Here is a 72,089-nt window from a genome sequence, read left to right as displayed (position 1 = left end):
CTCCAATATAGAAGGCGGTGGAGCCAATTGCGGCAAGAGTTTCCTAGCATAGTACTGGGTTGGATGACTATACCTCTGCCGACCATCGCCAGCTGGTGACCTCTTTATGTGAGTCCGAAGAGCCTCCTGATCCATCATGTGTGGTGAAGGACGTCGCAGAACTACAAAAAACTCCGTAGAGTGTTGAATCGCGACTCCCTCACCCAAATGCACCACAGCGTCATATGTCCCTTGAAAGTAACGACGCTGGGATGTATACGTGACAGGTCGCGAAGGAACGTCTAACTCAGCCCATGGACGGAAAAGAGGCCGAGGCTCTTGTAAAAGTGACATCAATGAGTCAGAATCCTGTTAAACGGAATAAATGGAAATAGCAACGGCAATACCTACCGAGAGAAGCGCCTCTCGAACAAGCGTGGTAGTGGTCAAGCCAGGATAACAGCCTCCCTAACTAGCAGCAATGAGGAGCCCTCGTGGTGAAGGCCTAGCTGGCACCAAGGATGGAAGATACTCATAGAACCACACTTGTAACAACGGGGAAGGGTCAGCAAAAGCTAACGCATGTCGAAACTTAAGCTTCTGTTGTAGAATATACCTCTATGATCCTCCAGAAGCTAGAAATAGTGACTTCATCCCCGTAGCTGCGATAGCGATAGGCGAGTCGCATTCCAAGAAGGAAGTCAGCATAGGCCAAACTGGCCCAGTCAAAAGTCCCGACCGCTCATAGGTCGTAAAAGAGCAGGCAGATAGTAGAGTAGCGCCCGACTACCCTTGTTAAGAGAAAAGGTCCCTGGCAGGAGAATCAAAGCAAAGATACGCACCCGCTGCTTAGGGATGGTCACATCATCTCTAAAGGCCTCTGCAAGCAGAGCCCGATGAATGGATCGACTGCTCATCTGCACTGATCTCGACTCAGCACGGGCCCGAACGGCAATAGGACCCAGCAGCTCGTCCACCTCTGGTGACATAAGGGTAATATCCCTACCTAGAGGAACTACAGTCGACTGGAAGTCCAGTCCAGTAATCACAGAGAAGTCGAGAGGCGTGATGGTCATCTCACCCCATGGAAAATAGAACGTGGTGGTGGTGTCCCAAAAGAACTCCACCAAACCTCATACGAAGAAACGACTCGACTGTAAAGAATAAAGAGCCCTAGTGGCCTGCAGTAAAGGAGTCAAGACACATGACTCCCATAGCGCACGCAGCTCCGCGTTGTTGATGACGAATATGTCGTACAAATGGCCGATGGTATCGTTTCCCGAACCATGGCAACGAACCTGCTCGTCGGTCATGCCGTGCCAGACGAGCTACAAAATGTGGAACCTGGGCGCGAAGTACAGAGTATGCCCATCCCACTCAGGGAACTCCCCAAGACTAGTGGAAGTCCCCTCGCCTGTGTGGACAGGCTCATCCTCTCGGGGAGCCCCACGAGAACGAGAGCCAGAATCTCGACGATGGGTCATGCTAATCATGTTCAAGAACGTAAAAAATATTAAATTGATGGTTCTATAGTGTCTAAGGTTCGCTTAGCCGCATGATACTATGTTTTTCAAAAACAGAGTACGTAGTACTAAAACAGGGCATGTTTTTTTTATTTAACAATAACAACATTTCTGAGCAATCAAACAATTTCTTGCAATATTATGACAAATATTGTGACAAATTAAGCATGGAAAGCAAGCAAAAACATGAAGAACAAGCCACATTGTATTCACGAACTCAAGGTGTTCAACAATGGCAACTTGCTGGTTTCTTCGCCAAATTGAGCCAAAAAAGTTTCAAAATACTCCCAAGGAAATATACGAACATAAAATACTGGTTTCATGGCAAGAAATCTAGCAAACAAAGCAAGACAAGCAAAATTATTTTCGAAATTTTTGAAAATCCGCGGGCAAAAACACACAAAACTTGCCTGAAAAAGAGTGAGTTTGAACAACACTTAAATAGATCAGCAAACTAGAGATGACAAGCTTATTTGCAAAAAAAAACTTGAGCAAATTTCGTTAAGAAATGAAGAAGAACGAGCAAGGCAATTTTTTTCGAGCAAAACCGAAAAAATGAGTCAAACAGCGAAAATGAGGAAGAAATGGTTTAAATCCGGAAAACCCGACTCCATCGCGACGCGATAAGGCTATTGCGACGCGATAGGCCTGGCGCGTCGCGATGGCACGTAGCAGCAAGCGATAGTTCCCTTTCCTCAGCGATGCATGTGGACCTTATTCAGTAAAATAGGTTTCTTAGTACGCCAGTTAGACTCTATAAGCAAGATGACATGATTAGTAGTCGGCTCGATTAAAGTCGCAGTAAGTGATCGACCTGATGATGATCGTCTCACTTAGTTTAAGCGCCTAACATTGGCTCATCACAAGCACCAAGATATTGGTTCATCGCAAGCACCAAGATATTGGTTCATAGAAAAATCACAACAAAGCAACAACATAGCAGACATTCAAGCAAAGCATAGGTAAACTGATGATCGTTACAAGAAAAATGATCTTCGACGACATTCCCTAAGATGTGGAGGGTTGTCATAAACAGCTAAGGGTCGTTACAAGCAGAATGATCTTCGATGACGTTCCCTAGGATGTGAAGGGTTGTCACAAACAACTGATGATGACTACAAGCAGAGTCACCTTTGACAATTTTCCCTAGCTTGTGGAAAATTGTCACGAAATGGGAGTTGGCTACAAGTAAAGTTATTTCCGACTATGTTCCTAGCTTGCGGAAGATGGTCACAAAAATAGTAGAAGATCCCTACAAGTGGAGCTATCTTCGATGGTGTTCCCTAGCTTGCGGAAGACTGTCACAACAAAAGTGAAGACAGCTACAAGCGGAGTGATCTTTGGCGATATTCCCTAGCTTGTAGAGATCGTCACAAAAATACAACAACAAGACAAATCGGTTACCCCAAAGACGTGTACTCGACGGTGCAAGATACGTGTTTCTAACTCTCTTATCAGTTTAAATAATGCTAGTTTGCAGGTATCGGCATTGCAAAGAATGATTTAGGATCGCAGAACGTTCTGAATCATTCTCTGTCCCTATCGCTACTTTGACTTTTGTTTTCGAAACATGTGTTTCTCCAAAATCGGTCAAAGTGGGGGCTTCTGTAGACGGCTGATTGTGTCTCCCCAAAAACCAAACCCAGTGATGAATGTCTTTCACATCATTTGATTATCGAACGAGGTGAAATGTGAAAGAGCCTGGTGATGCACCTGTTTTTAATAAAAAAAACTTCTTTCTGTTTTCAAAAATATTTCTTTTGTCCAATTTAGTTTGGTCCATGATATAGGTCCAATAATAGTATAGTTGGATGGGGCTCGAAAAGAGCTTTCCAACGATATATTATAAGCCTAATTCCGATGAATAATGAGGAAGTTATAGCCAAAATACTAAACTGGGCCTTAAATGAATTTTATACACGGCTCAATGATCATGTGGAGGGCCCATTAATTGTTATTCCTAAATTTATTAGGATTGAATTTAATTTTCTAGAATAATCTAGAAGGTTCTTTTAAGTTCTAATAGAATTAGGATTAATAATTATACTTTATTTTTGTTAAGAAAAGATAATGAATTTTATTTGGAATAAAACAAATATTTTAATGATAAGATGATCTTAAATTAATGATAAATACGGAGTTTAATCGTTTAATTATATTAGGGGAAGGACTCCGTACAACTATTTTATCGTAGCCGCACCATCGCAATGCGAGGAGTCTATCGCGGCGCGATAGGCCTATCATATCGCGGTAGCTCTATCGCATCGCGTTAAGGGCAATTTTACTTTGAGTTGAATTCTGACTCTTTTATAAACATTCCGGGTGTTTTCCCTAAAAATAGGGGGTTATTTCCACGTTAATCATCAACAATCATCTAATTCTATTTTCTCTCCCTAAAAGCTAGAAGCTTATTCTTTCTTTCTCCCTCTGACTCACCCTTCCCTTTTTAAAATACAATGCCGCATTCACGAGTCTTAGACGTACCTAACCAAGCTCGAAGTTTCCTTCGCCCAATACCTGAAAGGTTGATAATTTCTGAGGGTTTGGTCCCAAATCCTTATTTCAATTATTTAAATTAATTGTTTGATTTAATATTTTCATTGAAGTTACTAATGTGTGTATTGTTTTGATAGAAAAAGATACGAGGCAACAAAGTAAGTAGTTTTATTGCTATATTTTGTAGAAAGCATGTTTAGATTATATTAATTCCTAGTATCGTGTTAGGATGTTATTTATTGATTTCTAGTATCATGCTTAGGTTGCTTCCTATTTCTAATATCATGTTAGGGCTAAAACTCTAATCTTTATTATTTAGTGACATGCTAGGATTTTTATTAATCTTGTTAGTATCATGCGTAGGATCTTACTAATATTATTTAGGCTAATATGATTTTAATTCACGTTTAAAAGGGAATTTGTACTTAAAATCACGCTTTATAAGATAATTAATAATTTTATTTAGGCTAATATGATTTTAATTCAAGTGATCGCCAGTAATAGATTTGTTTGTGCATTAATATTCAACCAATATAGATTAAACAAGTTTAGGGTTAATATAATGATTGTATGTTAGTTAGAAACCGCACATGAATATGAGAAGAATAAAGTAGAGGCCTATTTTTAGGGCAAGTTCAATCTCTTTTAGGTTAGATTTGTACCTTTATCCCCGAATATCCAGTCATGGTTTAGGACCACTATGGAGTTAGCGATCTCTAGGATCGTGAAGGGGTGTAACCTTCACCCTGTGAACGGTTTACAACTTCCTAAAACTTGTTGGCAACTCTTTTGCTCTAGCTTCCTTCCCTTTGAACGCCACCATGCTTAAGTGTATGATCACAGTGGGGCTCCAGTGTGGGATGCTTGAAATATTCCCTACAATTATCATTTTTGAAATATTAAGTGATCATCTCCCAGGCGAAGACGATTCACGGTGCAAGGTTCTCGATACACAGAGACTTGCAATCTCATCATCCGACAAGCTTTTCCTCAGGCATGGAAAATAGTCGATCGTTGCCACCTCTCAAGGCGAAGAAGTCAGTGATTATACCATCTATCAACATTCCTCAAGCATGAAAAATATCACAACAATCTTCATCCGGTGGATTTCTTCAGGCATAGAAAACTACCAAATTTATTTGCCACAAATACACTGGTATCAGATACTATCGAACATATTCGTCACTGATATAATGGTGTCAGATAAGCATTCTATCCCTTCTCTTTTTATCTATGGAACTAACATTTTTCTACAGGTATCGGCATATACAGAGTGATTTAGGATCGCTAAGCGTCTTAAATCATTCTCCGTCCCTATCGACTACTTTAACTATCGTTTTTGAAACTGACGTTTCTACAAACTCAGTCAAAGTGGGGCTTCTATAGACACCTAAAAATGTCTCCCCAAAATTAAACCTAATGATGAATAACCTTTCACCGCCATTATTGATCGGGTTTAGTATTTTAATCTTTGGAGTGCTAGAGAGGGATTAAGGTGATGATTGTTGGTGATCAAACTTGTTGATGATTGAAAACGGGGGAAAACGTCCTCTATTTATAGGGAAAAACGATGGAAAAGATCAGAAAAAGAGTTAGAATCCGACTCAGAGTAAAGCAACTCTCATCGCAAAATGATGGTTATATCGTTGTGTGATATTTCCATCGCCACACAATGCTTTTGGAAGATAGATTTCGTACGGAATCCATCTTCCAATCCAATTGGTTTAGGCGAATTTCCCTACTTATCCTTATTTTATCAGAATTAAATCTATTAAAAACACATGTTTTATTCAGTGTAAAATTCTTAATCCTTATCTTTTCAAAAAGAGGATAAATTAGAACCTTCTAGAAGATTTTAAAAGCTAATCATCAATCCTAATGGATTTAGGACTCAAAACAAACTTCTAGCTAATTCTAGAAACTTGTAATAAATCCTAATGGGTTTAAGAATGAGGTTAAGGTTAATGGACCCTCCACATGATCATTGGACCACAGATAAGACTCGGTTTGGGCCCATTTTAGTATTTTAGACATAACTTCCTCCTTATAACTCGGACTTGGGCTTATAATACATCGTTGGAAAGCTCTTTTAAAACCCCATCCAACAACGTAATTATTGGACCCAGATTATGGACCAAAATAAACTGGTTTGGACAATTTAATAAAAAGGACATGAAATGAATGGTTATAAGGATACGAACTGAATGATTTTGGATTAAAACATTTAAGGAAAGGTTAGAAATGGAGAAATTCACGACTCTTCAACTTTTCATCTAAATCGATAATCAAAGACGTGAAAGGTACTCATTAATGGGTTTGGTTTTTGGGGGGAAACAATCATGTGTCTACACGTCGCGATACAAATATCGTGTCGCGATGGAAATATCGCGTCGCGATAGAACCTATTTTACTCCGAGTCGGATTTTGAATCTTTTCTAATCTTTCGACCCTCTTTTTTCTTATAAATAAAGGTCGTTTCACCCCGGTTTCTATCATCAACAAGCTTAATCACTAACAATCATCATCGTAATCCCTCTCTAAGCTAAAGCTTATTTTCTCTCTCTCTTGATTTCTAGCCTAGCCTTAGCCTAAACACATCTTGGCGTGTTCAAGACCACTCACCATTTTGATACTTTTCTCAACAAACACCATACCTCATTCACGAGACTTGAATACTACAAGCCCTTTTCAAAGTTATCTTCGACCTTTACGTAAGAGGTTGATAGTTCTGAGGTTTGGTCCTAAATCTATATTTAAATTATTATTATTTTATTTATTTGTTTGATTTTATCTTTCTTGAAGTTACTAACGTGTGAATTGTTTTGATAAAAAGAGATACAATGCATGCAAAGTGAATAATTCGATTGCTTAATTATTCTTTTAATATAGAAATCATGCTTAGAATATTATTTTAATTCCTAGTATCATGTTAGGATGTCTTTATGATTTCTAGTATCATGTTAGGATGTTTTCTAATATTATGTTGATTCCTAGTATCATGTTTACGATAAAGATTTTATCTTTATAATTACTGACATGCTAAGGTTTGTTATTAATAGTTTAGTATCATGCCTTGGATTTTGCTAATTATTTTTTATGATATTATGATGATGATGATTGTTGTGTCAATTATATGTTGCATGATTTATTATTATTGCTTTATCACGCCCCTTTCAGCAGGTTTAAAGGGTATTTATACTTGAAATCACGCTTAATAAGATAATAAATAATTTGATTTAGGCTTAATATGATTTTAATTCAAGTGATCACCAATAATAGATTTATGTATACATTAATAATCAACCAACGTAGATTAAATATGCTTAGGATTAATTTATTGAATGTATGTTGATCGAAAAACGCACGTGAATATCATAAGAATTAAGTAGAGGCCGATTTATTAGGACGGGTTCAATCTCTTTTAAGTTGGATTCATACCATCATCCCCGAATATCCAGTGATGGTTCCGGACCACTATGGAGTTAGCGATCTCCGTGATGGGGTGTAACCTTCACACTCGTGAACGATTTACAAGTTCCTAAAACTTGTTGGCGACTCTTTTATCTCTAGCTTCCTTCCCTTTAGACGCCACCATGCCTAAAAGCATGACCACATTGGGGCTCAAAGTTGATGTTTGAAATATTCCCTATAGTAAAATTGTGTTATTAGGATTAACTTCTGAGTTGAGAGAGTTCTAGATTTGTTAACTCACTTGACATGAGTAGTTGCCTAATTTTCACTATGTATTGGTTTAATCGAAAGATATCAATGCTTAAGTATCAAACCTATTCAAATGTTTAGAACTGGTGTTTTTAAATATTTATTTTTCATTTTTTTATTATTAAATTTATAACTATATTTAGAGTTTTTGGTTAATTTTTTAATAATTAAACTGTAATAAATTAAACTAACCCCTCCCCCACCAACTCCAACCACTTGCCCACCCCCATCCGCTGCCATCGCGCCCAGCCTTCGGTTAACACGTCAAATTACCCCACCCTCGTTGAAGACCCCACCCTCCCTCCCTCTCTCTCTCCCCCTCTCTCTCTCTCTCTCTCTCTTTCTCTATCTCTCTCTCCCATCTCGACGCCCCACCCCCTCCCTTTTCTGATCTTTAAATTTACCACCACCTTCAAGATTTCCACATTTTTGGATTCTTGCTCCAATAATTTCTTAAACATCTCTAATCTCTTCATCTTTAACAATTTCCTTTTAGGATTCTCTTTCCTCCTTCAACCCAATGGAAAAAGGGTTGGGCTTATAATTAAAGGGTCTTGGCCCTTTTTTATTTTAATATCTTATAGTATTTATAAGGTCTTCAATTATAGCCCAATAACTAAAGTAAAACTAATAGGCAACCCAATAAGAATAATGAAAATAATACACGGCTTACTCTAACTGTAAAATAATACACGACCCATTTTTACAATCGAATATTAGATTCTCCATAAAAGTGCTTACTCTAAATTCACCATTGAAGCGTCTTCTCGATTCTTTCTCCTGCATTGAAGCAGAATCCGAGGTAAGATGTTTTATTTTTTATTTCTAATTTATCGAATATCAATTTTACAATCCAGGGTTTATTGTTGATTTGATTGTCAGAATAGTCGATTTAGGGTTCTTTTCATTTTTATTATTTTGCTATATGATAGAGAAATTTGGGGATGACAAATTGGCAAACATTTGGTTGTTTAGTAGGTGAGTTTAATCGTTGCTGATGTATCGATCAATTAAACCTCAATTTTCAGGTCTAATTATTTCATATTTAGGGTTTCTTTTTGGAATGCTATAAACTTCGAGCAAAATTAAACTATATATTTACGCAATTCTTGATTATATATGTGATGATTTGAGATGAATGAATAAGTAATTAGGGTTTATCATTTGCAGTGCTTGATTTTTTTTTTTTTTTTTTTTTTTTTTTTTTTTTTTTTTACGAATTTACAATCAAATTTTATGTGTCGCATTACTTAGCTTTTGCATACCCATTTCCAAATTTCATTTACATAGAAATAATTTTGCATGAATTACTACTTGATTATATCTTTGGTTGAAGCATCATCTCAATATCAGTTTCAATGTTTTATTTTGATCAAGAGTTATTTAAAATATTATCTTTGATTGTGCAGTGCGTTACTTAATATGGATGATGATACTAATACTTCTACTGCACATGATGGATATATTGAATACATCACTCCACTAGGAAAGAGAAAGAAGAGGTCTAAAGTTTGGAGAGAGCTTAATGAATTGTCAAGATGATAGAATTGCCAAATGCGTACACTGTAATTCCATTTTATCTGCACATCGTGATGATAGTTGTCATCATAAATTATTTGAAGCAACATTCAGGGAGATGTGCAAATAGGCCTCTAAGACTTACATTTGGCGAAGATAGTGATTAAGAAAAGGAAAATTCGCACAAAATAACACCACCTTTGGGAGGTCTTCCAATAATAGCACGACCTTTTGATTATTCCAAAATAACACCACCTTTCACATGCATTTGCCAAAAATGAAAAAAAAAACCGGTTAGTAACCTAGTTTACAGGTTAGCTGTGACACGTGTCACAATATCATTGGTTTATTCTATTTTATATATAATTTTGATTTAAAAATTAAAAGAAAAACATAAAAATAATTAAAATAAAAAGCATAAAATGAATAAAAAAAACCCTAACCCAGCCCCACCACCTCCATTGCCCAGCCTCTTCTTCCCTTCCCCTCCCCATTTCTGGCACCCGACTACCTTTCTCCTTCCCTAAAACCACCTCCTCAAAACCCTAACCAACCGGAATTGCCTTTATGTAGAGTGGAGGGGCTCAAAATCAGGGAAGATAAAGGGAAAGGGGTTGAAATTTGCTAAGGGAAAGGGAGGGGGGCTGATATCGAGAACAAAGAAGGGAGGGGCTGAAATCAGAAAAGGGGAATGGAGGGGGCGTCGGAAAAAGGTCGGGAAAGGGAGGGGGGGTGCCGCAAACAGGGTTAGGAAGGGGAGGGGGGTGCCGAAAATGGGGTCGGGAAGGAAGGGGGTGCCGAAAATGGTGTCAGGAAGAGAAGGGGTGCCGGAAACTAGGAAGGGGACCGGGGAGAGGGTGGTTTCATGTGAGTGGTGGATGTCAATGCAAAGGGATGGGCAGAGGGGGCTATGAATGTGGGAAAAGGGGTTTTTATTTTTTTTTAATTTTTAGGTTTTTTTTTAAATCAAAATTTTTTTAAAAAATAAACTGACCAATCATACGGGGACACGTTTCCCAAGGTTAATTGTAAAACATTTGACCGATTTTTTGTTTCATTTTTGGCAAATGCATGTGAAAGGTGGTGTTATTTTGGAATAATCAAAAGGTCTTGATGTTATTGGAAAACCGCCCAAAGGTGGTGTTATTTTGGGCAAATTTTCCTAAAGAAAATTTTGTTTTTGACATGAATGAACTTCGAAAAGAGATTATTAATTTCATTGTAGAAGAAAGTCATTCATTTACTGTGGTTGAATAAAAAGTATTTTGGAGAATGGTGAAAAGAGGTACTTCTAAGTTTATACCATTTGGTCGTGCAACGACAAAAAGAGATTTTTTGTCATCCTATGTTTTAGAGATGGATAAATTGAAAGATTTTTTGTGTGATGTTTTGGGTAGATTTTGTTTAACAACTTATAATTGGCTTGTGTTTAGCTTGATGTTGTGGATTGTTTTCCTGTATGGTTGTCATGGTGGTGCGGTGATTATTCTTTTCATTATCACATGAATTATATATGTATACTGACTCAATTTTGATAATCCAAGCAGGAAACCAAGGACAGCCCCATTGATTCTAATGTAAGTATTAAAATTAAATCTCTAGTCTGAGTATACTTTTCAATTCTTTCTTGAGAAAAATGTTAGTGGGCAAGCCCCTTATTTTTTCATGGTTTCTCCAGGCTGAGGATGAAGATGAAGATAAAGCTGATGCTGATGCTGACGACTCTGATGCTGATGCTGACGACTCTGATGCCGATGCTGACAAATCAGATGACAAGGATGAAGACAAGCATGTATGTCCATTGATAAATTTCCTCTGTATATTGCACAACAGTGATGACATTGTGCTTTATTTCCTAATTTCGGTCATTTTTTTGTGTGTTTTACAGGAAAAACTTTGAGGAGCAGAGCAATATGAAGTCCATTTTTCTTAACTTTATTTAGTGATGATTAGTAGAATAATAATTTTCCAATGGAGTAGGACATAACCAAGTAAATGATTTTGCATACCCATTGCCAAATTTCATTTACATAGAAATAATTTTGCATGAATTATTACTTGATTATATCTTTGGTTGAAGCATCATCTCAATATTAGTTTCAATGTTTGATTTTGATCAAGAGTTATTTAAAAATTTATCTTTGATTGTGCAGTGCGTTAAATAATATGGATGATGATACTAATACTACTTCTACTGCACGTGATGGATATAATGAATGCATCACTCCACGAGGAAAGAGAAAGAAGAGGTCTAAAGTTTGGAGAGAGCTTAATGAATTGTCAAGATGATAGAATTGCCAAATTTGTACATTGTAATTCCATTTTATCTGCACATTGTGATGATAGTTGTCATCTCAAGTTATTTGAAGCAACATTTAGAGAGATGTGCAAATAGGCCTCTAGGACTTACATTTGGCGAAGATAGTGATAAAGAAAATTTTGTTTTTAACATGAATGAACTTCGAAAAGAAATTCTTAGTTTCATTATAGAAGAAGGCCATTCATTCACTATGGTTGAATAAAAAGTATTTAGGAGAATGGTGAAAAGAGCTACCTCTAAGTTTATACCATTTGGTCATGCAGCGACAAAAAAATATTTTTTTGTCGTCCTATGTTTTAGAGACGGATAAATTGAAAGATTTTTTGTCTAATGTTTTGGGTAGATTTTGTTTAACAACTTATAATTGGAAATCAAATCATACTAGACAACATTACATTTGTGTCACCTTTTACTTTCTTGATGATACTTGGAAACTCCATAAAGAATAATCTTAGGTTTAGGGCCTTGACTCCTCCATATGATGGGGTAAGTATTGCTAATGAGATATGTATGTATCTTAGCTAGTGAAAATTAGATTATAGGATACTCTCTATTAAGGATGTCAAAAACTCACCCGGCCCAAAAGGTTTACTTGAAACCGAACTGTTTTCGAACTAGTTAGACCTGGGTATTTTATATCCGAATTTGATCTGGAGTCAACCCGACGTTAACTTGAAACTGACGTTAACTTAACTTGGAATCGACTCATATTTAATCCGAAACCAATAAGACCCGAAAATATAAAATCCGAATTTGATCTAGGTCAAAACAAAATCTACCGAAAACCATTTTTACACTCGATAAATACCTCTTTTTACCCAACCTTTAAATACCCAATTTGAAACTTCCCATGATCCAATTAAAACCGACCCAAAATTACTCATGATCCTATTAAACCCAACCTATTATTAACCTAACTAAAATTTCCCATGACCCATCATGAATAAGGTAATTGGTAATAAGGCAGACCAATAATAACTCATGATCCAAGTTGTGAATTGTATTTATATGAAAACTTAAGATACTATAGAAGTAAAGAGTGGTGCGGTAAAGCAATAAGAGTGTTTGAACAGAGTCAACATTTTAAGGACAGTACAATGATTGATATATTAGCCCATGATTTTGGTACTCAAAATTCAAACAAACCTCAATTATCATGGTACCATAAAATATAGTTCCTAATAAAAAAGTTATATATAGAGAGTTTCTAAAGTGTATAAAATTTGAATTTTATAACATATTATATATTATATATTAATGTGATTCACTTGATTTTGACAAATATGAATTTATTTCAACTTTATTGAACTTATCTGTATTTATATAAACAACTATGAATCTATCTGAATTTATCTGAACTCATATCAATCAGGCCTATCAGAATTAATTTAATTATCTGAACTTATTCAAATTTATAAGAAAATATCTTAATTATCTAATATAATCTGAACTTATATTAATTTATCCGAACTTATTCGAATTTATTTGAAATTATCGTAACTTATCTTAATTTAACATAAATTATCAGAACTAATATGAATATTTCAAAAATTATTTGAACTTTTCTTAATATTTCTGAAACTATTCAAACTTATCTAAACTTATTTGAACTAATTTGAATTTATGTGAACTAATCTGAATTTATATACACTTATCTAAAATTATACGATATTATTTGAACATATCGTCTTTAAAAAAATTTAAGGTAAATTGAACAAACCTTTACCTGAACATAATTTAACTTATTAGACATTTAGTTGTAATTTATTTAAATTCGGATAACCTTTATTAGCTTTATTAAAACTTATATTAGTTATACGTTTTTAGTAAAGCGTCAAACTTAAGTAACATTTATTCATTATTGACCCTTGGTAATGTGTCCTTACTCAATAAAGTGTTATAATTATTATGAAACCAACGTAAAATAAATGTGTTGCGATTATTACGAAATGGAGAGGTATAACTTCATTAACAGTAACAAAATTCAAACATTAATAATATTTGAAGAACTTGTATTCTTAATAACGATTTACATGCTAATATATAATAAACAATCTTAATACTTCTAATAATCAAGTTGTCAATGATTTAACGATGATAATTAGCTGCAAAGACAACGATAAACGCAAAACGGTAAGCAAAAAGACATTTTACAATGATGTGATAATCTCCCGATCAAAGCGATACATAGTCATTTCATGCAATTCCTTAAGTTGTCAATCTTATAACAATTCTAATAAGCCAATAAGAAACTTAATTAAATGAAACCCAACATACTATATATGAATGAAAATCTTCGATAACCAAAAAAAAAAAAAAAAAAAAAAAAAAAAAAAAAAAAATTAAAAAAAAAATACATGACGTATATAAATATATTATAATATAGCTAAAACGATTTGAATTAAGATTGACCAAATTAAAATTAGTTGACTTTAAAACTGAAACTAAAGTAATTTTAACTGAGAATGAGCTAATAATCGAAGTAACCAGATTCATCAAATTTTAATCGGAACTTAATTGATTTAAATCGAGATCTAATGGAATTCAAAGTGACCTGATCCAAAGTCAAATAAATCCATTTTGACCCAAATAATCCTGATAAAATCCAAATCTGAGTTCATCTTAACTGGATATGACTCGACCCAAATTTGGCTTTTCCCAAGTTCAATTTGTATTCGACCATTCTTGAACTCAACTTTAACCCATATCTAATTAAGCTCAACCTGATTTGATTTGGTTTGTTAGATTAAAATGACCAATCATTACCCGACCCAAACATCTCGACCCGTCCTGGGTCAATCCAAACTCCAATTGGGTACCCGATTTGACACCCTTACTCTCTATCACCATTGACAATGCAATTTATAATGATGTGATGATATCTTGTTTGAAGAGACGTCTTGTTCCTAGAGGAGGGTTAAGTTGTGATAAGACATTATTTTATGTGTGATGTTGTGTGTATATTGTTAATCTTATTATGCAAAAAGGACCGACTTGTATTAGTGGAATTTTGGAAAAATTTCTTTCATTGATAAAGTTGATCACTAAATATTTTCATAGAAGTGAAGAATTTTATGATTGTGCGGAGAAGATATTTCACCTAGATGTAAAAAGGAAATTGAACCTTGATATGCAAGTTTGCTGAAATCACAAAGTCTTATATGTGGCTGGCCACACCGTGTGGCCAACCACTATAAAGGTTACTTCACTAGTGTAATGGGGGTTACTTGATCAGTGTTAAAGGGGTTACTTCATCAGTGTTATAGAATTACTCGGTCAGTGTTATAGGGGTTACTCGATCGGTATTACAAGGGTTACTTAATCAATGTTATAGGAGTTACTTTAAGTGGCCACACAGTGTGGTCGGCCGCACACAAGACGAGCTGTGTTGAAATTCCACTTATACAATGATCGGCATTTTCTTTACTTTAAAGATATTTTATTCACTTGTGATCTAGTCCTACTTCATTTTAATCATATATTCCTCTGGAAAAATTGTCAAAAATAATACAAACTTTGAGTGGTCCACTAAAAATAAGTCAAACTTTTTATTATTTCTGAATAATACAAACTTTAGGGTGTTTCTTCTTTAAATGATGTATTATACCTACAACTTATATGATCGGTTAACATGTTTCTTTTTTAAAGATAAATTCATTTAACAATTTTTTTTGGAAAATTTGCTAAAAATAACACCACCTTTAAGCGGTCTGCCAAGAATAACACCACCTTTTGATTATTCCACAATAACACCACCTTTCATGTACTTCTTCCCTAAATGGTACAAATTAATGGGTAACTTGTTTTTGCAGGTTAACTTGGTGACGTGTCATGTACGTTGGGATAAAGTCAAGGATTGACTTAACTCCCCTCCCCTAAGCCTACGTGGAATTAAATTCCCCAACCACTCTCTATTTCCCACTTTAATTCATTTTTCTCTCAATTTCACTCTTTCCCCATGTCTTCTCTCTGAAAAACTGAAGCAACCAAATTGAATTGCAAATCAAATTAATTGTGGAAAGCAACTCCATTGATTGAGTACGATTGTGCTGCAAAGTGAAGGAAGAAAAGTTTCGATCTTTTGTGTAAATGCCTAAAAAAAAGGTATGTTTTTCTTGCTAAAAATCTGTGAAATTGATTGTGATGGTTTGAATTAGGAATTTCGTGCATTTAAATTTCAATTTGAAGTGATTTATCATGTAATTTAGTTTTTTTACTTGATTATAATTATGCTGGGTAATTATTGGAGTTAGGAGGTTAGAACTTTTATATGGAATGCATGTTGTGATAAATATCTTTTGATTAGTTATGTTATTGGTGATTGATTAGGGTTTTGGTGAAGTATTGATGTGATGCATGTGCTGTTGTTTGTAGCCTAATTGTGTTGTGTAATTATAGATTGCAAAGAGTAATCCATTTGACAGTTTGACTGTCAAATTCTGGCATGGGGGTTAGTTTGAATTGGGTAAGAATGGTGAATTGGAGTATAATGGTGGGGAGTGTACTAATTTTGTTATAGACCCAGATGAACTCTGTTTATTGGGAGTTACTTGAGTTTGGCAAGCAAAGTGGGCTTGATTGGGTGAATCAGTTGTTTTATCAAATTCCTGGTTTGAATGTGGATAATGGTTTGAGAGTAATACATGGAGATGCAGAGTGTAGAGTGATGAGTGAGTTAGGTGTTAAACATAAGGGTATTGTTGTGTATGTAGTGCAGTATAATTATGACACCATTCATGCACATGTCCAGCCTAGTCAGATTGAGGAAACTTGTGTGAGCCAACCTGTCCAAAAGGAAAGTGATGTTAGCATATCTCCCCAATCCAAAACAACAGACAAAACACTTGATATCCCCCAGCTAAAGTCAACAAAAGAAAAAAAATTGACCCCTAAGAAGGGACCACAGACAAAGTTGGTCACATCCCCAAATACTAGTCCTGGTCAAAAGAAAGATGCTGCCATATCATCACCAAAAGCATCCACCACATCATCTTTTAAAAAAGATTCCTACCTTCCCCAAAAACCACCTACATCTTCATCACAACACACTGACCTAACCACCACGATTAAACCAGCACAACTAAATCCCAAGTATAAAGAACCTGAACCCCCCATACCTTATTCTGAAATCCCTAGCTTTAGCCAAAATGAGTTTCCAAACCTTTCTCAATTCCCATCTTTAGAGTTTATATCAACTGGTGAGTTGCCTAATGTTAACACAAACTTCTTGGATGACTATGATTGGGAGGATACAATGCCAGATAGCCCTTTGAAATAGCATGATCTACTACGTTGTGATGGTGAGTCCAGTGATAAAGGAGATCCAACTTATGAGCCTGAGGATGAGGGAGAAGGTGATATAGACAAACAAGAGGAGGGTGTACAAGATGAGGGTGTATTTACAGTAGGTGATAAAGATCTAGAAGCTGAGGCAGCTGAAGATCTAGAAGAAACTCAATTCATTGAAGCAGAAACTGATGAGAGTGATGATGAGCTAAGGGAAGCAATGAATAGAGTGAAGGATTGCAACACTAGGATACTTTAAGTAGCTGAGAAGTTGGAAAAGGAAGTCTGTGAGGGGAAGGTTGTTGCTGAAAGTGGTGTTGACCAAGCTGTAGCATCAGAAGGTGGTTTGAGAAGTGATTGTGATGAGGATGAAGACATTGACACCCCAATTGGCAGTGATGATGAGGTAGATGGTCTCAAGGGGGGGGTTAATGAGGTGTGATGGTGATTTCACAAAGTTTAAATGGAATGTAGGTCAAAGATTTGCAATTAGTTTAGACTTTAAGGATGTTGTAACTAAGTATGAAGTTATGCAAGGGAGGGATTTGAAATACACTGTGAGTTAGAAAGGCAGGTAGAGGTTGGGAGTTAAATGTGTGGGAGATTGCTCCTTTAATGTGTACTGTTCCATGCATTCAAGGGATTCAACATGGCTGGTGAACACTGTAGTTGATTCACATACATGCCATAGGAATATGGGTAAGAATAGGCAACTTAAAACAACTGGGTGGCAAAATAGTTGCTTGAAGTTTTCAAAGCTAGGCCGCATTGGCCAGCTAAAGAGATTGTTGAAACTGTAAGAAGAGCTTACAAAATGATTGTGTTCAGGGAATTTGCATACAAAGTCAAGTATAGGGCACACAGAATGTTGCATGGCTCTATGAAAGAGCATTACATGAAGGTTGAGAGTTACTTGAAGGCATTGCAAGCTGAAAGTCCAAAGATTGTCTTGGAGTTGGTTGCTCCACAACCTAATACTTCTAACCCAATGTTTCAAAAAAATTTCACTAGTTTTGATGGTGTTAAAGAGGGTTGGAAAATAAGATGTAAGAGCGTCATATGTGTTGATGCAGCTTTTTTGAAGACTTTCTTAGGGGGTCAGATTTTGAGTGTTGTTTCTAGGGACCCTAATGAGCAAATGTATCCTGTATGTTGGGCTTTGGTGGAGAGGGAGAACAGTCTTTCATGGGAGTGGTTCTTCAACCATCTTAAGTCTTTCTTAGACCTAGGAGATGGTGAAGGAATTGCTGTGATTTCAGATGAGCATCAGGTAAAACTTTTTCCTTAGTTGCTTCATTTGTTTTTTGGTTTCATTGATCAAAGTTATGCTTATTTTTTGCTTTTTTGATGTTGTTTCTGTAGGCTATACTAACTGATGTTGATGGGGTGCTCCCAAAGGCAGAGCATAGACACTGTGCCAGGCATATTTATGCCCTATGGCACAGGACCTATAAAGGAGATGAGATGAAGCTTCAATTCTGGAAGATAGCCAAATGCTATATGAAGCTGATTTTTATGAGGTAATAGATGAATTGAATGAAATGAATCCAGAAGCTGCTCTTGCATTTAGGAAGTATAATCCTAATTTCTTCTGTAGAGCATTCATTAAGCCATGCATAAAAACTGATGCTATCACAAACAATATGGCAGAAACATTTAATTCTTACACCATTAATGCTAGGACTAAGCACTTAATTTTCATTTTAGAGGATATTAGGGTAGCATTGATGCAGAGGTTAGTGAAAAAAAGACAAGAAATGGAAAAATGGACTTCTGTAATTTGTCCTAGAGTACAAGCTAGGTTAGAGAAAGAGAAGGAAAAGGCAGCTAACTGTGATGTAATGCTTTCCTCTAAGAGTAAGTTTAATGTCAGATATTACTTTGATCAGGATAATGTAGACTTAGTTGGTAGGAGTTGTAGTTTTAGAAAGTGGAATATGGTAGGCATTCCATGCTGCCATGCTATTGCTTGCATTTATTTTCAAAATAAAGAACCTGAGGCTTTTGTTGATGAATGCTACAAAGTGGAAACATATAAGAAGGTGTATAGTGGTTCTATACCTCCTTGTGAAGGGGAGAGGTATTGGCCAAGGATTCCATGCAATTTGGACCCCCCACCAATCAAGATTGGTCCTGGCAGGCCAAGAAAGAACAGGATTAAACATCCTCTTGAGAATCCTAAGAAGTCAGGTTCTTTGTGTAAGTCAGGCATAGAAATGACCTGTTCCATTTGCAACAAGAAGGGGCATAATAAAAGGGGCTACCAAGAGAAGGACTCTGAACCAACACAACCACCAGCAAAAAAGGCTAAGGGAAGACCAAGAGGTGCATCATCAACTCCTGAACAACAATAGCCACAATCCCTGTTAGCTTCAACTTCAACTCCAGCAACAGGACCTACTCCAACAGCAACCTCTGCCCATCATAACACTTCTGCACAGCCTACTCAGTTAGGCAGGGGTGGAAGGATGATTCTTTCTGGTGAGGGTGCTAGAACAGTCTCCCAAACCCTTACTAGATCACAAAGTAATGTAGGAAGAGGCAAGTATTCTACAGTGCCTCAATCTGCAACTGGAAGTGATGCAGGACAGGGAAGAGGGAGGGACGGAGGAAAAGTAAGGGGAGGAGCAGGGAGTGGCTCCCAATCTGCTAAAGCACCTGTTACAGGACAAGGGAGAGAGAAAGGCATAGGAAGGGGAGTTACTGGGAGAGGATCTGAATCTGGTGATGTACCAGCTGTAGGACAAGGAAGAGGGAATTCAAGGGGTAGAGGTAGAGCAAAGACACCATTTGGAGTTGGTGTGTTACTTGGTGATGATGAAAACACACTGGTATGCTTACTTGCTTTCTAATTGTCTGGTTCTTTTTTTTATAATTTCATGCCTTTATGTCAATCTCATAACCATTCATTATGTTTCTATCCTTATGTCTCAGGTTCCAGGTACAAGATCAAGGCAAAGATCTGTTTCTAAACTATGATGCATCCATCAGATCTTATTGTGCAGCCTGAATGCTTGAAGTGCTGAAGTTTCTTCTGTTGTTTCTATCTGTACATCATTCAGACCACTGATGTTTACTTGCTTTTATTTAGATGGAAAGAACTTAGATTATGTATTTATTCTGTTAAACAATGCTGCTGATATTTTGATGTGTATGTGCACTGTTGAACAAGTGTTGTTAAACAATGCAAGGCCTATTTTGATGTGTATTTGCACACTATTTTGATGTGTATCATGAAGGATTTTAGATCCTATCATTTTGTGCAAAATTTGTCCTTATGTTTTCTTTTATTTTTGACACACATTTTGTGCAAATTCATTGTCTTACTCTGTTAATTTGGTATGTCAAAACAGGTGTGCAAATGTAAACAAAAACTACCCAAATTCCATATATTATTCAACATAGCAAATCCATAAAGCATCCATTACAACCCTTAGTTTCTTGTCTACCTAATTAAGGAAATTAACAACAACAAAGAACATCCAAGAAATCACCAATGCCAAGTACAAAGTTTTTTCAGTCCTACTGAATTTCTGCCTCTCAATCCTTAATTCAATGACTTCTTTCTTCACCTCTTTCAATTCTTCCTCCAAATTAGCTTTCTTCAACTGCAATTTCTTAATTTTTTCATCTCTGAAATTTTTTTCAACCTCTAATTCGCATATGATAGTATCCTTTTCCAACAACTTAAACTGGTACTCTTTAAGATCGGTGTGCTCATTTACCCATTTGAAGAAATCACACTGAGTGTCCTACACAAATTACAAAACCATAAGGAAATTAAATAAACAAGCTACCAATTGCAACATATCAATCCTTTTTAAAAAAAAAAAAAATTTGCAACATATCAATAATAATCTGAAACTTAATGGCCACATAGGACACCCATAGAACTTCATCCCAAAATTAGGGCCCTTTCTCACTGTCTTAATTAAAGCTTCCTTCCCACAATTGCAGCGAACTTGCGCATTCACAACCCTTCTGTTGCTCGAGGATGAAGCTGATGCGTATGAATTAGACCTCCTTGCAGCCATTCTCAATTGATAATGAAAGGTTTGAAAGAGAACACAACAAAGGAGATGATTCAGAAAGAAGAATGAAAGAACAGAGGAGATGGAGAAAGAAAAAACGAAGAGATTGAGAAGAAAAAAAACAGGGAAGGGGAGGTAATTTATAGGGAAAGTGGATATAACTTAACGGTTATATTCCACGTAGGCTTAGGGGAGGGGAAAGTTAAGTCAACCCTTGTCTTTACCCCAAAACACATGCCACGTCACCAAGTTTACCTGCAAAAACCGGTTACCCATTAATTTGTACCATTTAGGGAAGAAGTACATGAAAGGTGGTGTTATTGTGGTTAAATCAAAAGGTGGTGTTATTCTTGGCAGACCGCTTAAAGGTAGTGGAATAACAAACCTCCCTCCCCTTTCCCGAACCACCATCAACAAAATCCCCCTCCCTCACCATGAAAACCCACACAAATTCCACAGTTATGGAACATCCTAACAATCATTGGTCTAATTTATTCATTTCTAAAAGGGAAACAATCAATATGTCGAACACAAAAAGGGTAGAATCACATTCCTTGTAATATTCAACCAAAGCCTTAAAAAATTTACACTTCTTCCCACAAAATTCTTGAGAATCTTCAATACCCATCAAATCAAACTCCCTAATCGCCGACTTAATAGCGATTTGGCCCAGGTTTTATGGCGACCACGAGCTTAGATATGAATAATGGTGGTCTAAAAATGAAAGGAGGAGGGACAATGGTAGTGACGTGTAGTGAAGTGGAAGTAGCAGAAGGCGAGGTGGGGATTGTTGCGGATTTCTTAGAGGATTTGTGAGGTTTGAGGTGTGGTGAAGTCGTTGGAAAGGGAGGGGTGGGAATGCCGCTAGAAGTAGGGTCGCCGATCATAAGGGAGGCAAGGGTGACTGGTGATTGTTTTTTTTAAAATAAAAATTCATAATGATAATAATAATAATATAATTTTCAATCTTTTAAAAATATTAAATAAATAATCATATTATATTGCTAAACCAATAAAATTTTGATACATGTCCCGTAAAACCTGTTAACCAAGTTACTAACTGGTTATAACTTGTTTTAAGCAAAAATCTCCTAAAGGTTGTATTATTTAGAAATAATCATAAGTTTAACTTGTTTTTAGCGGACCGCTAAAAGTTTGTATTATTTTTGACAATTTTTCCTATTCCTTTTGAAGATAAGAGGGAAGAAGTAAGTGTTCACAATTTTTTGTATTTGTTTTATAAGGTTGCTTGTATTTTTTCACTGGTAGATTATTGTAGGCATCGTTTGAAGTGTGCCTACGTAAGCATGTTGTGAATATGCTTGGCACTCATAGGAAGTGGGAGTTAACATATACGATTAGGGACAAAGAAAAGTAGGGAGTCGCCAACAAGTTTTTAAGGAACTTGTAAACCGTTCACGGATCATAAAAGGCAACCACGAATAAAGGGACAACAATAGGCAACAACGATTGACCCGTGAAGGTTACACCCCATTCATAATCCATGAGATTACTAACTCCATATGGTTCGGAACCACAAAAGGAGGATCGGGGATGATGGTACGAAGTGAGTCATGGAGTCACATTCGCCCGTATTGACCTCTACTCGATTCTTATGGTGAAAAGCATTCTTGTGATCTCAAAGGCATACAAACAAAGATTCAATTTGCTCCAAACTATTATTATGCTAAATTGGTTGAATATTAATGCAACATATAATTCTAAAATATTGTGATCACTTGATTAAACAACAAGATTAAAAAGGAACCTAAACCACTCGTCCAAATTATCTTATTAGGCGTGATATTTCAATTACATATTCCCTTTAAACATGCAATATGGTGATCATAATAACCATAGAATTAACATTAATATTGGAAGCAATTCAACAATAAATTGTTAGTCAAATCAAATATAAATTAACTTAATCATGATAGTAGCAATATTAAAATAAAATAAGTAATTAAATTAATTAATTACTCACATTACGCGCGTTCCTTAAAATTGCTACATCATGAATAAATTGTTAGTAACTTCAATAAAAATAAATCAAATTGAAATTAAATTAAATTAAAAGTAGAGTTGATTTGGTCCAAACCCTCAGTTAATTATACCTTTCACGCCTTGATCTAAGGACGGAACCTCGGGTGTTGTATGAACTCCTTTGAGTGCTTAGGGGAACTATTATGGAAGAATAAGGTGGCTATGGTTTAGGCTAAAACAAGAGAGAAAGAGAGAAGAGAATGATTGTTGGTGTAGAGGGAGAGAATGACTTTTGGTGCCCCGAATTGCAGAAAGGAGGGGGGTATTTATAGAGGAAATGAGTAGGGTGAACACACGGAACCCTAAAAAGATAAAACCCTAGTTTTGGGGCGCCGTGACACGGCAGAGGTTGATGAGACACGGCAAAGTCTGCCGTGACACGACAAAATATGTCGCGACGCGGCAAAGTAACTGCCCTAAAAAGATAAAACGCGTGTAGGTTTTACGCGGAGAAAATACGTGAAAAGTCCATGACATGCCATATGTACCGTGACATGGCAGAAAATGCCGTGACGCGGCAAATTCCACCGTGGCGCGGCACGTGGCGCCGTATTACGGTGTACTTTTTTATTCGAAATGCGTGAGGAAATATGGAAAATACACGAAAAAGGCACCGTGACACGGTGTAGAGTACCGTGTCACGACAATATGCACCGTGCCACGTCAGCCTTTGCCGCGTCGCAGCATTTTAGCTACTGCGCAATAATTCCAGTTTTTTACGCGTTTTTAAAACTATGATAACTTTTGATCCGTAACTCGGAATAAGGAATATAATATATCATTGGAAAACTTATCAAGTTTACTTTCCAACCCAATTTGAATCAGGTATAAATAATTTTTATATTTTAAGATATGACTGTTTTAGTGAAAGGGTGTCGATTTTGGGCCAAGTTTAGTATTTTGCTCATATCTTCTTCGTTTTAAATCGGAATTGGGCTTATGATATATTGTTGGAAAGCTTATTTCAAGGCCTATCCAACCAAATAATAATTGGATCAAAATTATAGGACCACAAAATCAGTTTCTCTCGTTTTTGTGATGTGGACACGAAAAGTGGAAAGTAAGTTATGGTTTAGGGAAATGAGCTATGAATTGGATTGGTTTATGAAATGTATTGAATGAAAACATGAATTTAAGTACACCAAAGATTAAATCTCAACCCGACCAATAAGCGGTGAAAGGGTGTTCATCATCGGGTTTTGGGGAGACATTTTTAGGTGTCTACAATTATCCTATTTCTAATGTGTTTTTAAAGGTGCATGGATGGTGCATCGCCATTTTTTTAAGCAAATAAATATCTTTATGATTATTTAAAGGAAAATAGTGCAACTAATGCTTGTAAAATTTGACAAGTATTGGTCAAATTACAATTTGTATTGTCATGTGCCACCATTCTTGATGCTAGGTACGAGGTGGAATTTATGGAATATTATTTTAGTAAGTTACTACCTCCTGTTTTTTTTAGTTGCAACTTTGGAATATTTTATATCTCTCAAATAATACCCCAAACTTGCAACTAAAAAATAATCGGAGGTAGAATATGAAAGTGTAGAGTCCCCGAGAAGAATTAACTTTGTGTTGGAAACTATGAAGTTAATGTTTAATGACTATAAATTGTAATATGATACTTCATCTATTGTAGTCGATCCTTCTCAATCTAATACTTTCAAAGCTAGAAACTGCTTTGATAGACCATTTTGTTAATATTGGTATAAGGTCTCAAGTAAAAACTAATAAATGGAAATGTACTTATTAGATGATGGTTTATATCTCAATTCACAATTTGATATTTTTGAATTTTGGCATCAAAGTTCATGAGGTATTATGCAGTATCCTAGATGGCACAAAATTTAATAACTATTACCGTGAGTATCTATCTTTGAAGTCAGCTTTACGTGTTGGGAAAAAACGTTATTTCTTTTTTTTTTTGGAAAAAAAATAAGTTATTTCTTAATATTACATATTTGATTTAATTGTCCAAAATAATTCAACCTTTAGTATATTTGCAAGATTGGCGTCATGAAAAACAATTTTAAAATAATATTTAAATTATTCAATTATTTATGTATTAACAAATTATATAAAATTATTTATATATTAACAAATTACATTTAACTATATATATGGTATATTATACTCCGTATATAATTAACACAAAACATAGAATTATGTATGTTGATTGAGTACTCAATAATTGTGTATTTTATTTCCCATATTAAGTAATTCATTATTATATAAATAATAAAAATATTTTTAATCGTTACTTGATACAATCACTTTAACTCTCTTTATATTATTACCTTTTTCGAATTTAAATCTAAAGGCACAGCTTTTAATGATTTATCAAATTTTTGTAAAATAGTATTAGAAAAGATTTATATTGGTGATTGAGAATTATTTAGAGATTTACTCATCAATGATAGATTATGAAAAGTTTTATATATTATTGTATTGTATAATGCATTCATTATGCTTAACACAAATTATTATAAATATTAGGTCTACAATTTGCGAAAAAGTGAATATAAATTTTGATGATGTTAAGAAAAGTTTTACAGCCAACCATAGAGTTGATATTTTCTTTATCGGCTCAAGATTAGGTTTAGAAGGATTATGTTCGAATAAAGGCATGTATTACCTTTCATATTAACGTGATTATATTAGAATGAAGGATGAGATTAATTTTTTTTTTAACAAATTAATGACATTAAGAAAAAAATAAAATAGATGACTTGACTTAGTGAAAATGATTTTATACATAATAGTATCTTCAAATAAAATAGGTACATGAGTTCCCTAACAAAGTTTATACTAATGATATTCGTGAGACTCCAACTATTTATATATGTATAGCATTGTTGAAAGCTCTGAAATATTGAATAATTACCCAAACAAGAAAATTGTTGATAAAACTCCAAAATAGCACTAAATGTTCATTTGGTGATTTATATATGATCTTGTTATTCCTAATGAAAATATCACCTCTTCGTTCTCTGATAAAGTTAAAATTGACTTCGTGTTGTTGTAAATGCACTTGCTGCTTTAACTAACACGCAAGCAATTGTTATCTGGGTGAATTGACAGAGTTCAAAATAATGTTGCTGAATAAAAATTCTAGAAGTTTTGTTGGTAAAAAACAACTCTAGGAAAAATTGTTAGGAAGTACTCTCTTAACACGTGAATTTGTGAACAATTACTCGCTTAAAAGTATTATTAAAAAAAGAAAAAAAAAACACCTCTAAAATTAAAAAGTTTGAGCAGCACTACCCTTTTTCATTTTCTAACAACTAATTCTTGCGAGTAGGGTCCAATTATTATTTTTACACCAAAAAACATCTTCATATTCGTATATATTAGACAACCATCCTCTTCTTTGCAACAACTTAATCCAAAAAACAAACACCAAAATCTTTGTGAAAACCAAATCGTTTTTCCTTCTTCAATTAAAAATTTTCACAAAGATTTGGTTTTTTAGATTGACTTTTTGCAAAGAAGATGAGGGTTAGTTAATGTATATGAAGGCGATGATGTTTTTTACCGGAGAAAAAAAAAACAAATGGGCCCTACTTGCCGAAATTTTCTGCCTAAAAATGAAACAGGGTAGTGTTACCCAAACTTTTTAAATTTGAGGGATAGTTTTTTTTATAATCTTTTAAGCAAGTAGTTGTTCAAAAAATTACCTATTAACCTAGTAGTTTCTGACAATTTTTCCACAACTCTATAAGCTTGGAAAGTTTATCTAGACTTGCAATTATTGACCTTTAAAGTGTAATTGGACTTTCATTTAGTGATAGAAGCTAAGCTAAGAGGCACATTCTACGAATGTAAAATATAAGAAATAAGATGTGCCATGGGTTTGTTTGTAATTTTTTTATTAAAATACTTTATGTATTTATGTGATAAATTTTGTGATTTTTTCCGATGAATATCATTTAATAATTTTTTTTATTCTAAAATAAATTATGAATATTATAGGGAAATTCCCTTTGGTAACACTGAAGTTTTTATTTTCTCAATGGTAACTTGTAAAAATTCTTATTATCCTTGGTAAATTGCAATTACTTATACGAATATGATGGTGACATTAATGAAATTATCAACTTAGCCCTAAAGACTTAATGACTAATTTAACCCTAATTCTAACTTTCCCTCTAAATGCCTTCAACCCAAAAACTAATGGCTAGCAACCATAGTCGGCGCCAAGCAACAATAGCAATCGCCTAGTCGCCATCACCACAAGAACCACCAACCATTGGCATCACCACCATCAACTAACTCAACTTCACCACCCATCCAAATTTCCCTACACCCACCCGAAAAAACCTATCGGAAATATCCTAAACGCTCCCCGTCATCCCATGACCAAGCCCTTACGCCAGCAACTCCTTCCCCTACCCTCGCCGGCCGTCTCAGCCCCTCCCCCTCCCTCGCCAGCCGTCCGAGCCCCACTCCCTCCCTTGCCTTGTGTCTTTCGTTGCCAAAATCTCATCGGAAAAAAAAAATAAAAATTTCCGGCCTCCGAAGCATCAACGATGCGATCGTTGGATCTCTGAATTCTGCAATTTTCGCTCAATTCAATTGATTATCAACCTAATTTCCCCAAGGAAAATTTGTCCATTACCACCGCATATTTAAACCATTTTGAAAATTATTAATGCAAAATAGAACTTTTGACTTACCACCACAAAAGGTTTTAAAAATTTTATTTTACTACCAACCTCTACTTTATGTCAATTATGACATTACTAACTGATGTTTAACCCCTAGTTAAGTAATTTAATTACCTAAAAAAAATAACTCTAACCCATGGTTACCCCCCTAACCCAACCCACTTTCACTCTCTCTCTATTTCTTTCTCTGACTTTCAACTCTATTGAAGGACACTTTGACTTTCATCTTCCTTGCATTACGATTCGGATCAGCAATTTGTTTCTTCAGGATTTTATTCTCCAAGCTAATTGACTTCTTCTCTTTGAGCAACCCCAAATTAAGTCCCTTTGTCAAATTGTCATTTCTTCATCATACCAAACAAAATATATGCATCACCTTGTATTGTTTTCCGCATCAAAATCTAGACTAGTTATGAACCTTCATCCTGGATTCTCTTTGGTCCAAGACTTCATAATTGAAGCCTTCAACCCACAATTACATTTTCAATCCATCGACCTTGTCCCCCCTAAACATCTTCCTAGTACAATTATAAAGTTAAAAATAACTTTATAATTCCTATAAAGTTAGTTTAATTCCTATAAAAATACAAAAGCCTCATGTGTATCAACCAAAATCGCAATTGCAATATCCCTAAAATACGATAAACCCTAGAATCGAAAACAGTAAAAGTTTGATTTTTTTATACCGAAATTAAACAAGTTGAACACTTAACTGGATCAATTAAAGGATAGATGAGAAGAATTAATGGCCAATTTGAGGGATTTTACAAATGGTGAAGATGGAGAAAGAATGAAAAAGGGGAGGTTTGATTAAGATAGTTATAAGGGTAACCATGAGTTAGAGCTATTTTTTTTTTTTTTTAAGGTAGTTAAATTGCTTAACCAAGGATTAAACATGATTTAGTGACGTCATAATTGACTTAAAGTGGAGGTTGGTAGTAAAATAAAACTTTAAAACCTTTTGTGGTAATAAGTCACAACTTTTTATTTCGCGGTAGTAATCTTCAAAATGGCTTTAATACGCGTAAGGAATTGTCAAATTTTACTTTCCCCAAATTCAACTACAAGAATCTTATTCAATTTTTTAGGTTTGATTTTCTGATTAATTTGTGGGGCAATAATTTAGTAATTTACCTTAAGTACAACACAAAAGGAAATTAGCACAATTTGAAGGAGGAATTGCAGAAATTAGGAAGATTTCGAGTTGAAATTCAACGGATTTTGTTAAAGAAGATAGATTGAGGATTTGAGGGATTGTTCGGGGAGGGGTAGTGATTCAAGGGGAGGGAAAAAGCGACAGGGGTAGGGGAGGTCAGTGCACCGACGAGGGAGGGACTAGGCGCCAGCACCTGCGTGCGTTGGGGGGCGGGGGAGAGGTGGCAGTGAATTTAAGTGTATTATGATAGTGAGAAAGGTGAGGAGGAAGAAAGAGAAGAGGATGAAGATGATGATCATGATGCTGACATTTTAGAAATTTGCGTGTATTAAGTAAGGACATTTTACGAATTTAATTTTAACCATGATTAAACATTCACTAAATTGTTACATTAAGTTCACAATTGAATAATTATAACTAATTAAAGTTTACAAAGGATAATAAGAATTTTTACAATTTACCCCTGAGAAAATTAAATAATACAGTGTTACCAAAGAAAATTTCCCTAGATATTTTATATCAAAATTTTGATATTTTTTAGAATAGCATGTGCCAAGGCCTCCAAGGCCCTTGAAATGAGGACAGAACATGCTTTTTCAAGTTGATTACAAAGTCAAAATAAGTGAGAAATCCACAAGATAGGTCAAAATATTGCACATAAACAACAGCCATAAAGCATTCCTGGGATCGACGTAAATTTAAACGGAGACACAAAGGGGGATTAAAAACTAATTTAGTACATACCTTCCCACCAAATAATCCTCAGTAGGCAGTATTATACGAGCGTTTACAGCTTTATCTTTTCAACTACCGTACATCTAGCAATTATTTTAGGGATTTAAATTTGTTCAATTTCTCCATTTTAATGTCATATCTTCCATTGTTCAATAGAGAAAATAAGGAATTTGATTAATTCCCTCTCCTTTCTATTTTAGAGTATGTAAAGACATCATTAAGCAAAGTAAATTAATTGGCTTATCTTTCATGTTTTTGATAAATATTGTTAAAGAAATATACCTTAAAGAAGATGAAGAAATTGGGATGAGAGGAGAAAGAAAGTGAATTTTTATGGTATACCCGGATGCACCATACGCATGGTGCACCCGAAAAGAATATTGTGCATATTTTAAATATCATGGGCGAAAAAAGAACATTATAGACATTTATAAAGAACGCGAGCATAATATATTCTTTGAGTATGATCATTATATTCTTTGAGTTTGAAATATATGCTCTTTACATTATACAATATGTTCTTTAATGTACGTACATAAAAAAAATTTAAATTCAATCACTTGAGTAACCATGAAAAATAACATGTTCTTTGTCAAACACAAACTTATTCTTTTTCAAATACTAGTATGTTATTTTTCAAACACTAGTATGTCCTTTCCGCCTTTTTTAATTTTACCTGGTGCACTTATGTGCATGGTGTACCCAAGTACACAGATCAAACACTAGAAAGAAAAAGGTGGACGGCGGTTGCCATTGAGCAAAGGACTATGGCCGAACAAATGAGGAAAAGGGCGTTTAAGGAAAGGAGTGAGAGGACTCTGGCCGTTTCTTTATTGTGGCTATATTTTTTACTTTTTACCTTACTTCCTTTTAACTTTTCTAATTTCATTTACCTTTTCTTTTTGTTTGGAAATTAATATTATAATGTGGTATTGGACATGTATGGTCCATACCAGATATTGGACTATACTTTCCCGTAGTGAGAGTGTGAGGCTCGTTCTACTTATCTCATATGTAAAAACTAGGGATTCTAACGCATGCGATGTGCACAATGTGGTTAGTCTTTTGGAGAGGTTTTTTTTTATTTATTTTTTATTCGCTCTAATGCTCTACAATTATTTGCATAACATTTTATTAAAACTATTTGTATATAGGAAATAAATGGGTTGGATATTGTGTAACTGTGTAATATTTTCAAAACTTCTGCATATTATTTAATTAAGATTTAGTGAGGAAGCGGTAAAAAACTTAGTATAGCTATTAAATTTTGATTGGTAAGGATGCGGTAAAAATTAGGGTAAATATAGATATATCTAGAGTACTTAGTAGGAAAATATAATTATAAAAAAAATAACATAAAATATAAACTTCTCAAACATATTAATAGGGGCAAATATGTAAACACATATTTTTTAGGGTATTGATGAGTCTATATTGTATATATTTTTATTCCCTGTCCAACGGTCATATTTATGTTTATTTGAACTCTACAGAACTATTTTTATTATTAATATACGTTTTCTAGTGTTTTTGTAGAGTTAGTATTATTTGTAGGAATTCGCAGAATTATGATAATTCCTGAGCTTATTAAACCACTACAAAGATATTGGATTTTGATCATATTTTATGACCGAATATTTTAAGCACAAGATCGAGTTAAAGAAATTTAGTTCGATGATTAAGGACTCAATTAAAAAAGAGAAGGGTCCAAAGCTCTCACAAGCAATACGGACCAAACTAAAAGAAAAACTTGAACTCAAGTCAAGCAAGCCCAAGTACAAGGAGTTGCAAAGCCCAAGACACACAAATCCAAGATCAGAACAACTCAACTCGCTTAATAGCTAACGCCTACACCCCCAGGCAAAACTACCTACACCCCCCCCAATTAAATTATTATATAGCCCTTAGCCTCCCCACTAAAAGAAAAAACTTCAACCCCTCCCCACTAACTGCACAATACATACAAATTAAAAAAAAAATCCCATTTCAAATCATTTTCTCTCTCTACAACCTTCTTCTTCATCAATTTCTCTAGACTTTCTCTCTCATTAAAACTAAAAAATCCAAACAATATCACTTTAAAATTAATCCAAATTACTTCAAAATACTACAAATGTCTAACATTCGCAAAGAAATTCTTCAATCGCAACAATATTTCGAGAAAGAGTAAGGGCCTATTTTGATTGACTGAACTAAGCTGAACTGAACTGAACTGAACTAAATATTTTATGTGAGAAGGAAATTAAGAAATGAACTGAACTGAACTGAACTGAAAATAATCTAAAGAGAACAGGCCCTAAATAATTTATTCATTTTAGTTCAATTTTGTGTATAAACCTACTTTTTCAATTTTAATTTGCGATTTTGTGCTATGATTACACTTATTTTTATGCAAAAATAATTAAATTCTACCATATTTTGTGTTATTTTCCAATTTTTGTTACATATGTAAAAATCATAAGGAATATAATTATGAAATTGTTTGCCATTGAAAATTGAGTATAGAGTATAATTGTGTTAGTATTTTGGATTAGTTAAGTTTGGTAGAATCAATGAGATTTAAATTAGTTTATATTGAAAATGATTTTACGGTAAATGTTCATTTTTATTTTGATAAATGTTCATTACGATATTAGTAAATAATCATTTACATTCTTACCTTAGATATATTAGGGTCGTTCATTCTTAAGAGAAGATTACCCTAGTTTTATTTATGATCATTCACGTATTATGATATTAATGAATGGTCACTAGTATTTAAACAAATGTTCATTTGAATTATACGTCATGTTTATTCTCATATTGAAAATATCCACATAAATTATAATAATACATGATTAACTTCATATTAAAATAAATGCTCATAAGAATCATTTGAATATTATATTACATACATTTTAACGCTAATATTGATAGATGTTTATTCGAATTTGATACATAGATGTTCATTTGGATATGTGTATATTCACACATATATTAATGTATGTTCATTCACATATTAAAAAATGTTCAAAAATAAATCACATATTGTTCATAACCTTTGATGATTCTATTTTAAAATATATAATTTAATCTTATGGTATTTTATCCACATATAATATCAATACATATTAAGTTATATTTTGGCATACTAATTATTATTATTAATGGTCATTTACATTTATAGATATTCATTTGGATATTTTATATATGTTCTTTTTCATATTAATAAATGTTCATGTAGAATTTAATACATGTTCATTTAGATATTATACATTATTTTCATTTTCATATTGAAATATTTTTTAGTATATTTATATTGTACGTGTTCATTTATAAATTTGCAATTGTTATTAAAGCGTAAATGTTCAATTTTGAATCCTAATATTTAATGAACTTTTGTTTGGAATGTGTTGCTCTAATTTTTAATTTTTTTTTTATTTTTTTTTTTTTTTTTGAAAAACTTGATCGTTTCTTATTGTATAAGATAATCAAGTAAGAAAGTTAAATTAAAGGTGACAAATATATTGCGTTCAGATTATATATTTCATGGAAAACACACATATATATATATTAGTGGTGCAACAAGGAGGATATGCATATATACACTTTATTACACAAAATGTAGAATGTTCATTTAACAAGACACATGTGTACATTTGGTTCACTTTCATGTTTATGAAACAACTACATGTAATAGTATACTTATATAGAATTGCGTTATTATTGTAATTAAATTAAATTTATTTTATATTGAAAATTATTTTTTAACAAGTTTTATTTAAATAAGTACAATTATTATAAGACGTATGTATTTGCATACATCTTATTATGAAACTTACATATAGCCCTTGAAATGAACATTTGATGATACAAAAATAAACATTTGTTGAAACACGAATAAACAAAAATGAACATTAGATGATGCATTATTTCTTATAATAAAAATGATGTGAATGAAGTAATTCTTATAAATAAATTTTCTCTCATTTTTATTTATAGAAAATTCTTTAAATACAATTCAAAAAATATATTAAGTTGAAAAAACTCCTTGTTATAAACAAACATCTAATGATACATAAATGAACATTTACCAATACAAAAATGAACATGTTATAAAAATTTGCAGGGAATTCATCAATTAAAAAAGGGCGGGGGCAGGGCACGCGCGGAGGACTGGGGGTGCAGACAGTGTTCCCTGCCATGGGATGTAGGTAAAAATTGCTCTATGACCAGGGCCAATCGGACTAAGCCTGGCCCGATCAGGCTTTAATTTCTCGCTGATGTTTTCTTATGTTGGTTGTGAGTTTTGGGGGCATCATTATTTAAATACCCTTATTAGAAGAACTAGTTTTGTGCCCCGTGCGATGCATGGGTTGTTTATTGAATTTTAAGATAAAATTTTAATCTATGTATCAAATTTTAAAATATATCATTGATACAAAATTAGTTAGGAATTGATGTGATTTTGTGACGATTTGCTATCTCGTAAGCATGTAATGACTAATAATAATGTTGGTGGAAATGTTCGATTTAATACATTGAAAAAATATAAAATAAAAAAATTAGCAAAAAATAAATTAAATAAAATTAATGTTCAAAGCCCGTTGGTTGACCCGAACCCAAAACTTTGGGTAATGGTTGAACATTTCTTGACTCATAGCTTAAAGTGACTCAATCCAAGATGACTCATGACCCGACCTTAATTAACAGGTCTACATAGTTATATAATTCTATTAGATTGTGAAGTATATTATTTTAACCGATTAGTATATATTATAAGGGATGTTTTACGCTTTGAACTACTTCCTTCGCTCTAAAAAAATATTGTGATATAAAAAATAAATTTATATGATAAATTTTAAAAATTATAATCTAATAATTTTTTTGAATAACATTATAATTCAATTTGTATATCTGAAATTATTGGTATTTTATCGAAAATAAAACTGTAAACTAACAATTTTATCCTAAAATGCTATCCAAATAGAATTCTAAACTAACTTTTTTTTTTTATCTTATGAACTCTATCTAAATTTATTCAATGTGGCGCGATATTAAGCGAAAAGTTAAAACGCCAATTGTCGGTGTCTCGTGACCTGGCTAAAAGTTTAGCTTTATATATTAGTTATTATATGATTTAGGGAGGTTAGCTTATTACTTTTCTTTAGTTTTAGTTTAGATTTCCGACTTTCCGTAACTTGTTTTAGTTTCAGATAGAGGATTTTAGTGGGAATCTTTTAATGCTTTTTAGTTTTCTTATTTTAAGTTTAGATTCTTTAAAAATTGTTCTTTGTATGTTTAGTTTTGTTCTTGATTGTAAATTACTTGATTACGTCTTTGTTTTATTGTTTTTAATTTAGTTTCCTTTTATTTGCAATCTTATTAGTTTTATCTTTCTTGCTCTTAAATTATACTTACTTTAATTACTTTGATTAGTTTGGATTTAATTATGTGCGAGTAGTTTAATGCTATGGATCGGGTCAACCCACTCCAACAGGCCATTAGAGTGTACGAGAGAAGGCACAAGAACAAGGCTAAGGGCCGGGACAAGATCAGCAGCAATAGCAAGTGTAGCAAGAAAAAGATTTAATGTTCCACTAAAGAATGTGGCAAAGGGGCTACTGCAGTGAAAGCCACTTTGATGCAGAACTGACTAGGGATGGCAATGAGGCGGGTCGGATACAGAGGATGGTACCTCTACACCCATACACGCCTAAAAATCATGTACCCATCCCTGCCCCACCACCCATGACGGATATAATTTCCACATCCATACCCACCCCGTCGGGTACAAGTTAATATCCATCCCCGCCCCACCACCCATTTGGATATCCAAACCCACCTCAAACCCGCCCTATATCTCTTCTATAATGACATTATATGACAATAATATGAAGAATTATCATTTCTAATAGACTTCTTTTTACACCCACTTGGCGAAATTTATCTACGACGTTAATGTTATTGATTTTTTTTTTTTTGACAAGAGTTAATGTTATTGATAAAATATTTAATGTTTATTATATTATTATTATAGTCTAGATTATAAGCTCTTCCAAGCTTGTTTCAACCTTTACAAAAAATAGTATAAGGCGGGTGATGGGGTGGGGCGGGGATAGGGCGGGTTTACTCTAAAATTCATACCCGCCCCATCACCCATGGTGGGAACAATTTTTATACCCATCCCCGCCCCTTACCCGCCAAACCTCTGTCCATCCCCACCCCACTTGGGCGGGGATGGGATAGGTCTCCCATTTGACCCAAACCATTGCCATCCCTAAACATGACAAAAGTTTTAATGTCTAAGACACTTGTTTATGGGTAAGGAGCTTGGTATAAGGGGTAGTAATGAAATAGTAGTCTTCATGTTGTGGGAGAAAGTAGTAAGTAGTGTAGTAGTAGTTGTAGTGAAGTAGCCTTCAAGGAAGTAACTTTAGCTATTTTCTATTGTAGCCGTTGTCTTCAAATATTAATAAAAAATAACCCAAGCTTTCCTGTTTTCTGGTTTTCATTCTCATTTTTTGTTAATCGATTTTACTAGTCTATAGCAAGTGGTATTAGAGCGGTCGATCATGATGGCACCGACGCTGACCCAACGTGCCGACGCGGTGGCTAAGACACTAGTGGAAGTAGAGTCGAGGTTGAAAACGGAACTTAGCCTAGCTGTAGCAGAGGCGGTGAGTCGGGCCATGGTCGACACCCAGAAGGCTATCACCGATCACTTCTCAGTGTTGTTCGAGGCGGAGAGAAAGCAGCAAGAGGAGGATAGGGTGCGGCTTAAAAAGAGGATCGATCGATCGATCGCTTTCGAACCAACCAAGAAGTCTGGGCTAATATGGTAGCAACGGAGCATGACAAGTTTTGAAATGAGATGCGCACCGTCATGGCTGCGGCCACTTAACCCGGACCACCACCACCCCCACCAGTTACTCCGGTGGTTGGTGATAACAGTAAGAACCATGGGGAGACTGAGATCTGAACTCCGATACAGAGGGGTTGGCGAGGAGAAGGACATGGAGAGGAAAAGAAATACGGGTATATGCATTGCCTGGTGGCGGTGGCGGGGGGGCACCGACAATGGTGGCGGCCACTGGAAGCACCGGAAGTTGGAGATGCCTCTTTTCGAAGGGACAAATCCGGAGAATTAGATTTTGCGTGCCGAGATGTTTTTTTATTTTTATCAACTTACAGAGAAGGAGAAGTTGGAGGCCTCGGTGGTGGCCATGGACGGGGCAGCTCTCAAATGGTACCAATGGGAGAAGAAGAGGAGACCCGTGGTAGACCAGCTAGACCTCAAGCAACGCTTGCTCTATGAATTTCGACCTTCACACACCGGGTCGTTGTATGAGCAGTGGCTCGTAGTAGAACAGGAGGGCTCATTGGAGGAGTATCAGCGGAGATACATTGAGCTGGCTGCTCCCTAGGAGGGAATTTTAGAAAATATCATGTTAGCTCAATTTATTAATAGGCTCAAGAGGGAGATCAAAATGGAGCTCCAAATGTTGAATCCGTTTCATTTGGAGGGTGCCATGGAATTAGGTGGTCCGATTGAGGAGAAAAATCGAGTGAGCCAGTCCAAGAAGTGGGGTGTAGGAATGTCAAAAAATGGGTCGGCCTAAAACTCTCAATATCTCTCTAGCTTTAACAAGGCTATTGGATCGGGCCTCATCCAAACTTATGGGGTGCCTGACCATACTAGGTGTAATACTCCGTTTTTATACGTATTTTATTTAAAATAAGTATTTTGTAAAGTATTTAAATAATTCAAAATGTTTTATTTATGGTATTTTAATTATTTATTTTAAATAAGTTGGAAATATTTTATAAAAGGAAAGTTTATTTAATTAATTATTTTATCTAAATTGAGGTTTAATTTAAGAAAGTTTCATTTTAGTAAAGTTCTATTAGGAAAGGGATTATGAAAGATTAAAAAGGAAAAGTTTAGGAAGAAGGTTTTTCAGAGAAAGGGTATTAATATTCAACACTTTGGCGAATCAAACTTTGCCTAGAGTGGAGAAAACCCAAGGTAAAACTTCTCTCCCTTCTCCTTTTTTTTCTTTTCTTTTTCTTTCTATTTCCCCTTCCCCTTTTATCACGGCCGGTCGGCTCCATCACCACGCACCACCGGCCGCCACCACAGCCACCGGCGCAAGCGCCAGCAGCCGCAGCGGCACCGGCTTTTCCGAAAAAAAAAACTTAATCTTTCTTTTTAATTTTTGTTAAACCTTATATCTAATTGTTAAATATGGGTTTTGTGATTAATAGTATGATGTTTGATTATAAGTAGTACGTAATTTAATTTTCATATTTTAATTCTAATTAAAAGCCCCAATTTTGAAACCCTAAATTCATAAATTATTAATTATTGAAGGATTATGATTTAAGATGGTTTAAACCTTTGATTTAAGTGTTTTAAAGCTTAATTACATAAAGTTTTCATTAATATATAATGCTGGAATTTTTGGTAGTACATTAAAAATCAAGTTTCTTTAAGGAATTTTAATTACCCATTAATTGGGATTAAAGTATGATGTTTTAAATATAATTTCAGCTTATATTAATTAAATTATGAGGGGTTTAATAATAGTATATGTTGCTGGAAATTTGTGTAGAGAGGATTTTAATACTTTTTTATTATTTTAAATTGTAGGAGACTTCGAAATGAGTGATTTCTATTAGTCGTGGCGATATTAAGATTGTATTCAAGGTACGTTCGCATACTTAGCATATTTTTGATGATGTAGTAGCATGCTAGATGTGATTAATTGATTACAAGTAGTATCATGCTAGATTTGGAATGGAAATTGTGATTTGGTTATTATTGGTGATTGAATTATGAAGCATGATTTATTTGTGATGGATTAACGGTTGGAAAATAATAGTTTGGAATGTTGAATGTGAACCACACTTTTATTTATGGCATGATAGAAATCATGTTTAATTAAACTAAATGTTTAATTTGGATTGGAATATTAAAAGGGAATTTTATTATGGTTCATATAATTTTTATTGATGCTACAAACATGAGAAGGGAGCTATTTAAGTGTCTATGTACACGAAGAATAAATTGTATGTTGGTGCCTTAGTGCACTTAAGGTGTTTTTAACACCGAGGGATAGGATTTTGGCGCATTAAGCGTCTAAGGTGTCTTTGACATCGAGGTAGATTTAAAAAGGGTTCAACATTAAATATTATATGGTCACTAATTATTCAAGAATTAAATTAAAGTGTTTAATTGTTTGAATAATCATGATGTTTGATGTTGTTATGATTTGAGAGTCATCACCAAGTTTAATAAATTGTAAAGAATGTAAAATGAAATAGATTACGCACTAAAACTCTTGGAATGTATATACCTTGAGTATGAACATATGGGGGGAGTTATGGGGTTTATATTTAACCATAACTTCTACTGGAGTACAGGACGCTGTACATTCCTTTTATTATTATGCGCATGAATTCCACCACTTACGAGTTGTTCTTTTATACTGGCACGGTTAGCTCCCATGTTAGTACCCCTTTATTGGGGCAGGTTAGGGGGGAAACCCGTTCGATGCGTAATGAAAACTAAATAAATTATTTAGTTAATTAGTTGAGAAGTTTTGTTGAATGTTGTGTGCTTGAAAAACAGGTGCAATAAGGTAAGTTGTGTGTTGATAGGTAAATGCATGTTAGTGTGTTTAAATACGCTTATGTACTCAGCTTTGCTGATTGTGTGTTTGTTTGCCTTGTCTTTACCTTGGCCCTATGATAACCCATTTTTTTATGGAGAGTAGTGGAAACAAGTAGAGAGAAGCTTTTCAGGTGATGAAGCATATTCATGATGGGCATGAGTGAAGAGCAAATCATGCTAGTTTCCATAAGTTTATGATGTGTTATTGCTTTTATTTATATTATGATATTTCTATTGCGAGACTAACATGATGGTTTTAAATTGGATTGGTTTGTTAAGGGCCTATAATGGTTCCAAGTTGTAGGTTTGACTTTTTTTTACTTTGGTTTGACTTTACTTTCGTGAGTTGACTTTTTTAAGTTGAGTCGTTTTAAAATATTTTAAAGGAGAGTCTTCCGCTGTTTGTCTTTGATAGTTGCCTTAGCCGTTTTCACAGTGGCGGTAATATCTTAGATTTTTCTATTTAAAGATTTAAACAGGGAAAACAGATATTTTAAAAGAAAGGGATATTTAGGGTGTTGCACTAGGCCAAGTAAAACTTGGACAAAACCACCATAATCAAAACCTTCGGTGAATATGGTGAATACCTCGGGGGGGGGGGGGGGGGGGGGGCTCGCAAAACAAGAGTACCACCTATACTAGGAGGTTGACGGAGGCTAAGTTGCAGGAGTGAAGGGCGAAGAACCTCTGTTTCACGTGCGATGAAAAATGGGCGGTGGGCCATAGATGTAAAAGGAAGGAGATGAGTGTGCTAATGGTGGCGGAGAAGGATAAAATTTTCGATCTAGAGGATGGCGCGGCGGAGGAAACTTAAGTGGAAGTGTCGTTGTGCTCTGTCGTTGGGATTTCCAATCCAAAGACTATGAAATTGAGTGGGGAGCTAGGAGGGAGACCGGTGATGGTGATGATAGATCCCAGGGCTACTCACAATTTTATTTCACTAAAATTGGTGGCGGAGGCGGCTGTTCCGGTGGAAAAAAGAAGGGAATTTTGTGTGTCACTTGGGAATGGAGAGACGATGAAGGGCTATGGGGTGTGCCAACTGGTGAAATTGAAATTACATGGAGGAGTGTCGGTGGTCGAAGATTTTTTGCTGCTAGACTTGGGCAACGCTGACATCATTCTTGGTGTTTATTAACTGGAAAATTTGGGATCGGTTACCACAAACTGGAAAACGCATGTCATGAAGTTTTGGGTGAAGGGAATTCCAGTAACACTCTTGGGGAACCTTTTACTCGAGAAAACCAAAATTTCACTGAAGGCAATGATAAAAATTTTGAGCAAGAAGATAGGGAGTTTGGGTGGAATTGTGTAGAGTGGAGAGTGAGACGGCTGGAAATGAAGGGGTAGCGAAAGCAAAGGAGAAGGAGCATGCAGCAGCAGCCACCTTCCTTTTAGGCTGAGCTGCTGCACGAGTACAAGCAAGTCTTTGAGATGTCAGAAGGACTGCCACCCCATAGGAACCACAAGCATGCCATAGTCTTAAAGGGTAGGAGTGATCCGATTAGTGTTCAATCGTATCGTTACCCCCAAATACAAAAAGACGAGATCGAGAAGTTGATTCGAGAAATGCTTCAAGCCAGAATAATTCGGCCCTTTACAAGTCCTTTCTCTAGTCCAGTGATTCTCGTGAAGAAAAAAGATGGAAGTTGGAGGTTTTGTGTTGACATTAGAGCTTTGAACAACGAGACCGTGCCGGACAAGTTTCCGATTCCGGTCATCGATGAATTACTGGATGAATTGCAAGGGGCTAAATGGTTCACAAAGTTGAACCTAAAATCCGGTTATCACCAAATAAGGGTGAAACCGGAAGATGTTCATAAAATGGCATTTCGCACTCATGAAGGGCATTACGAGTTTCTCGTAATGCCATTCGGGTTGGCCAATGCTCCGGCAACCTTATTTAAGGAAATTTGTTTTGGTGTTTATTGACGACATTCTCGTGTATATCAAGGAGGAAGCGGAACACGAGGAACATGTGAGAATTGTGTTAGAAACTTTGGCAAAGCATAACTTGTATAGTTGTATGCAAACTTAAAAAAATGTGAGTTTGGGAAGAGGGAAGTGGCATACTTGGGACATGTGATCTCAAAAGGAGGAGTTGCCATGGATATGGAGTAGATTAAGGCCACCATTGAGTAGGAAGAGCCAAAGAATTTGAAGGAATTGCGGGGCTTCCTAGGCATCACCGGTTATTACCGAAAATTTGTGGCGCATTACGTCCAAATTGCGGGTTCGATTACTTCTCAGCTGAAAAATGACAGTTTTGGGTGGAGTAAAGAGGCAACCCAAGCCTTTGAGGCTCTCAGATCAGCCATGGTAACAACCCTTGTTCTGGCATTACCGAATTTTCAACTTGATTTTGTGTTAGAAACCGATGCTTCGGGGTATGAAGTAGGAGCCGTGATGATGCAACAAGGGAAGCCTATAGCTTATTTTAGTAAGTTGTTAGGGGTGAGAAATCAAGCTAAATTAATTTATGAGAAAGAATTGATGGCAATTAGCTTGACCGTGATGAAGTGGAGACACTACCTATTGTGTAGGAGATTCATAATTCGCACCGATCAATAAAGTTTGCAGTTCTGGACACAACAAAGGGAAGTTTATGTCGGTTTATAACGGGTTGAAATGATTGACGAGTCAGTTTGAGTAGGTTTTTAAAATCATTGGGTCAGTTGGTTTGGTTTATTTAATTGCGGTTTCTATTCGGGTTGGGTCCTAATGGGTCAAGTTGTAGTTGGTTCGGGTCATATTCAATTTGGGTTGAACCGGGTCGGTTTGAAAACGGGTTTAGCCAGTTTAAAGTGGGTTTCAATTCAAAACAATTCGGGTCCTAATCGGGTCGGGTTGTAATCGGTTCGAGTCATAATCAGTTTGGGTTAAACTGGGTCAGTTTCAAAATGGATTTCAATTCAAAACAAATTGGGTGAAATCGGGTCCAGTCATTATCAATTCAGGTCATAATTGGTTTGGATTGAACTTGGTCAGTTTGAAAACGGATTTCAGTCCAAATCATATTTGGTAAAAATCGAGTCGGATCATTATCGAGTCGAGTTATCAGATAATGGCTAGGAACGGTCATGTTAAAATCAAGATTAAGTCATTAATAAGTTAGGTTTATCGAGTAGTGGGTTGAAACGGATCAGATCATAAACATATTGGGTTACAGATTGTAAACGGGTCATCGATCGTAAACGGTTAGATCTCAACGGGTCGGGTCGTAAACAGTTCGGTCTCAACAGGTTACAGGTTGGAAAATGTTCAGTCACAATGGTTACAAGTTATAATTGGTTTAGTCACAACAGGTCACGGGTTGGACCAGTTCAGGTTTATCGGATTTTTGCCAGGTTTAAACGGTGTTCTGTTTAAAATAGGTTGGGAACTATCGGGTTCAGACGTAATTAGTTCAGGTTGTTGTCAGTTTCTGGTTGTAACAGTTTGACTTGATAACGGGTTGCACAAATTTGGTTCAGTTCAGTTTTGAGTTAGAAAAAATTGGGTTGGGTCAGTTTTTGATTTCCAAAAAATGGTTTTTAACAATTCAGTTCTGGATTGTTTCGAAACAGTCGATATTAACGGTTCGGGTCAAAAACTGACATCTCTACTTATAATGTACCACTTATTTTTTAAAGTACCATGGGAAGTGTCATTGGTACAAATACAACTACGTACCACTAGGATGACCGATGACGTTATTTGACAACCCAATTTGCCAATATTTACGAAAATGTCACGTTTAGGCAATTATCAAATGCCCATCAGTTAGTCACTAGAAATGCCTCAATATGTTGAATACTTTGAGGCCAACTAGGTACCACCAGAATGACCAATGACGTTATTTGACAACCCATTTTGCCAATATTTACGAAAATGCCTATCAGATAGCCGCTGAAATGCCTCAATATGTTGAATATTTTGAAGCCAACTAGGTGTTTCAAGAAAACATTTCTGAGAGATAAATGTATGTATGACTTGTGCTAACTGAAAACCAATCAATGTGTCATCTACATTATATAAACAACGCATCGAGCTCTTGCTAACCAAACATTGAAACCCCTCATTTTCTCTCCCATTTACACAAGCGGAAAATCTCAATTTCATGTAAAGAACCCCAAATTGGTTTACAGTTGTGCATCCTCCGGAGAACAAAGCACAACATTTTTCCCTATCACCCACCGTGTTAACCAATTGGCCTTGTGGATTTCTCTCTTCACGCCAAACAATGAGTAGCAATCAATGATCAACTTATGTCTGCTTGCCACTATATACACATTGCTGTTCGAGGCGATTGCAGTGGCTGAACTATGAAGGTCTTAAGGCAATACCATCAACTCAGGCATTTGTTCATCATGGATCACACATTATCTAAATCAGAGTATAACTCATTCTGCAAGATTCCGCCCCTCAACTTGTGTTGATCCCCATACCCAAATGGTAAGACATTTACCTTGGTGATCCTCCACTTCTTATCATCAGCAGTCAATCCTTCCTTATAACAATGTCATTTAGTCAGAGTGAAGTTTCCTCTTCTGGCACCTTTTGATGTACCAAGCTGCATGCTTTTGAAGCCCCATCCCTATCATCACCTTCAGGCTCACAAGCATCACATAGGTCAACATTGTCAAACATAACATCCAGAAAAGTCTCCAAGCCAGAGGACTGCAGGGAAGACGAGCAGCATATACAGGGGTGAGCACCCTGATGACCTGGTGTTTACAAGTAAAAGATAGAAGATTTAGCCAGAGCCCCATACATACCACAAAAAGATATTCATCAAATAGAAGATATGCAGTCTAGCACTCTGCCTCTAAGTACATGACACAAATAGATGACACAACATAAAAGAAAATGAACTTACCACACAAGCTGGGGCCACAGGAACGAAAGTGAGCGTCTTTTTTTCACCATCAGTCTGAATGTTCAGAGTCTAAAGTAGGAAAAACATAAGCAATGGTAAGTACAAGAACAATTCAAAATAATAAAAACAATACTAACACTACACATGTGGATATAAAATCTTAAAGATTAAGGCCTTTTTTGGGGATGGAATTTTCGACAAGATGGTAATTTTGTAGTTTTGTACCAACTATTGCCTTCCTTTTTAGTTCTTAATACTTTCTATCTTCAACCGTCATAGAAAGTTCACACTTCACTTTATTGCATTTTTGGCAAACATCTTGTACTACCATACGTCCATACCCTATCTTACCCCACAATGGTATTTGTTAGAGGACCAACTCAACCAAAAACTTAAGCCGATGGTTGAGGCTCAGGAATATGTTTTATACTCTATCACGCCCCCTCATACGAGAGCCCGGTGGGCTTGAAGTGTGGATGCAGCGTTTAATATTTCACTTAAAGGTGGAGGGTGGATGAGATTCGAACCTGTGACCTTTATGTCACGTTGGCTCTGATACCATGTTAGAGGGCCAAATCAACTAAAAACTTAAGCTAACGGTTAAGGCACATGAATATGTTTTATACTTTATCAGTATTACCTACTTCGTCATTTCTTAGCAAAGCATCTCTCAGTACCTTGTCATACACCTCTAGATTAATAAAACCCATGTGTAGGTCCTTTCTTGCACTATAGTACTCCATTTTTTGTCTAATAGGGTGAATAGCTTCTATTGTAGATCGTGTGGCATGAATCCAAACCAATTCTTCGAGATACTAGCACATTTTCTCATTTTATATTTCATCACTTTCTCAGAACTAAAAGTCAATAGCCAACCAAATAAGTGGTGAACAGTCCCTGCCCCGCTGTGTATCAGTGAGAAAAGCAAAAGGATGAAAAGCTAAGGAAGTTATCAAGTTCAGCTGGTCAATGTTTAAGAGGCATGAGGACAATGCATACTTAGGCAATATGAACCCTGGAGTACAGGCTTGAAACAAGAGATGAAGCAAGGCCAATAACGTAGAATAACACACAATCTCCCTGTTTACATGCATGCACGATCTGCAAGATAATAAAGCAAGTAGCGTACCTGTTTGCAGAGGTCTTCAAGAAACTCAGAGTACACAATGGGTTTTATGTCATTAAACTTGGCAATAAATGAATGCTTAATGACATCAATTGCCATTTCGGAGAAATAAACCAAGAGAGCATTCTGTCAAAAGTAGCACATTCAGTAAATTAAAAATAATATTATGATAAAATGGACACTTATTTGTAAATTAATTTAATGAAAAGATAATCTTCAAACTCACTGAAAGGAAATTTCCAAACCATGGACCCTCAGCTTCCTGAATATTTTGTGCCAAAACAAATATGACAAATGCTGTGATATGGAACCTCTCGATTGAATCTGATCACGTAACAGAACAAAGGAGACACAGTAAGTACCATCAGACATCAGTGATCAGTCACATCACAACACCTTAATCAAAAGGGAGATGCAGTAATAATATTTAATAACAGCAATAATATTCATTGCTGCATTTATATTAAAATGCTACATTGACTACTAGATTACACTAGCTCATTGGATCTTATTTTAAAATATTTGTTTAAGCTTTCTGAAATTTCACTTCTTCTTTTGTACCCAAAAGACAATAAAAGAGGAGACAGTTAATTGATGGTTACTGATAGTAGCAGAAATAATGCTTACCAGAGTATACAATGCTATGAACATTATCTTTACTGAATCTCTTGAACACATTGCTTTTAATCTCCGCGAAATTATTTGAGACTAGCAGAGCAAGTAAAGCATTATTATGAGCCACTATACAGGTTGACAAGGTTATTGCCTGAGCTAATAGTATAAAAGAATGAACAAGTAAAAATAAGAGTCAAGGAACCCAACAAAACTAGAACTACAACAATAATTTCAAGAGCAAACATAATTATTCAATATGAAGGATATTTGAAGCAGCCGCAGCCAACAATAAATCAATGGTATATCTTTCCAGCCAATATCTTGATAACTCTGGTGAAGAACATGCAAACCCCTCAGCAGTATTGAATAAAGTCTGAAACACATCACCTCCAAAACTTTGCCATAGTTTATCAAATATCTGCCATGGATATGAAATAAATTAAATTTGTCAATACCTACAAAAATCAATAATGTTAAGCAACAGACGCATTTACAAACTGAGCTTAGATATGCAATGCCGCATTCACAGATGCATTCTACTACCCCCTACCCCCACCAAAATGAGAAATAGCAAAAAGAAACATATCAAAAGCAACACATACAACAATCTTGGTTTTGGATTGAAAGTGCCAACAACAAAATAAATATGCTGGAACCATCAGTACATCACCTATTATTACAAACTATAGTCATAAAGTAGAGTGGAAGAAAGCCTTATCAAGAGGTCATACTAGAATAAATCTAGTTGGTGTGGAAGGAGAGGCAGATAAATCTATAGATCTCATCCATCAAGCATGGGAAACGTTTTTCCCCAGCTGTAAGTATTGAAACATTCAAGTATGGTTATGAAATGCCAGAAAACCCAAGCTGGAAAACAAAAGGCTTCAGAAAAGGGATGCTGAAATGAAGTTTAAAATCAGGCATAATAGCCTTATATATGTTTACTACCCAGCAATGTCCAGCCAAGGTAAAAAATTAACTGAAAGTCTTAACTGAAAACCCTAGCTGCTGAAAAAAGTCATTTAGACCTGTTTCTCTTTCTGTCCAAGTCTTGGTCTCTCTAAGGTGCACACAATAAAAAACGATTTTATCTAGCAGTAAGGTTGCCATTCTCATCTTTCCTTACTCTCGTATTATAAAAAGCTTCCCAATGAAGACCCACCCACCTCCCACAATGGCGAGCTCCTCAATCTTATTTTCATGGGATGCCTCTGCATGTGAAAACCCCAAAACCTGTCAATATAGCATATATGTACTAGAGGCCAAGCACCATAACAATTGAAATGTTAAATAGTAATGGGAAAGAGACACAAAAATGAGGCTCCCATCCCACACATCTTGAATGTGTTACCCATAATGAGGCTCTCATCCCACAAATCCTGAATGTTTTACCCACACAAAGTGCAATGACTAAGCTTGAACCTAACAAGTGAAAAAAAAAAGAAAAGAAAGAAAAAAAAAAAAAAAAACCTGAGAATTAATTTTCCATGGGCAAGCATATGTCACAATGTCACTGTTTCACCACACAAAGCATCTCACCTCTTTTATAGTATCCCATATTGACTTTGGTTATATGAGTGAATACCAGTAGGTTTTAAAATAGATATATTTATCTTCTATTTTTCTCCTTCACCAATACTCTCATTTCATTCAAAAAAAAAATGATCCAACTATTTTTTCATCAGATAAGGCTTAAGAGTTTCAAATTCCAAGCAGAGTAATAGAATAATAATGGGATGAAGCCATGAAGTTAATTAGACTGGTGAAGGATAGAACAAAGAAGAAAGAAACAGAGAAGAGAAAAAAGAATTAGACAGAGTGAAGCAACAATCTAGAGTAGGATCTTAATTTATCATAATGATGCTACCATTATCAATCATCAATGATCATACAAAGTTACAAATATCCATAGCTGCAGGCAACCATGATTTATACAAGTAATAAGTTACTTCCAGAAAGAAATAAAAGAGACTTGAAAGGAAAGGACCTTACAACAACAACAACAACAACAACAAAGCCTTAGCCTCAAAATGGTTTGGGGTTGGCTAACATGAAATGCCATAAGGAACCGTCCGAAAAGCATAAGGGGTATAGCAAAATAATCGATCGAATAAAAGTTGGAAAAAAGTGTGTAAAGTGAAAAACAGAAAGAGAATACAACTAAAATTTACTAGAGTTTTAAAAAAAAAACATACTTGATTTCCTTTTACTCTTTCTAAGTCATTCAATAAAATTATGACGATTGATTCCATTAAACAGAAAAGTCAGAATTCGTTTACAGTGTAATTGGTCACTTGAATTTCAATAGAAATTCTGGAGTTGGATGGATAAATCAAGTGCTTTCATGATGAAGAATTTCAAATGTAAAATAGGCCTAATTCCAAACGCAATCGATAAGGCTCATTGCTTTGAAATTACAAATTTTACAATGTTATTTGAAATTACTATACTCCTCTACAACATACAGCCCAACCTAATTCTACAAGCCCACAGCTCAAACCTAAAACACAAACTAGGATTTCAAATTCCCTCTCAATCTCTCTTTCCTCTATGGTTCATACCCCCAATTTCTCTCCTAAAGAATCATATATATTAATGCTTATCGACTTTGAGAAAAAGTATGAGAATGAGAGAGAATGAAAATGGTGTATAACAGTGTGTGGATTGGAAGCTATTATGTTAAAATTGAAGAAGACGATGGAATTAAGCTTCTTTTTAATTTTTTAATTTGTTTTTGCGGTCATTGCGAATTTTTGAAAATTGTTTTCTTCATCACTTAAAGAATCAAATATCAAAAGATCCAATGTATTATTTTTTTGTTTGAATTTTACTTTTTAGTGTTGATTATTATGGTTTTGGAGTTAGTTTTCCTAGTCATTAACGTATTTAAAATATTTCGGAACTATAATTATTCAGTGGTTAGGAAGTATTTAACTTTAGTCAAAGTTTTAATTCCTTCCAAAATAGCATAGAGGATCTAAAATAATGGATTCATAATTCTTGTAATTTCCAAACAGGTTATTTGGAATCAAAACTCAGAATTTGAAATCAAATCCTGGTATCCAAAGTCCAAACACAACCCTAACAAATTGCAAAAGGGAATAAGCACATCAATCAAATTTTAAGAGCATTTATAGGACTCCTACACGAGTTTTGGCAGCCATAAAGACTGGAGAAATCTATAGCATTCAGATTCTTTGCTGATGTTGTAAGAGATTTGGTATTGATGAATTATAAAATTTCTGAATCAATGTTTCTAAGCAAGACTTCATAATAGATAGTGAGTTATCCTGATACCTCTTTTTCCTCAAGCCAAAGGCCCACTGGATTTCTACAAGTGAAGTCCAAATAGATTGGCAATTTGGCATAATTTCAAGTAGTATATTAGTATTCCCCTCATTCCATAAAGTTCTTATTTGCCTTTTATGCGGTCAGCGATCACACATTCGACCATTAATGAGAATCATGGCCCGGCAAAGCGGGGCTTGCAGTTACATAAAGATTTGAATGAGTTGACTACGTGCTATTTCTATATGAATAAAATTATGAAAAGTTGATACATTTCACATAATGAATCCAACAAGATCCTACATGATATTGTTATTTATATACAAGTATATATGTTACTACAGGTCAAATTTTCTTATCTTTGACTACATAAAAAGTGAGTAGGAAGAACATTATGGAACAAGAAAGTATAATATACCAATTAGAAACACATTGCTCCAGTTCTGCACATCACAAAAAGGGAAATCTAAAAGAAAAGACAAAAGAACCTTGAGATAGGAACTGTCTTCAAATCTTCAATGCAGATATCTCTGACTATAGCTTACCTCTAAAACATTATAGACAACATAAAGCTTGATAATTCCTTGACCACGAATCATATGGTATATGAGGCTTATATCTGAAATATCAGCAAAGATGGAAATAAGTTCAAAGATTAATGAAATGAAATCAAGTTACAAACACCAGAGTCCTTCACAAAGTCCAATAGAAAATGTTATGCTTAATATAACAAAATAAAAGCCTTATTCCCAAAATATTATGCTGCAGACACACACGAGAGAGAGAGATGAACTTATAGTCACACCTGTTCGGCCCAAAAGCGTAACTCCAACAGCTAGAACAAAGAGACAACCAAAATCTGACAGCTCTGCAGCAGAAGGTGTTTTTGGCTGCCTGCCACAAACATGGTTAGATTATCATTTAAATATAAGGAGCTGCCAATACATCGAACCAAGGAAACTATAAACTATAGTAGTATTCAACTATTCATTAGTGATTGTGAACCACAAGATTGCAACATCTTATATCACCACCTATGGCTATAAAACAAAGTCCTTGAAAATGCTGTGAAACAATTGGGTTTGGACAAAAACAATCACCCTTATCAAGTTATCAGCCTTTTGTGGTTGTTTACTGTGATGAACTGATTTTCTGGGTTTATAATTCTGATTTAATATTGCTAGTAAATAAAGATTAAAGCTTGAATATTGATTGAAAATGCAAAAGGGTTACAAAAGATAGGTTTAAATGTTTAATAGCTTAAGGCTATCAATCTTCAATAGTGAGTTTAGCTCACAACTCTCCAATAATGGCTTAAGGCCATAACTCTCCAAAAGGTTCACACCAAATTTCTGCCTGCCTTCTTCTTTCTCCCCTCCCTCTATTTATATTAAGGCTAAAAACTACTAACCTAATAATACTAGAATTCCCATATTACCCATACTACATTTGATAGCTACTAACATACTAAACTACCCATAATACCCTCTCCTAAGTAAGTTTATTACATTTACTACCCTGGATACCAAGATTGTCATCAGAAACTTGTATTAGCAAAGAACAGTGTACTTCTGTGCTTCTTGGAGAATCCCAATAGTTTGCAACTGAATGTTAGATATCTCAGATGCAGGAGATTCCTAGATCCTTTTTTTTTCCCCATCACTTATCATCCTTGACCTCAAAGTAATAAGAGATTTCTCCAGTTCCGTAAACAATCATCCCCCTATAAGAAACTTCAAGTCTTCAATCATCAGCTGAACTGGCACCATCATTTTTTTTTTAAATTCCTTTGCCCAAATTTCTGCTGGATTAGGGCAAAGGTATTTAAAACAATGAGTGCTGACCCTTCTAGTTAGTAAATAAGAAAATCGCCCCCCACACAAACCAAATACATCCTCACCAATAGGGAATTTGGGCATTTTCACACCTGCCCCAAAGTTAACACTAGCGGCAGAGAACGGGTAATTTAGAACAAGTTCAGTTCAAGGTGACAAGTCATTCATTCCCTTTTAGGCCAGTTCGAGTCATCTACAGGTCTACATCCTATTATTATAGTGTGATAATCTAATCAACATCTATCACATTAACATTTAGATCAAATTAGGTGGGTTTGGGTTTGGGCTTGGTTAATTAATGTTATGTCGCACCCTTATAGCAGGCATGCACTTGAGCACCTTATTAGTTACTTAGCTGTCTTTGATTCACAAACAACCACAAGTAACTTACAAAAATGAAGCAATGGTAAGCAACAAACCTTTTACTAAGTAACTTCCATAGGGTAACCAGAGCTCTCATAGGTATGATAGTCAGCAACGACAAAAACGAATTCAAACAGACGAAGAAGCCCACGTCAATAAGCTGCCAAAAAAAATGTATTCTAAAGGATCCATCAAAGCTTTAAGTAAATAAGTAAAACATAATCTCTTCTACATCAATAAGCCCACAACTAATAGTAAAAAATTTCTTCCCCAAAAAGATACAAAAATGACAACCAATGCATGAAATTAAACTAATGAATTAGCAATAGGAAAAATTGACATAAATATTATGACCTTTGCTCGGTCCGCCGCAAATAAAACCACCTTTTGATAATCCCCCAATAAAATGATCTTTGACACTGATCTTCCAAAAATAGGATAAAAAACCGGTATCCTATTTAATAGGTTGAGGAAGGACACGTGTTACATTATGATTAGTTAAATTTTTAATTTCAATTTTAACATATTTCTTTTTTAAAAAAAAATCAATTTATATAAAATTAAATTAAAATCAAATTTGAGAAATTTGATTTTAATTATTAAAAAAAAAAAAACATCACCTCCACCCCTTCACCGTTCAACAGTTCATGCCATGGAAGCTCTTCAAAACCCCCTTGCCATGAAAGCTCTTCATTGACTAGTGACCACTACACCAAACCCCACTAGCTCGAAAGCTTTCTCCAGCCACCCCACCACCAAACACCATCTTTAAATCCTCCCTTTCAGCAAGGCGTCACCAACATTTCGCCATTATCATCGGCCCTCGCAGCGTCATCAGCCCCCTGCCCCACACTAGTCCTCTCCTGCCCACCGTGCAACCCAAACCCTTGCCAGACCGCCCAACCCTACCATCTCCAACCCGACCCTCGCCAATCTATGAAACCCTCCCCCTCTCCACCCCTTTTTAATGGTTTCAAGCAATTACAATATAATGGCCGGTGGGTAAGGTTTTGGGCTAGTGGTGGTGGGATTGGGATTTCAAGTTGGTGGGGGCAGAGTGGGTAGTTGGAGAAAGGGTTTCAGGCAGGGTGGTCGGTGTAGGAATTCCAGGATGGTGGTGGGTAGGCGCAAGTGACAGAGTGGGAGCTGGCTGTTGGGGGTAATTGTTTTTTTGTTTTATAATTAAAATCAATTTATTCATAATAAAATTATAAAAAAAAAAAAAAAAAAAAAAAAAAAAAAAAAAAAAAACGAAAAACTTACCAATTACAAAGTGACACGTGTAATGCTAACCCATTAAACAAGTTACCAACCGGTTTCGTCTTATTTTTGGAAGATCAATGTCAAAGGTCGTTTTATTGGGAGATTATCAAAAGGTGGTTTTATTTACGGTAGATCGGGTAAAGGTCATAATATTCATGTCAATTTTTCCTTAGTAATAAGGAAGATGAAATATAGATAAAATCCTAGTAGCATTAATGAGCCTATTAAACTCAACAGATCACGCTTGAGAAACTTAACAAGAAACCTTACCATCAATTTGTGCAACATATTATAACATATTTATCTTTCATTGAGCTTTAATTCAAAGCATGAAGCCAATAGTACTACTTAATAACTAACGCAATATGGGATTGGAATGTAGTGAAAAACTCATGCTATAGCACTTAAATAATGTTAATATAACAAGAACAGCATGCATCACAATACACATGAAGCAACATAAAAAATGACTTTCTCCAACATAAATACAAAGAAAGAGAAGCAATAACAAATACCAGTTCACACCTCCATGGCAAGCGGAAGATAGTGTCATAAACTCTCTCTCTTTCTTTCTCAGTTCCTCGTGTCGTTGTGCTTCTAATAGAATTTCCATTGTGCATTTCTTCCATGAAGAATTTTATTGGTGAATTTTCCACAGGAAAAGGATCTAGAGTATAGTGAAGGATATGAGATTAAAAAAAAAAATCCATGATTATAATATAAAAGACATGCCCCCATGCATCACATAATAGGTATCTCATTGAAGCCTTGAGTTTAAAGCAGCATGAGAAAGTCACAACTAAAGATATTACAAATTTGCAATTAAATGAAACTAAACTATTCAATGGAATATTACAAATTAATTAGTAATTCAATTTTCTGACACTTTACGAATTGTAAAAATAAAAAATAAAAATAAAAAAACTAATTGCAAAAGGAATTTTAGCATTTTTACAATTAGTTCATCAATCTTGAAATTTACTTTTGACATCCCTATTTGAAAAGAGCTACCCAACTAAAGATGGCTGTCTTCGTGTCAAGCCCGTGTCTCTTAGAGTTTGCAGGCCCACTAGTCAAAATTTTCAAAAGGGCAGTCCAAGTACAGCCCAAAGTGCACATGCCACCATGTTGTGCTTGTGCATAAAAGCCGAATTTCACTAATTATAACATGTTTTCTTAAACTATAAATTAAAAATTTTACCTAACCCCATTCATTCAACCCATATGATAAGGGGGCCACCACTATGCCACCCTCATTATCTCTCTTACAAATTATGTGATGTGAGACTCTCCACTACCTTTTCCTCAATCACATTTTCACACTATTTCAATATATACCAAGAAAGACTAGACTAACCTACAATCTACTCTTGATATGTCTACCTAAGCCTAAGAGGACAATAGTTTGAGGATGGAGGAAGTAACACATCCACACAAAAGAATGATCAACAAGCCCACAACACCATATGAAAGCTTGGACAAACTTTTTCAATATATGCTCTATTGCAGAAAAACAAATAGAAGTACATCAACCAGACATCAGGCATGAGAAGCATCTAGGTACAGAGACTAGGAATCAAGTTCCTTTGAGCCAAAAAAAAGCTGACATTACTCCGCAAAACTACTAATTGGAAGGGACTTTGGTGCGTGGAATCAGACAAAAGTTAGGCCAATCTTGGCTCTTTTGGTACCCTATAATATAAGGAATTCAGCTCTACAGGGATTAAGTTGCTAGAAAGAAAAAAAAATATGCTCACAACTTTGAAGCCATCTAATATGCCATGTACTATGGGTTTGGAATCTGTAAAATGAAACTCCTACTATTAGTTGGAATATTTTTACTTCCAAGACCCAATATCAGCCAAAAGCGTTGAATCTCTAAGGGTGCATTCTATTCACCTAAAAAAAAAAAGTTTTTCAAATTAGTTCAAATGAAGAGAACACAAGCAAACTTAAAAACCAGGAATAATTTAGTCTCCAAGAGGCTTTATTTAGAAGGTTGCCAATTTCTAAATCTACTTGAAATCACAATTTCACAATGAGTTAACCAATAAGGATGGCCGGTATAAATTGATTATTAGCATTAAATGAATAATAAGAAAGATTAATCAAATGCAATGGGTGGTAAAGCAATTGTGATGTGACATATTACTAGCCAATCTTTGCCTGCCCCTCTACATGCTTTATATCTGTTTCTGGAAAACAGAGTTGCTCCTTGGAGTCTTAGGGTATTCCTTGGAGTTACGGTAATAATGTCAAGATGTCTTAAGGCAAAGTCCTAGTAATGTCCGAATTTCCCTCCGCTATGCCTTGCTGTCCGAGAGCTAGGCCTGCAAAAGAGAGAAGGTTAACTACCCCGGGGGTGTGACCCGGGAAAGCCCCTCCGATGCTTAAGTCAGCGATCGTACTTTAGAGAGAGAAAGTAGAGAGAGAATTAGAGAATTAGAAAAAGTTACCATTGTTAATGATTGGAGAGCTATTTATAGATGTACTTTCAGGTGGCAGAAGTTGTACTTAGTTGGATTGATTAGGGGTAAATCCGTACTTGGTGCTGACTAATGATGGGCTGAATAATGGAGGGGTATTTTCGTAATTCCAGGTCAATGGGCTTAGGACAATGGACTTAGCCCAAACATTTAGCCCCACGCGTGATGTGGGAACGAGATCTCATGAAGTTCGGATATCATGCGGAAAAAATAAGAAAGACTGTCTGATATACCGGAGAGAATCCCGAGGTATACCCGAGGGCTAAAATGAGCCCCAAGCGACTTGCAAGGGTGAAAACCAGCCCCAAGCAATGCATTAAGAGTACTTTAACTCGGATGACTGAGCAGTTTGGTGGGGGCTAAGCCTGATGAGGGCTTAGGCACAACTGATAATTTTTCTTTTTAGAATTTTTCCTCAGAACGCGAGCGTTCTGCTGAAGGCATGTCTTATCTCCATTTCCCCTACCCCTAGGGCCTTTTTGAGATAAGCTGATGATGTTTTAATGCTAATTAAGCTTGTATTTAAGCTTTAACCCTTTCATGGTGATGTTCTGGGCTCAAGTATTCTTCAAGGCCCAACTGAACCAGGGTTTTGAGGAGTTGCCATCTCCTTTGCTTGGGACATATGAGCTCCCACTGCACCCTCATTTGTTCTTCACTCCTCATTTGCCTTAGAGAAAAATCTCAAAAATCCTCTCCAATTTTTCCAAGAGTTCTTGAGAGTTTGAGTGTTCAAGTCACATCATCCAAGTTCATATCATCCAGGTATGTGAAGATTTCCACTCTTTGATTTATTTTTTCAGATCCGAAAGCATGCTTAGGCGTTTATGTACTTGAATTTCTTGAATTTAATTTTCGGTTGGAAGTAAATTTTGGCTAGGTGTTCAATGAACTTTGAATTTTCTGACTTAACCCCGGGTTAGGAAGGCTATGCCCAGCCGAAATTAATGGGTTTTGCGGGTAATTTCCGAATTTTTGAGGGTATAGTAAGCTGAAATTCGGGGGTTTTTTCCTGGGAGTTTTCTGAATTTCTGGTATGAACTTGTGCTTGGTGTTTTTTTTTTTTTTTTTTTTTTTTTTTTTTTTTTTTTTGAATTTTTTGAATTTTTTGAATTTTTTGAATTTTGCTTGGGTGAAAATTTGAATGAATTTGGCTATGTATGCTTGAATTTCGTATTTGTTTCTGGGGTAGGCCGAAAATCTTGGGGCTTGGATGTAATGACCGAAGTATTTTCCGGGTTTGTGTATGATTTTTGGATTTTTTGGGTTGGATTTTCTTCGGATTTCCTGGGGTGTGCGCCGAGGGAGTGAGGGGGAGCCGAGGGAGTGAGTTGAGAGATGGCTCCCTCGGCCAGCAGCAATGAGAGGAGAAGTAGCGCACCCAGCCAGCCGAGGGAGTTGGTGCGTGAGGGGAAGAGATAGCCCGCTCGGTTCTGGCCGAGGGGGGTAACTGGTGTTCTTTCGGGGTAATTTCCGAGGGAGTAAGGGAAGATGCCGAGGGAGTTGTGAGGGGAGCCGAGAGAATTTGTGAGGGGATGCCGAGGGAGAGAGAGTGCAAGGCCGAGGGAGGTGAGTGCGAGAGAGTGATGCGGAGGGAGTAGCTGGGCTTGGCCGAGGGAGGTGAGATGCCGAGGGCCCTGCTGCCTTGGCCGAGAGGGTAGCTGGGCGTGCCTTCGGGGCATCGCAGCAGAGGGAGATGCCGAAGGGAGATGCCGAAGGGGAAAGGAAAATGTTTGTTTGAATTGCCGGCATTTTGTTTTCGGGGAGAAGGAGATCCCAGGGGTGAGTGCTAGGCGTAGGCCGAGGGAGTTGCTAGGCGTAGGCCGAGGGAGTTGAGTGAGATGTTGAGAGGATTGGAGGTGTGCCGAGGGCTTGCCCTAGAAGTCCTAGCATACCTTATGCTAGGCCGAAGGAGTTGTACGTCTAGCTGAGGGGGAAGCTTTGAGTGTTACAACTTTTTTTTTTTTTTTTTTTTTTTTTTTTTTTTTTTTTTTTTTATGAATCATGCTCCTCAGCTAGACTTGCTTTTTGAGAATTTTTCTAACACTTGAAACTTTTTGTTGATATTTGCAGGAGTACTTCTCTCCGGGGTGCACTTGATTTTGCTTGAGGGTAGCTTCTCCGGCCTCTCTAACCACTTGGTAAGCACTCTATACTTAGTTTTTTATGCTCTAAGTATCATATCTCCATGCTTAGTAATTGTTTGTTATTTTTCCGTGTATGCTTTGCTTGTTCCTCGGCTGCGCTTGTGATGATATTAGGCTTAGAGGTACGCTTGTTGTGTTTTTGCATGTACATTAAAAATTCTTGGGGGTAATCTTGAGTTGAGCTATGCATGTATTATGAACGACCAAGCGACTCAAGATTACCTAGACTCTCTCCCCAGCCCTTCATCTTATGACTTGTCTAAGGAAATTTGGTCGGGGGGAGCACTTATAACAAATGTAATTGGTAGTAGCATTGATTCATCTATTCCTTTGGGTGTGCCTTTTCCTTGTGTGTCATCCCCGTCCCCTGAGCATGATTTAGGCTTTGATTATTTTTTACCTCCTTCCCCTTGGGAAGTTTCTCTTGCACGTGAACCGACTTCTAGAGGTTCTTTGAACAGATTGCTTGTTGACGGTGTGGTGACTATGTCAAGTGAGGATGATACTTCCACTTCTCTTGGGGCGCCGGTGACTTTTAAACCCCCTAGTAGGAGGAGGATTAGCCCCTCTATGTGCCACCCTTCTGCTACTTGGCTTAGATCTTTGTCCGAGGGGACTAGGCATTTGCAGACAGAGTACCATGTTAGGGACCCTTTTCTCATTTCTTCTCCTAGGGGTGATAGTACTGTAGATAACCCTCCCCCTGGGTGTGTAGCTGTATATAAGCAAGATTTGGATAATGGGTTGAGATTTCCGCTTCATCCTTTCATTGAGGAGTTGTTGATCGAGTATAACCTTAGTATAACCCAACTTGTTCCTAACTCTTGGTTGACAATAAATGCGTACATAGCCACTTGTAGTTTACTTGGAGCTCCTTGCACTGTCACCGCCTTTAGGAACACTCATAGGCTTCAGGAGGTCCCGGGTAATGTAGATAGCCACGGGTGGTATGCTTTTCACGATAGGGAATTTTATCTTACCATCAACACAAAACCCACGAGTCAAAAGGGTTTTCGCCACACCTTTCTTTTCATCTACCATGCTGGGGGTTGGAGGATTCCCCGAGATCATAGTGGTGTACCTAGGATTGGCTTGAATTATAATGTTCCTGCCATGGGAGTGGATGAAGCCGTGCCGGCTGTTTGGTTGCAATCTTATAAGGAAAAAGGGTCCAAGGACAAGCTTCCCACCATGTGGATTGTGAAGGATAAGCACTTCAAGAAAGAGCGGTTCTTGAGTGTCGTGGGCCTGAGCCACACCTATGATAGTGGTAGGACTTGTATATTTATTTCATGTACGCTTTATACTTTTTGTGATTTCTCTTGGGCTTTATCATTGGCTAACACCCTTGTATGAATGATGTTTTCAGGTGTTGCTTTCAACCAGTTATCGGAGAAACTTCAAAACAAGATGTCTCAGATCAACTTTCGAGCTGGAAAACTCAAGCTCTCCTTGAAGAGGGGAAACATGAGCATCCCTCCTCCTCCCCCGGTAACATTACTACTCTAAAGTTGATTCCTTCAAATGTGTTTGTTTTTTGCTGACTTTACTTGTGATTTGCTTTTTCAGAACCCAAAGAACTCCAAGCTCAGGAGGAAGGCCATCGAGAAAGGGGAAGGATCATCCCAGGCTACGACAATGGAAGTGGATGACCAGGGATCCCAGCATGCTTCACCAGCGGTCTCTCAGCACATTGATACTCTGGAGGCTGAGGGCTTTGCGGACCGGGGGAAGCAAACCCGGTTTGATGATTCGAGTGAAGATGATGATGAGGAGGAGGATGGTGACACTGAGGTTCCTCCCTACTTTCCTCAGTCTATTCTGGGCCTGACCAAGCGGGGTCGGAGGAAGATGATGAAGAAGACCATGTCCCGCTTCCCCACGGCTAAGGACTTTGAGGTGATGAGGGCAAAACCCTCCAGGGCCATTACCTCTGCTTTTGATGGTGTCATGAAGGTATACTTATCTTATAATATCATTATGTTCTTATATCCTTGAGGTTGTATTAACCCTGTCCTTGTCTTTTGTGTTGGTGTAGGCTGGCATGACCCTGAGTGTTCTTGCAGAGGACTACCGGAAGGGGGCCATGAAGGATGTCAAAGGCCTCAAGATGGAGCTTTCGCAGGCAAGAACCGAGATCCATGATCTCAAGGAGGAGCTTCACTCGGCCAGGAGGAGGTGAAGAAGGCCAAGAAGGAGCTCTCTGATGCTCAGGAAGCCGGAAAGTCTAGCCTCTCCGCCACAGAGACCAAGCTGAAGGAGGCCTTGGATGAGAAAGCAAGAATCGCCGCCGAGCTCAAGGAGAAGAAAGCCGAGGTGAAGAGGATGAAGAGTGAGCTGGCCGAGGCCCGGGAGAAGTTGGAGCGGACCCAGGAGGAGGTGATTGCTGAATGGAAGCAGAGTCCTGATTGTGCTGATTATCAGGCCATGATAGGGAGTGAGGCCTTTGAGGCGGGGATCACCGACGCCATTACTCACATGGAGACTGCTTTCACTTCCCTTGGTCTCCAGGATTCATATCCCAGGGTACGGGATAAGGTTAGGGACCTTGTTCGTGCGGCCGAGGAGGAGGAGCACAGGAGGTTGTTGGCCGAGCAGGGTGAGGCTCAGGAGTAGTTTTCTCTAGCTTTCATTTCAGACTTGTCTTATCCTTTTATGATGTACTGATTCTCTGGGATGTATAATACTTATGGTTCTTTGCTTAAGTTTCGAACATTAACCTTGTCGTTTTAGATGACTTGTAGATGTACATTTGGTTTTGCCTTTGTTTTTTATGATGCTGTAGAACTTGTAGGCTTTTCTCTTTACTACTCCTTGCTATTTATTTGTTTCTTGCTTGATCATTTTCCCCTAGGGGCCAAAATAAGTCCCTAGTGTTTGAAGAGTCCTTAGCATATCTATTATTGCTTGTTGAAGGCTAAAACGAGCCTTATGTTATTCTTACAAGAGTTGCATGATCACCCAGGGTTAAACGAGCCCTTAGTTATAAAATTTGTAAAGATAATGTAACTGAGCTAGGGGCTAAAAACGAGCCCCAAGTTTAAGAATTGTATGAGAGCTGGGCTATTCCAACTCTTTGAAGTAAGTTGAGGGCTAAACGAGCCTCGAGTTATAGGTGTTTTTCCGCCAGGACTCTATCTCAAATATTTGAGTATAGGCTAGCATATTGCCCCAAACATTGGAACAAATTTTAGCGAAACCAAAATGCCTTATGCTAGGCATATGGTGCTATGCTAACAAGCGATGTGAAAATTGAAAAAATAGGCTAAGTAAAAGTAAAAGCAAAAACAAATAAGGGCAAACGTCCCAGCTGAGGGGTTTTTCATTATATAAACATTGATGCAAAAAAGACATTACAATGATGCACTATACAGAAAGGTTGATTTCCTCGTATCGGCTCTTATTGCCCCTAGGGCATCATTGTAAGGGAAAGTTCAGACATAAAACCTTCTTAGGTTATCAGCATTCCATGGCCTGGGGAGGTCCTTGCCATTAGGAGTTTGTAAGCGAAAGGTCCCCGGGCGGATCACCTCCTTAATCTTGTAAGGCCCCTCCCAATTTGGGCTTAGCTTTCCCAATGCCGGGGGTTTGCCAGCAGCTTCACACTTTCTGAGTACCCAATCACCCTCAGCTAGGGGTCTTGCCTTGACTTTGTTGTTGTAATAACGAGTTATTCTTTGCTTGTATGCTATAGAGCGAAGCAAAGCATCTCCTCTTATCTCTGGGAGTAAGTCTAAGGCCATAGGCTTCAGTTGATCATTTTGGGTGTAGTCATAATGGGGAGTACAGCATCACTTCCATATACTAAGGCAAAAGGAGTTTGCCCCGTAGCTTCTTTGGTGGTGGTACGAATGGACCACAGAATCCCAGGCAAGTCATCCACCCAAGAGCCTTTCGTACCCTCCAACATTGTTTTTAACCCCTTCAAGATTGTTTTGTTTGCTGCCTCAGCTTGGCCATTAGTCTGGGGTCGGCATACAGCCGAAAACCTTGTTTTGATTCCAAAACGCCCGCAATACTCTATGGTTGGCCCACTATTGAATTGCCGGCCATTATCTGAGACTAAAATGCGAGGTACCCCGAAGCGGGTGATGATATTTCTCCAGATGAATTTTTGGACTTGCTTGTCGGTGATTGTTGCTACGGGCTCGGCCTCAACCCACTTAGTGAAATAATCAACAGCCACTATCAAAAACTTCCTTTGCCCCGAGGCTACAGGAAAAGGTCCTAGGATATCCATGCCCCACCGGTCGAAAGGTAAGACTGATTGAATGCTTGTGAGTGCGTTGGCCGGGATATGAGGCACATCAGCAAACAATTGACATCTCTCACACTTCTTAACAATTTTCATGGCGTCATGCCTTAGGGTTGGCCAATAGAATCCGGCCCTCAGCGCCTTTCCAGCTATAGTCCTCCCACCTTGATGACTACCACATGCCCCTTCATGAATTTCTCTTAGGACATAGTTTCCCTCCTCCGGGGTAATGCATTTGAGCAAAGGGTGAGTGAAAGATTTCTTATAAAGTGTTCCATCATGAAGCACGAACCATTCAGCCCGTTTTTTTATCATCTTGAAGTCGGGGGTATCCTCAGGCAATTCCCCTTTTAAGCACAGAATGATCTGGTCCATCCAAGTCTCCCCCCTATCAATTTCCATGATGATGGGCCTTTGGGTACTTGGCCTTTCCAACACTTCCCACATGATGTTCCTGGGAGCTATCCCTTCGGCTGAGCTTGCTAAGCGTGCAAGAGCATCTGCTTGTTGATTTTTTGAACGGGGGATGTGCCTGATTTCAAAGTTTTCAAACGCTTTTGCCAAGCTCTCAGCCTTCTCAAAGTAGGCCTTCATGTTTTCCTCCTTTACTTCAAATTCTTTTGTTAATTGCCCCACGATGAGTTGTGAATCTGAGCATACTTGAACTGATTTGATTTTCATAAATTGGCATAAGTTTAGTCCCAAGATGAGAGCTTCATACTCAGCTTCGTTATTTGATGCATGGAAGGCAAACTTTACTGCATATTCAAATTTCTCTCCTTCCGGGGAGATGATAACTAGCCCAGCCCCACTTCCAGCCTTACTAGACGACCCATCCACATAGAGAGCCCAAGGGGCAGAGGTGTGGGAGTTGGCCTATGGGCGCATTCAGCTATGAAGTCAGCCAAAGCCTGGGCTTTGATGGCCTTGCGGGGCTCAAACTCAATTCCAAAGTCAGCCAACTGATCCGACCAATCTGTCATTCGGGATGAGTGATTTTTGCTCTCTAGCACCTTCTTGATGGGTTGACTGGTGAGAACTTTGATGGGGTGTGCTTGAAAATAAGGCTTTAGCTTTCTGCTTGCCATTACTAGTGCATACACCACCTTTTCAATAAGGGTGTACCTTGTCTCAGCCCCCGCATGGCTGACAAAATAGATGGGTACTTGGCCTTCTTCTCTCTCAGCAACAAGAACCGCACTCAAGGCATAGTCTGATATGGCCAAGTACACAAACAATGTTTCCCCAGGTAGGGGACTAACAAGCTTCGGGATGTTGGTGAGATGTTCCTTCAATTGCTGGAAGGCTTTCTCAGCCTCCTCATCCCATAAGAACTTGGGCCTCTTAAGGGCCTTGAAAAATGATAAACTCTTATCAGCTGATCGGGATAGGAATCGCCCTAGAGCAGCTAGGCAGCCTGTAAGGCGTTGTACTTCTTTAACATTTCGGGGGGATTCCATATCAAGAATCGCTTGAATCTTCTCCGGGTTGGCATCAATACCCCGCTGATCTACCATAAATCCCAGGCACTTTCCTCCCTGTACCCCGAAGACACACTTGCTAGGATTGAGTTTCATCTTGTATTTTCTAAGGGTAGTGAATGTTTCCCTTAGATCTGCTATATGGTCTGAGCTTTCTTTGCTTTTAACGATCATGTCATCAACATAGGCCTCCACATTCCGGCCTAGCTGTCCTTCAAAGATTTTATTCATCAGGCGCTGATACGTAGCCCCAGCATTCTTCAGACCGAATGGCATCACGTTATAACAATAGACCCCTTGACTAGTGATGAAGGGCATGTGAGCTTGATCTTTTTCAGACATGGGTATCTGATGATACCCAGCATTAGCATCCATGAAGCTTAGGAGGGCGTGACCAGCGGTCGAATCCACCAACCTATCAATCTTTGGTAAAGGATGATCATCCTTGGGGCAGGCCTTGTTCAAATCCGTAAAATCCACACACATACGCCAAGAGCCATTTGGCTTCCTAACAAGCACAACATTAGATAACCACTCGGTGTATTGGCATTCTCGAATGAAACCCGCTTCGAGAAGCTTCTTGACCTCAGCAGCTGCAGCTTTGTTTCTCTCCGGCCCAGCATGCCGGAGTTTTTGCTTGATAGGCTTGTAGCCCTCCTTTATGTTCAACTCATGTGTCATCACCTCGGGGTCTATGCCTGGCATTTCATCTGCTGTAAAAGCGAAGATGTCTTTGTACTCTCTAAGAACTTGAATGATACTTTCCCTGAGCTGGGGGTCTAAGTTCTTTCCCACTCTCACAGCCCGAGCGGGGTCATCTCCCAAGGGTATGCTTTCATCCTCTTCGATAGGTTTAGGCCTGCCATAGAGCTTGGGATTTTCAGCCATGTATATGTTCATTATGGGGAGCTGAGGGTCATCTATATCCATTGCCTTTCGCTTAGCCCCCTTGTCTTCCTGATTATCTGAGCCTTCAGGCTGCCTCAGACTATCTACATAGCATTTTCGTCCCTCAAACTGATCTCCATATATTTTCCCTACCGAGCCATCATCGGTCTCAAATTGAAGGAGTAGATGATAAGTTGAGATTGCAGCCTTAACCTCGTTGAGCAGGGGTCGGCCTATGATCATGTTGTATGGCAGAGGGGTGTCCACAACTAAGAATGTGAATACGAAGCTTCTCCCTTTCTTCTTCTCCCCTAGGCGGATTGGGAGCCTGATTGTACCCAAAGGGTAGACATGGTTTCCTCCGAATCCTACTAAGGGATTGTCAAGGGGTGAGAGATCTCCTTTGCCAAAACGCATTTGCACGAGGCAATTCCAAGTGATTATGTCAGCTGAACTTCCACTATCTACCAACACTTTCCTGACTTTGGCATTTGCCACCTTCATGCTGATCACCAGAGGGTCATCATGGGGCCTTTGAATCTTCTTTGCCGAATCCCCCCCGAAGACCATGAGAGGGTCCTTCGGGGTAGATGAAGGGGTGTCAATATCATAGATAGCTTCCCCTAGCGATCGCAAATGACCTTTGCGTGCTCTATTGGATAAGCCCCCAGAGGCATATCCCCCGGCTATGACATGGATAGATATGTTGGTATCGGCTGAGCTGTGGGCCTCATTCACGACCCTTGAAGCCTTACTCCTTTGCTTGTCTTTCGGAGGGTCTTTCAAGTAACGATTAAGCTTCCCTTCTTCTGCTAGCTTATCTAAGGCTTTCTTGAGTTCTCTGCAATTCCGGGTGACATGACCACACTCCCTATGGTATTCACACCAAAGCCTCTTGTTCCTTTGCTCCATTGGTGTATTCATTGGATTAGGCTTGGGGAGGATAGCCTTGTTCTTTATGTCCAAATAGATCTCACGCCTATCAGCATTGTACTTGAGCCCTTCATCATCACTCTCAGCCCTTCTTGGCCTTATATTTCTGTTCTCATGATAGTTGTCTTCTTGCTTTCTTTTCCCCTTGTTGTTAGCCAAGGGTGCCTTGCACACCTCACTAGCTTCAATGATCCTTTCAGCTCTTTCCATAGCTTCAGAGAAGGTATTGACTTTATCATGCACAAGTTCAAACTTCAGCTTGTTGGACTTGAGCCCGAAGAGAAGGGCTGTGAAGGCAACATTATCTTGGAGGTCGGGGATAAGCTGGGACTCGGTGTTGAACCTCTTGATATAATCCTTCAGACTTTCATTCTCTCCCTGCTTGACAGTCATCAAGTGCACGCTGGTCTTCGTTTGTCTACTCCCAGCAATAAAGTGTTTCGTGAATTGAGTAGCCAGCATGTCAAATGTTTTAATGCTCCCAGGGGTAAGGTTGTTAAACTAGGCCTGGGCTATACCCTTGAGTGTGGTGGGGAAGAATCTACACCACGAGGCTTCACATCCCGTTTGGACTCCCATCTGTGCTTTGTAAGCGTTCAGATGGTCCTTCGGGTCTGTCTTTCCATCATATGGGTCCAACGTGGGGATTTTGACCTTAGGCGGAATGGGTGTGTTCATGATCTCCTCACTGAAGGGGGTGATATTCTTGACAATCCCCAGTCTTCCTGTCCTGGGAGGTGGAGAGCGCTCCGGGCTTCTTCTTGGTGAAGATGTAGGCCTAGGAGAAGTCCTTCTTTGCCTTGAAGTAGCTGAGTTAGCTGTGTTATCTCGATACCTGGTGGAACCACGGTGAGAGTGAACTCTTGTTCGACCTCTCGGGGGTACATCCTCTTCTTCCTTAGAATTATCCCTCCTTGAGTTGATTATCTGACGGGCATCCAAAGTTCCTTCCCTCAGCCTTCGGTCATTGATTATTTCTCTAGCATCTCTCGGCTGGGTGGGTTGCTTTGACCCCCGCCGGGAGTTGGGAGATTGTCTTGGTTGAGAGCGGTGAGACTCCTGATGCCGGGGACGGGAGGAGGCTTGATGGAGCTGGGAGACATGAGGTTGGAGGTTAAGCTGTTGAGCGTTCCCTAACCCGCCTTGCCCCCCGCCTGACAAGTGCCCTAAGGCTTTCTTCCAAGTTTTTGTTGATTTGGAGAGCCAGCTGATCCAAGTCTCGGCGGGTGACCACCTGGGGTTCGATCCCCACAGACGGCGCCACCTGTTTCTGGAAAACAGAGTTGCTCCTGGGAGTCTTAGGGTATTCCTTGGAGTTACGGTAATAATGTCAAGATGTCTTAAGGCAAAGTCCTAGTAATGTCCGAATTTCCCTCCGCTATGCCTTGCTGTCCGAGAGCTAGGCCTGCAAAAGAGAGAAGGTTAACTACCCCGGGGGTGTGACCCGGGAAAGCCCCTCCGATGCTTAAGTCAGCGATCGTACTTTAGAGAGAGAAAGTAGAGAGAGAATTAGAGAATTAGAAAAAGTTACCATTGTTAATGATTGGAGAGCTATTTATAGATGTACTTTCAGGTGGCAGAAGTTGTACTTAGTTGGATTGATTAGGGGTAAATCCGTACTTGGTGCTGACTAATGATGGGCTGAATAATGGAGGGGTATTTTCGTAATTCCAGGTCAATGGGCTTAGGACAATGGACTTAGCCCAAACAATATCTATTACGGATTCAGCTATAGTTTTCAAGTTTTAAAGGTTACTTAGATCAATACTAATTTATCAGAAAAAACCTCCTTAGCCGATTGAGGAATAAGAAATTTACTACCATGAGTGATATCTATAATGGATTATAGTTTTTGTTGCCAGTTATAAAGGAGTTTGTAATTTGAAGTTAAAAAACATTAAAAGGTTCTTCCACCTCAAATTAGGATGAAATGATGAATATACATAACAGTTCATTTCTGATTTTACATATGGATAAATGAACAAGTAAATGTAGGCGTATAAGGACCCATTAAGTGACGGGATGGATTATTTTATTGTTTACATACAATGTGTTTCCATCCTGATATGCCAGGAAAGTAAAAAAAGTAAAGTACTAATGAGCAGCTCCCGTTCCAAATCAAAGACAAACTCTAAGAGAAGACCATGCTACCAGCATAGCAACCACAAGTAGTATAGATACAACTATACAAGTATGAAAGACCCTCTCTTTGCACACACATCCTACCATTGCTAATTTTATCATGAAATTGGCTAGGCCAACTCTACTCAATAGGTAGTACAATTATCCAACAAAGAAGAATAGCATTGAAGTACCAAAGGTTTGAAAAGTGCACGTAAAGCAAAGAGTTTTACAATTAGTTTCATAAGAAGATATCTTAGCAATGGTGTAGCAAGATATTGAACTCATTGACCTATGGCTTAATGTGAAGATTTAAAACACCCACTAAATGTAGAGAAAATGCATTTGATTGGAAAGGCTTATATTAGCAGCCCAAGTATATTAGGTAACACACCAAAGTTTTTGAAAAGACAAATAAGCTATCTATTAAAAAACATAGCACAGAGCAAGAGCATATCATCAGAGAAGGAAGTTGATTTCAATTTTAGTTAGCAATATTTTTTTAAATCAGATTCTCGTCTGCATTGCTATAAAGATGATTACCATTCTTTGCTGAAAATTTATAAACTGCTTCAAACAACCCAATGATAGAGGAAATTTACAATCTGATGAAAGCTAACAAGCATAAAAGCGGATCAGAAACATTACATGACTTCATTTGAATATGGATATTGTTAGTATCACACGGAGCGATCAAAGATGACAGCCTGATGTGTGTGCAAGACAAGCATAATGATCATGTCAACATGCAAGACGAGCTTAAATTTGCAAGACAAATTCAATGCATATGCAACCTTCAATTATGTAATTTATCTAGCACATCCTGAATCAGAGCAAAATTCGGAAATAAAAAAAGCTTCCAAATTGAGGTGTATGTTATGGAATGGACTCAACAAAGCTGCTAATCATGAATGTTAAAAAAAAAAAAAAAAAAAAATAGTTGGAAATGGTATAGATCACTCGATCAAACTCCTTTAACCCTACAGCTCATCATAGCTCAAAAACTACAAATTTAGATGGCGAATTGACTAAAGCGATTTCAACTTACTAGCAAGAATCTCATTAGGTTATCAACTCTAACAAAATCAACAATGCACCACATATACTTGTATCAATTATCAAATAATTCTATAGAGGGCGAGTTGACTAACGCGATTTCAATTCTACAAGCAAGCATCAAATCAAGTTTTGGTTCAGTTCAAACATTATCAACAATGCACCACTCCAAATAAAACAAATACTTAACTCTTAACTAATCACTACCAAGAAAATGAAAAGCCAAATTGAAGTAAATTTCTTACAATTAGGATCTTCTTCTGCCATAAATCGGCTCCAATCCAAAGACTCCGCAGTATCCAACTTCCCATTAACAAGATTAGGTCTCGAATTTGAATTCGAATTCACCTCGGTTTCCGGTATCTCTACTACCGGAATTGAATCTCCGCCACCACTTCCGCCACTACTGACATTTCTCTGCCGTAATTCCCCCTGCGAAACCTGGCAAACCGTGCTCAAACTCTCCTCTCTCATCTCACAAACCACGAAACTCGGCGCCGAATAGCTGTGTGAAGTCATCGACGGCTCCTCCTCCAATACGGCAAAACCACCATCACCGCCATTTTCAAAGATGGTGTTGAATTCATATGGTGAGGGTGAATTAGGGGTGGATTTCTTCCGCTTTCGCTTCCGCCTTCGGCGATTGGACTTGTTGTTTTGAGGCAAAGGATCGGAGTTTGAACGATCGATAATGGTATCATCTGGAAAATTGGAAGAAAGGATCTCGAAAGAAAGCTGTTTTCCTTCGGATTTCAACGCCATTGAAGAAATTGGCTGTTGAATCACTCAATTGTGTGATTCAAATCATCGAATTCTTGAACAGAAATTGTCTCGAAAAGTGCAAGAAGATCAACGAGAGAAAAGTGTCGAGTAATCGTTGTTTGGGTGGTGCGCTTCCACCTTCCAGGAGAGTGGTGCGCTGTTTGGGCGCGAGAGAATGAGTAGTAGTGTGGGTGCTCACTGCTCAGTTGGGATTATTAGTTTACTACGGAGTAGTGCACTAGTCCCCGCCGAGAATTGGTCGGATGAGCCAATCTCAACTCTCAAATCTCAATTCAAGGCAATTTTTATGACTGTTATTTATTAATTGGGAAATGTTAGGGGGTGTTTGATTAATGAGTAGAGCTGTCAAAAACCGACCCGAACTGGTGAATCCGAACCGTTTCGAACTGTTCCGAAAAGGACCCGAACCGCTATGAACCTGTTATTTTAAAACCGTAAACCGACCCGACCCGATTTTTTAAAACCTGAAACTGAACCAATCCGAATGTTTGAGAACCGTTAATGAACCGTACCCGTTATCAAGACGAACTGATACAACCCGAAACCGAGAACAACCTGAACCGAGTACTTCCGAACCCGATAGCAACCCGACCCATTGTAAACTGAAACCGATTAAACCCGACAAAAACCTGATAAATCCAAATCGTTTACAACCTGTAACTTAAAGCCGAACACTATATTGTATTATAAAAATCTGAATCAAAAGCTAACTCTAGATTTGTTATTATTATTTGATCCTAAAAATCTTTATACAGAAAAAGGACTTAATTAAAGCTAAACAACTAACTAATACTCCGTATGATCTATTGGAATAACTAATTATAGAATGTTGAGGATATACTAGGATATATACGTTAACGTAACCCATTTAAAACTGGCAAAACCAGTTGTCAAACCGACTATGTTCAACTCGAGCCAATTATGACCTGAACCGATTATAACCCGACCCGATTAGGACCCAATATGTTTTGACCCAAAACCCGCTTTAAAATGACAAACACCGTTTTTAAACCGATCGACTTTAACCCGAATCGATTATGACCCAAACCAAATATAACCCGACCCGATTAGAATCCGACCCGAAAAGAAACTGTAATAAAAACAAACTTAACCGAGCCGACCTGAAATTATTTAAAACCGATCCGAACTGACCCGATAATAATTCCAACCCATTAAAAACCGATCCGTTGTAAACCGAAAACCGATAAACCGAACCAAAAACCGAACCGCAAAACCGATTGACACCCCTATTAATGAGACATGTTATGGCTTACGGGGATTGGGCATCAGAAATGACCACTCCATCAATTATTCCTTTTTAAAATTAAGACTTTGTTCATTTCAATCAGTTTTACACAATATTTAAAAAAAAAAAAAATCAGTTTTACACAAACTTTTGGCTAATCGTTCCTCACTTTAAAAGATGAACATTTATGATTTCAAAATTGAACATTTTATAACTGAACATATTTGTACTTATGAGCATTAAATGTAATGCATACAAATATTGAATGAACATTCACTTACACAAAAGTAAAAAAAAAATAACTTTTACACTTTTTATTGCATCAATATTAAACATATTGCATACAAATATTATATGAACAATTGAACATTCACTTACACGAATATGAACAAAATAACATTTGTACTTTTTATTGTATAAACATTAAATATGTATGAGTAATAACAATAAGTATATTAAATAAAAAGCCAATAACATTAAATATTGTATAAACATGTCCCCTTATAAAGCTCCTGATTCTAATGGTTTCGGTCCAAAATTTTTTCAGCATTACTGGCCAATAATAGGTTCAGACGTCTGTAAAGCAGTTCATGATTTCTTTTTTAATGGAGTCTTACTACGCCAACTAAATCATACGCTCATTTATCTTATTCCGAAGGTTGAAAATCCAAATAAGGCAAGTCAATACCACCCTATTAGTCTTTGTATGACCCTTTATAAAAAAGCATTTTCAAAATTTTGGTAAACCGTCTAAAACCGTTCTTGAAGCAAATTATAGGTCCTTATCAAAATGCTTTTGCCCCTGATACTTCTATCTAAGATAACATCCTTTTGGTTCAAGAAGTGTTGAATATCTTAAATAAATCGAAAAACAAAACAGGATGGTTAGCTCTAAAGTTAGAAATGGAAAAGGCTTATGACAGAGTTGAATGAGATTTTTTATGGGCAACTCTTTCTGCTTTTGGTTTTAATGACATGTGGATTAGCTGAATTAAAGCTTGTATTACCACAGTATCTTACTCTCCCGTGGTCAATCGAAATTCGTCTAATATGATTATTCCTTCTAGAGGACTTCATCAAGGTGACCCTTTATCCCTAGTTTTATTTGTTATTTGTATGGAAGTTCTTTCAAAGAAACTTTTTTTGGATTCTATGAATAGAAAGAATGGTATAGGAATTAAATTAGCTCCATCTGCTCCTATTATTCCTTGCCTTCTCTTTGCTGATGATAGTTTGCTATTCTGTAAAGCTAGTTCGGCATCATGTACCCATATTCGAAATAGTTTAGGGGAATTTTCTGCCATCTCGGGTCAATTGATAAATTTTCACAAGTCTTCTATTGTCTTCTCAAAAATGGTCCCTTCTTCTAAAAAGAGGAATGACTCCTAAGTCTTTCTTAGGCTTATATTTGGGAGTTTTATTTAACTCTTGATCTTTTTCAAAGCATAATTTTCAACATCTGGTAATCAAAGCTGAACAAAAGATGAACAGTTAGTCTTCAAACACAGTGTCTAAAGCTGGTAAGACCGTCCTTATCCAGAGTAATTTAGAGGCGCTACCTTCTTTTGCTATGTCCACAGCTCGCTTACCAAAAACTATTAATAATTATCTTGATCAAATTAATAGAAAGTTTTTCTGGAAACAATCGCCAAACAAATCAGCTATACCTATGATCTCATGGGATAAAATCTGTCAACCTAAAGATTATGGTGTCTTAGGCCTCCATAAAACCGAGGCAGTTAACTCCGCCTTTTTAGCTAAATTAGGTTGGAAAATAATATCTAACCCAAATAATCTTTGGGTTCGTTCTATCACTGCTAAATATCTAGCTCACAAATCCTTTTTTGAATATAGTCCTCAACCAAAGGACTCTTTTAAATTGGTAATGGTACTAGTGTTCTATTCTGGCTTGATAATTGGTGCTCTTCTGAAAATTTAATTACTATGCTTAATTTAGATATTTCGAATATCCAAAACCTAGATTTTACTGTTCATCATTTCATTTTGGACAATGATGAATGGGATGTTTCTACTCTATCTCTTTATGTTCCGTCTAATATTGTCCATCTTATTAAAGGAATCCCACTTCCCTCTTAAGTTATTCAAGATGAGCCTTGATGGGATTTATCTAACACTGGTGATTTTACTGTTAAATCAGCTACTGATAGGCTAAATTCGTATCACCTAATCAAAAATATTACCTAGATCCTCTA

The 72,089-nt window shown here is 36.9% G+C and overlaps 1 protein-coding gene across 4 annotated transcripts; it reads right to left on the bottom strand.

The window, feature by feature from the left end:
- Positions 1-43,021: 43,021 nt before the first annotated feature.
- Positions 43,022-68,881, bottom strand: LOC145580127 (protein POLLEN DEFECTIVE IN GUIDANCE 1-like). 4 transcript variants are annotated; one of them, XM_081637480.1, is made up of 12 exons: positions 68,093-68,881; positions 52,996-53,147; positions 51,274-51,377; positions 49,825-49,913; positions 49,565-49,638; positions 46,898-46,942; positions 45,999-46,149; positions 45,744-45,911; positions 45,343-45,440; positions 45,120-45,242; positions 43,991-44,059; positions 43,022-43,838 (listed from the first exon to the last, which is right to left on the bottom strand). In XM_081637480.1, the coding sequence occupies exons 1-12, from the start codon at positions 68,607-68,609 to the stop codon at positions 43,638-43,640; spliced, it is 1,791 nt and encodes a 596-aa protein (XP_081493606.1). In that variant the 5' UTR covers positions 68,610-68,881; the 3' UTR covers positions 43,022-43,637. The 4 variants fall into 4 exon arrangements, with proteins under 4 accessions (XP_081493606.1, XP_081493607.1, XP_081493608.1 ...); XM_081637481.1 differs by lacking the exon at positions 46,898-46,942; XM_081637482.1 differs by lacking the exon at positions 51,274-51,377 and having other exon boundaries at positions 49,825-49,909.
- Positions 68,882-72,089: the final 3,208 nt, after the last annotated feature.

Source organism: Chenopodium album, chromosome 14 (assembly GCF_948465745.1).
Source record: "Chenopodium album chromosome 14, dcCheAlbu1.1, whole genome shotgun sequence".
NCBI classification, from domain to species: Eukaryota; Viridiplantae; Streptophyta; class Magnoliopsida; order Caryophyllales; family Amaranthaceae; genus Chenopodium; species Chenopodium album.
Note: the sequence above shows the minus strand (reverse complement) of the source record. Positions and strands in the feature narration are given on the sequence as shown.

Excerpts from the sequence above, each read along its gene's own strand:
- LOC145580127 (XM_081637480.1), bottom strand. The coding sequence starts at position 68,609 with ATGGCGTTGAAATCCGAAGGAAAACAGCTTTCTTTCGAGATCCTTTCT. Across the intron at positions 44,060-45,119 it reads TTGAAGACCTCTGCAAACAG|ACTCTGAACATTCAGACTGA; the intron begins GTACGCTACTTG and ends TTCCTACTTTAG. Across the intron at positions 43,839-43,990 it reads CTGTGGCCCCAGCTTGTGTG|GTCATCAGGGTGCTCACCCC; the intron begins GTAAGTTCATTT and ends TGTAAACACCAG.